Raw genomic sequence first — 71881 nt, 5'->3', positions numbered from 1 at the left:
TGGATCAATGCAATATTGGCCATTATGGGAAAAAGCAAAACACGCAGCAGATGTAAGATAAAGTGAAAAATACATGCCTGTCAGCTGCTGGCAATTGCCACAGAGTTATATGCTTCCAATACTCATCCTCTCCATTCAAAATAAAGACATATGGTAACCTTGTTAATATCAAAATATTAGCTAGTGATACTTCCAGTGACAAAACCATACCTCTGATCCATAGTATCTGAAAATGTTCACAGAGACAGTGTGTATCAAAAAACCTTCAGGTTACAACTGCGGACTGAATGCATGCCCTTCTTACAAAGAGATGCACACGGATTTTGTTACACTATCCAAGCAAGTTCTGCTGTACTATGTCCTTCAAGGAATATTTTGTTTGTTACAAACCTCGAGTAATTGCATTTTAAGCAAGAAACAAGAGAGCAGTTTTAAAACTGGTGCCTATGAGTTCCTATAAATACCCTGGGAGAAGAAAACGTCAGAAATCCTTGTCCCAGCCTGAAAGTTCATCTGGAGGGGTTCCCTCTTCAGGTGGATAGCTGTCAAAGTAGCTGTAATCAGTTGGTCCAGACAACTAGGACATTAAAAACACAAACAGAACTTTGTTTCAGAAAGTAACTTTTGAAAATACTCCCCGTTGATTATGCATTATTGCTACCAGTGGAAGAATTAAAGGCTATGGATAATTTCTGTCAACGGATGCAATTCCTCATTCTAAACCACCAGTAATGGAATTGTACAACAGAACAATGGCATTAGCATCCTTACACAGAACCACTCCCCAAATATTACCAAATCCTAGATTTTGCCCACAGCCCTATAAAGTCAGTAAGAAAATTGGCCACACTGCATACAATTTTGATTCAGATTTGTTTTAAGACCAAATCAACACCCATGGGGTAGCTGCTGAAAGCAGACTTCGGAATTATTTTTTGTTTCAAATTGTATTCAAAGTGAGTTTTGAATTCTTCACCCTCAATCTTTTTTTCATTTTAGGGCACAGAGAAACTGGCTGTTTAAAATAGGAAGCTTATTCAATGATGTGCTGTAACTTGATAATAAGAGAATACAGGAATTTTCACTCTGCACAGTAATGTGAACAGTGCATTTTAATAATGTGTCCATTACTGAGGAAAACAGCTCTTTTCAGTATTTGTTTCTGACCAGACACTATTTATTCTAGTAATGGTGAAAATCTAACGCAAAGTACACAGGCAGAATAATATTTCCATTATTTAATTGATGTATCAGTTGCTGTCTCTCTTTCATTCCACTAAAAATGTTGAGCTATAATAATTCAAATGCACCTCTGGGAAATTTTGCTGTCACCATCAATTGTTTATTTGTAGAGAAGCACCTTTATGTTAATTAAAACATTATGATATTGAAAGTCAAAGCCAATACCTCTCTTTTTAAAGGTGATATTAATTTCCTCACTTTCAGACCATCCCAGTTAAAACCACTCAACCACCTGATTAAAAAGAAATGAGAGACAGGGAGAGACCAAGAGAAAGATTGTTTTCTGTCACTATACTGTTAACAGCTGAAAAACATGTGAACAAGGGCTATAAGACTTTTTTTTTCATTACAACTTCTGCCCATGTGATAACACAGTTGTTGAAAAGAGGAAACTTGAGCACTGTCATTGTCATACAAGGGAGTGGTAGCAGGGGGAGCTTCAGGACCACTAGGTGCATTGCATCTCATCTGCATAGAGGTGCCAAAATGACAGGCAGGTTAATATATGCGTAAGCACAGCCATGCAAAGATATGCACCCCTTTGGATTACCACCCTCTTTTAACAGTATGAGAGGAGACAAGTAGAAAAGACAAAGCACTTCTTTTACCAAGCACAAATGGCAGGGCTTAGAAACTACTCAGATAAAAAGAAAAAGCAGGAAATGTTTAATCCAAAGAGGGGTTTCTTCATTAGAAGAAAGAAGACGAAACCCTAATATTACTCCAGAACTCTTAACTGCCATTCTTCAAAAGCAACTATTTATTAGTTAGGAGGTCTGAAAGATGCTGAACTGGCATCAATTTCTCTGAGAACTGAGTTAAACTCCTACATGGACAGCCCACAACAAAACCAGTAAATAACAAGATGTTTCAGATAATCATGCTGACGATTTATATTCTTGCCTGCCCTAGTCACAGATACACTCAATAGCAACAGAGATCGCTCTGATGCAATCTGCCTGGAGCTTTATGGGTTCACTGGACAAATTAAACCCCAAATTTTCTTGGCAGCCTCTTTCACTTACCTATGCTTCTTAATGTCATTAATTCCATTCCTCAGGTTGCCTAATCTTTCTGTAGGGTTTTGCCTTAAAAAAGAATAAGGATTATTTTTTAAAGTATTCTCTTTTACTTTTTTTTTTAAGAGCATTTATAGGTCCTAACTGCTTGCATTTAAGTTACACAGGGATGAAGCTTGCACACAACATGTGGTCTTATGAGGAAACTTAATGAGGTGTTGCTCAGCGCTCCTTTCTTTTGAGGATGGAGAAACCTTCCAGGAAGCCACAGTGGTGTCACTACACTGTGAGCAGCGCAGTGAGTAATCAACTGGTTGAATTTTAGTTGCTCAACTCCTTTTTCTTGGCCAGTAGGTCTGGTCATCAGTTACAAAGGATGCAGACCAAAATTGGCAGTTACAAAGATCCTTTCAATCCCACTGCATAACCATGGTGTATACTGTTTCTCGTGCCATGGATGAAATTCCACTGAAGCTGCGGGTTCAAAGTCAGCGGTACTGCCAGCCACAGGTTATGCATGCTGCTATACACTAATGCTTCTGCTTTATGCTGTCCCTTTTGAAATACCACCTTTTTGCACATTTTCAAGCAGGCTTAAGTCAGTCTTTTAAGCATCCTACCCTTTCTGGAGCAGTTACATGCCTAAGTCATTTTGGGAGCAATTTTCAAAACACAGTGTTTGATAATAAAGTTAAATTCTTTATCTCTTTCCTCAGCCCAGACTTAACAACTTTCCCCTAAGATATGTTTCAAAAATAATTCACAGGTACAGAGAAAGCCCAGAGCCTATGTCTGCAGACTATGAGGTGTGACACACAGTCAGAGGCATGCAAGTGCACTGAATATAATCAGAACAGACTATGCTAGGCACCAGAACAATTGTAAATGAAATTGTCAGGAATTCAACAGTCTAGACTGGATCTTAAATCATTCCATCTAGCTATACTCAGGCTCTGCCACAAAGTGCACCTCCTACCTGCAGAGTCTGCGGATCAAATCCTCAGGCCGCCTTGTTATTACCTTAGGAAAATCCAGCTTTTCAATGCCTTTGAGAATCAAATTATATGTCATCATTTGATCTGCCCCAGAGAATGGTGGGCTAGAAAAAGAAAGCAACACTGATAAACGGGATGGCTGGCAAGAGCAGATGTGGCCATTTCTCATCAAAGCATATGTTTGAGAACATGGAAAAACCCCACCTCCCTAGTTTTACAGCCTACAGCCTTTCAGTCTGTTTAAGATATTAGAAAGGTTTGAAGCTGAAAAGCTGCCTGTAGGTACCAGGGAAAATGCATGATTATATGTGTCCCTCTGAGACAGACTGCCAGCCTAACTCAGAGAAGCTTCATGTTGTACTACTGCTGAACATTCATAAGGAGTTGACGTGGAAGTTGTATGGAGGCAAAGAATGAGCCCTGCTTATAGTTCATCAACCCCACTGTATCCCATCATCCACTAACAGGGAAAAGAACAGCCTGCTGTCAGCTGTTCCTCACAGGAAGCATCATCAGGTAAAGGAACTATACACCAGCCACTTATAGCCATTGTCTGCCTCCTTCCTTGGATGGGTAAACCAGAATTGAGAATATGTCCTATGCTTTGTGGTGTTTCTGAAACGATGGAAAACATGCATAAGAGGCAATAAGAAGTATTTTGCAAGTCATTTCTGTTTGCTGATGGGAAAAACCCTAAACTATTTATTTTAAAAATAAATAAATTAGAAAAAAATTCTAAAAACAAGCAAGTGAGGTAAAAGCTTGGAATAGGAGGCACTTACCTGCCAGTAAGGAGTTCATACACAAGAATCCCAAGGGACCAAAAATCCACACTGAAGTCATGGCCCTTACTCAGAATGACTTCAGGGGCAACATACTCAGGGGTTCCACAAAACGTCCAGGTTTTCTGCCCTGATCCAATCTTCTTTGCAAATCCAAAATCAACCTGATCAAAATCAACATATGCTGCATAATGCAGAGGTGTTTTGCACTGGGAAACCTTAGGTCTTAATTGCTTCCTCACCTCCTGAAAAGATCTCAAGAATTGCCAGTGTACAGCTAAAGCAATTACACAGTGTTGTGAAGGAGAAAGAAGTAATTCCACTGGTTTACTGAATGTTATAGAACAGATTCATTTATTCTCATGGGTAATTTCCTGAATTGTTTTTCTTTTGGATAGAACAATCTATGCTTTCCTTGAGGACTCATGATTTACAGCCCATGGAAAATGGTTCATTATCCTCAGAGTGGATATTTCAAGCTCTTTGAAGAGTATTCTCTTTGCACTTTCCATGGTGGAACCTGTGATTACTTAAGGCTGGACAGGAAGGTGATTCTGCACCTGGGAAATGTGGTTCCTGCCTTTACGGTAAGATTGGCTGCTCGGAGAAATTACTTTTGCTGTTTATGCTGTGGCAAGAGCCCTCGGAGGCTGCAAATCCCATTTGTCTATGGCTTGCAATGCCTTTGTTTCTTACCGTGCAATGAGTAGCCTGCCCTCTTTTTCCAATGAAGTATAAGGGTTATTAAACTCCGGGATCCTCATACTATAATTACATGGTACCTATTTATATCCCTCTGCAAGGGAACAGGTTACAGGCACAAAAGGATAACATTACAAAAGGATTACATCTTACCAGTTTTATATATCCTTCAGCATCCAAAATTAAATTTTCTGGCTTCAGGTCTCTGTAGATAATCCCTATGTGATGAAGATAGTCAAAAGCCTCTGTCACACACCCAACACAGAACTTCGTAGTGGCTTCATCAAAGCTGCCTCTGGAACAGAAATAATCACTATCCTTGCAGACCAGTAACTTCTAAAAAAGCCCCGCTCATTAACGAGATAACATACATACACCCAGAACATTAACAGCTTTTTTTTGCACTGACATTCAGTACGTCATTCATATAGTTGAAAGCTGAACTAAATGTCTTTTTATCAGCCCTTGAATACAGTACATATATGGAGCTGACTGGTGATTTTAAAGGACAAAATTCCACTTCATTTGCCATTACCTGTCTCTCAGCAAGCTCCACAATTCCCCTCCAAGGCAAGCCTCCAGTAGCATGTACACATACTTACTATCTTTGAATGTGCGATATAGTCTGTAAAGACAAATAGCAGCTATTTAGGAAAAGCAAAATAAAACACAAGGCTTCAATGTCTCTTCTCCAGAACTCAGATATGCCAACCCTCATTCTTAATAACGCTGCCCCATGGGTCAACTGGGGGTCAGCTTTCACGGGAATCTTATGTTCAACTTACTTGACAATGAATGGAGAACATATCTGCTCGAGGATTTTCTTCTCAGAATAGATATGTTCTTGTTGTTTGGTGTCCACTACGTGTTTCTTCTTTATACGCTTCATAGCAAAAGCCATGCTCTCATTTTTCACTTTAACCTGTGAATAAAAATGATGAGTATGTTGAGACAAAGAAAGGATGTTTTACCAATCTGTTCTCAATAGATACAGTGATATCAATCTTTTTCACCACAGCATAGGACTGGAATTGATGACTGTAATGAGGGACAAATGCCAGATTTTCTACAAAACTGTTCTGTATGATTTTAAGTCAAGTCAAGCATCAAATCTTTTTAGTGTCCCAGTGGCCACTTGTAAACTGAAATAATCTCTGCAGTCATTTTATGTATACAAAATAGCAGCAGTTTGGATAGGTGCTACATTTTAAAGCTCCTAATTTCAATTTAAGATTTCTAAACAGTAGCATAATACAAAAGAACAAAAAGTAGAGGCAGTTTATGAAGAACATTTACAAATAATTTTGTGTTATACTGAAATATTATCCAGTATGCAATAAAAAGACGGAAGTTAAAACGGGGCTTCCAGAAATCCAAAGGAACAGCTATCAATGTTCTTCAACTGGGTGAGAATTCAAGTCTTAGCTTCCCATTCAGGTGATGCTGTAGAATTTCCAAGCTGGCAGTCAATCAATGTGGAAATTTGTTTTGTGAAGCATGAATCACAATAAAATGATTGATGGTCTAACTACTGTAAAGGATTATTGACTTCACTAAAATCACAGTCTCCTTTAATTTACTGTTACTTTCAGCAGCCTGCAGAAGAAGAGTTTTTCTTCATGCTCTCCCCTGAGTTTGCTACTCAGCCAGAAGAGAGTTGAATCTACAAATTTAGTGTAATTAGGCTCTTTACATCCTAGAAACACAGTTGCTCATGCTGTTGAATACCACTCAAAAGGGCCAGTACAAATTGTTGGAAATTTCAAAGTCAATGCACCTCAGAAGCTAGATTACACTGGTTATAGTTGCTGTGGGGCATACCAAAGTAATTCTAACAGCACAGACTATGTCATGCTGGAGATTATTTCAGGTCCAGACAGCATCTTGGGAAAAGACTTGCAATTCAGGGAACACAATGCAGGTAGGCACATCTGAAAACTCCACACACAAAACCTGATGAATATATGTCTAATGACCAGGAAGATACTTCTAAGAGCACGAGATGAAGGCATGCAAGAATGGATTTTTTTTTCCTTTGAACACTGAAGTCCACAAAGTGTTTTTAAACTATACAGAATTACCTCTGTCTGAGAGGCCCAAGTATTCAGAATATTAAAATCTTTCATATTTTTCAGCAGTTAATCATTAAGACAGAGAACTACTTGAATATGTTTAAAAGAAACCCTTACAAGCTCAACCCTTCCGAACCCACCAACACCCAGAGTTGTGATAACTTCTAAATTCTGGAACGGGGAAGGAGGGAACTGGGCTACTTTTTCCTTCAGCTCTATCATCTCCAAAGACACGTCTTTGGCCAACTGTCCGCAGAAGGATCTTCCTCTGCATTAAGAGAAATAACATAGGTTAGTGCTTTCCTCGCCAGCAACGTGTATCACAGTACTCTAATACTCCTATAAAAAATAAAAGAAAAACCTTCTTAATTCTTCACAGAACTTAATTTTGTTTTATGCAGAAGCACTTTCTCTCTGGACATTCTATTGAAGTAAATTAGAAACAAAATGCTACTGAAGTACAATCAATGGTATTTTTATCAAGATTAGGTTGATTAGGCTGATTAGGTTCCTAATTACAGTCAGCTACAAAACTTGAGGCACTCCAAGTTGGAGAACCAATTTCTGAAGGAGTGTGTACCAGTTCCAGTAGAATGATCAGAAATAAAAATGCAGCTTTATCTGTAAATAGAAGAAAATCATACTCTGCTAATATCCCAGTAGTGCTCAGGTTGAACTCAGAGGTAGATAAAACTACAAATGCAGTCCAGAGCTAAAAAAGGGAACTCTTTAAAAGCACCAGTGCTACACTGAAACATTAAAAATAAATGGCTTCTTTTATGTCTGCGTATTTCTATTTGAAATGGCAATTAGTCTTTTGTACAGTAACACAGTTTCTTTAACTTCACTGGGAGTTGGCCTTTAGGGGTTTTGCCAGCCAAAGAATTTACAATCAAAATGCAAGAAATTATTTGAGCACGTTTTCACTTCTTTTCTGTGCTCAGTTTTCATGGGATAGAGTGAATTCTTGGTTTACAGTCAATAGACTGAGATTGTACGCAATTTTTGTTTTGGAAAAGAAATAAATTATTGGACTCCATAAGCATATCCAGTTATTATTATATTGATTACTTTCATTCCTAGGGCCCCATCTCTATCAACTACCATCCATGATTTTACCTACATATCTATCACTCTTTTTTATGATTACCTACTGAAGATGTGCCTAACAAATGATCTGACTTACTTTGCATGTCGCTTTTCATCAGCGCGGGTCAGATTAGCCACATAACCTTCCAGGTAAGTTTGAAGCTCCTCGTAAGTTCCAACAGTTTGATTAAATGTCCTAAAACCCCAAACAAAACAGTGTAAACCACTGAACACACAGTGGAAAGACAAAAACCCCAGTATCTGTGCTGCTGCACCAAGGCTTTACATTGCCTGTAAGTCATGACCCAGACTGAGCTTTACACTATCACTCTGACAATACAAATTCTAAGAGCTTTGAAGAGGCAGTAACCAGCTGAAGTACCAAGCCTGGTTTACTGAAGTGTAGGGGGACAAAGTACCTGATTTCCTTGGGTCATTTCACGTTATGTTTAAATAATTCGGAGCAGGCTGGGCGTCCTTTGACTTCCACATGCTTATTAAATGTGGTTTCACCATCCCTACCACAGGAACCAGGTTGGCATAAGTCCACACTATCAGTCCTTCCATTCCAAAGGATACGGCACTGTGTACCTAGGGCTCAAGTGACTGAAAACATCTCTGCCTCTTCATAGATAAGTAACAATACTGTAGGCAGAAGAGGCTTAGAACAGTACTAACAACAATCATCTAGTAAAACAATCATCTAGTCCAACTGCCTTACTGGCTGGTATGCTGTGTTTGACACACCCCAGGATATGGTTTGCCCTCTTGGCTGTCAGGACACATTGTTGACTCACCTTGAGCCTGCTGTCAGCCAGCACCCACAGACGTGGTTCTGCAGGGCTGCTCTCCAGCCACTCCTCTCCCAGTCTATACTTGTGCCTGGAATTACTCCACCCCAGGTGCAGAATCTGGCACTTGGACTTGTAAAATTTCATGTCATTAAGGACTGTCCAATGCTCCAGTCTATGTAGATCCCCCTGCAAGGCATTTTGTCCCTCAAGAAAGTCAAAAGCACCTCCCAGTTTGGTACCATCAGCAAACTTGCTAATGGTGCATTCATCTCCTGCATCCAGATCATTGATAAAGATGCCAAACAGAACTGGCCCTAGATTGACCCCTGAGGAAAACTGCTGGTGACCAGCCAGATGTAACCCCACTCACTATAACCCTTTGAGCCCTGTCAATTAGCCAGTTCTTCACCCAGTGCACTGTGAACCTGCTCATTACACAGTTGGACAACTTGTCCAAAAGGATGCTGAGAGGGACAGTATCAAAAGCCTCACTAAAATCCAGAAAAATTGTATCCACGGCCTTCCCTTCATCCACCAGGCAGGTGACCTTGTATTGAACGATACCAAATTAGTTAAACTGGACTCTTCCTTGAGGAGAGGTAACCCAGGTTGACTGTGCCTGATGACTGCATTGTTCTTTAAATGCCTTTCAGTAGCACCCAGTATAATGCTCTCTACAATATTTCCAGGAGCAGCAGTTAGACTAAGGTCTGTAGTTGCTTGGGTCTTCCTTACTGTAACAAGAATTTCCAAGACCTGCTTGTCACAGCAGTATGATATTCCTAGTTCATGTCTGGGACGCTGAAATCTCCTACAAGGACAAAGGCTACCCATCCAGAACTTTTTCATAATTGCCTATTGAATAACTCATCAGTGCTTACATCCTGGCTGAGCAATTGTTAGTAGACACCCACTACAATATTTCCTTTGTTTTCCATCCCCCTAATCCTCACCCAGAGGCTCACAAACACATCATCACTAACTGTAAGGGTTGTGCAATCAAACCTCTCCCTTTACTGCAGTGCGACACCTCCACTTTGCCGGCCCTGGCTATCTCTCCTGAACAGGCTGTAGCCCTCCATGACAGCACTCCAACTGTGGGCTTCATTTCTCTAAGTCTCACTAATACCAATGATATTGTAGCTCTGGCAACTGACCAGTTCTTCCAGGTCATGCTGTTTTGTTTCTCATACTGTGTGCCACCCTCTGTCAATGCCATGTCAGCCCTTGATTTATCTACTGCAGTCCTGTTGGTATCCCCTTCCCCTAGAATGTACCAGCTTTGGTATGCTTCTCTGCAACCTGTTTAAACAGGCTAAATAAAAGACGACAATGCATTCACAGATCAAGATGCCATTTCCTAAGTAGGGATAGAATCTTGGCCCTCAGCAGGAGCCCGTCTGGGATTCAGCAAGGAAAAGCATGGTGGCTGTCTGCACTTCAGGTAATCATACAGCTAGCTTTGAGAAATACAGGTTTTCATCTCACTTTCCACAGGGAGCTTCTTTTCTTTTATCTTCTGTCTGCTCCATTCTTTTCCACTTTAGGAAGTGTAAAATTCCTAATAAAACCAGGCATTTATCTGCATGTCCTGCTCAGCAAAAGGACATCCCAGAACCAGGGACAGCAGGGGATTTTGATGTTCCCTGAGCCAGTGAATAGTACTTAACAAATGTGAAACCTCAGCACCACAAGGAGAGAAAGAAAAAAGTAACTCTGAACTACTCTGAGCTTCCTTGCTCCTGCATCCTCTGTCAGCTTCTCTTCACAAAGTCTTTGTCTAAAGCATAGCCACAGCTCAGTATCCCAAAAGCATAACCACTCATTCACTATTCATTTAAGAAAACTGTGATTACGCCTACAGCGAAGTCACATCTTACTGTTAACTTACTGAAAGAGAATGCAAATCTTTCATTAAACAGTAGCACAGTACTTACTCTCTATCTATAACGAGGCACTCCACATTGTATTCATCTGCAATAACATTTGCTGATCTGACATCATCACTAAAAATTGAAACAGAAGAATTCAGAAGCATGCAAAAATCCTCAAAGCACCACACACTGTACTCATAGAGGGTCACAGCTGCTATAGGTGACACTCCTCAAAGGCCTCTGCAGCCTGTATTCAGATTAGTATTACTGAACCAAGTACATAATTACAACATTTTACTAGCCATTCTTACTGTCTAGCACAGTATTTGTTTTCCAGTTTCAATAGAGTTTGGATCATGACTTCCTTTAGCAACTTTCCAAGTATTTAGGATGAGCTGTAATTGGCATTACATTTATGATGATCTCAATTACATGAGATGTAATTAGCATTACAGCTTACCTTTCCTGAGATGTAATTAGCATTACATCTAGTAGTATATCAGGATTTACTACTCACTTCTGAAATAATTCTCAGATATAAAGCATCTTAAAGACCTAACAATCCCTACTCCATTACCCACATAAACATGTGCTATATATTTGAACATATCCTCTCTCTTCTCCTTTTCTCTATTTCTTACCATCATTAGCACCATCATGGAAACAACACCTTAATCCGGTAATTATGGTACCTATCCATACTAGGAGTCATATAGAGCCTGGCATAAGGTTTCGTCACAGCTTTTACTGAATTATAAAGTACAAGCAACAACGCAGAGAAGGCTGGCATTTGACTTTTGCAGGGAAAACCAAAGGTAGATGACAGTGTGTACGTTCAAGTTCTCTCTACAAAAACCAAAACATTAAGACAAATTCAGTCATTGCCTTCATCTGCTGACATCACAATCAAAGCAAAGATTATATTAAAAATAGCCATGAGCTGTATAATCTGACACATAGTGATAGGTCATTTGAAATACCATACATCATGAATCAGACAATGTGAACTAACCTGATCAGAGCCTTTTCTCCAAAGTAATCTCCTTTATAGAGATTTTTAATCAGCTGAGGCTGCGAGTGATCTGCAGTACTCTGGGTAACTATTACCTGGAAAGTACAGGAACAAAAAATCAGTAAGGAAAGTTTCCAAGTATTGCATGGTTTCCCCTTCCCTTCTGAGTATTTCATAAATGTCTTAAACTCAGTAATGATGCAGAAAGAGTTACAAATTTATATAATTAGTCCCTCCTCACAAAAATTAAAACCTTCAAACATTCTATGATTCTGTGATCTCTGAGTTTTGCTGAGATGGAAAAAATAATACATTCATTACTGCCCAATCCCCACATTTTCTCCTCTTATCTTTTAAAACAGAGCAAAATAAATTGCATTTTAATGAAAAACTGAAAAGTGCTTCAGTTCCCACAGCGGGCAGGCATCATATGAGCTTTTTGTCTTCTCCTGTCATTAAATTCCACTTCCACAGTAGCACACATTCTGCTGATGCCACAAACCAAATCAGAATATCTCCAGACACAGACATGTTTTGGAAACTCAAAAACCCAACTAGAAGTTTATTGATGAAAATTCTGATTTGATTCTTTAGAGTCCCGTGTCTGCCTCTAATATAACAGCTGATGGATAAAGGCTGCTGCCTTACTCTTCTGGGAGAAGGAAAAGACCCTGAGTCACCTAGAAGGCCATTCTCCATTTAACTTAGGACTCCGTTATTTCTTAGACATTTCACAAGCCTATAGCTTGCCCATCAGATACTGAAACATTCAGGATAAGACATAGGACCAAATCTCATTTACAAAAAATAGACTTCACATCTCTGTGTCAGTGTCATGATGCTTCAGGACATACTTCAATTACATTATAATTAGAACAGTGTAACATGGGTTCAGTGTGAAAATTAGGCTCCCTGAATCCCTGAAATGCTGCTCCAGGCTTTTATCATAGTGCTATGAACTTAACAGCATCCTCAAAAACTCTCTGCACAGATTTTACTAGAGACCAAAGACCACATCCTTCAAAGTAGCTTTTGAAATACAGATGTATCTGTTACTTTGCAAGTTAGGTTTATTACATCTTACCTTTCCTTTTGCGATTATGAAGAAGGTATTGCCTTCTTCTCCTTCCCGAATAACATAATCTCCCTTGTCATAGTACTCCTGTTGTGGAAGGAGGCGAAGAGAGACAATATTGTTCAGTACATGATTAGCTTCTTTGAAAATTCTGATTACTATGCAGAGTTCTTAATACATCTGGATGTTCCAGTGATGTTTAACTTCCTATCTCCTGCGTATGTTGCATTCCATAATATGCAATCATTCCCCTAAATAAAGCACAGCATCCAATCTGTAACATATCTTCATGCAGCAGCATGCTGCTTGTTAAAAAACATACTAACACTGGTATCATCCTTACAAAGCAGGGGAAAACGAGGGGAAAAAAACCCAAAATAAAAAGCTCTTAAAAGAGTTCTAGATCAAAATCCCATTTCCAAAAGTAATTCTGGGATTGACACCTCAGTGGGAATGCCTAAGTCATTTATTGCAAGCTATGAAAGCATCAACTTTACTGTGTCTGCCAAGGAACCCTGCCTTCATTGTTAAACATTCAATCAAGAATTTTTCCATGTTAACTTTCAGCTTTGTAATCTGTTTCTCATGAATATTCCTCATTTTTTTCTCCTCTAAGTGTTTCATTTTAATAAAGGCTGGATTATAAATCCTCTTATCTACTTGCTTGGTTCCTTCCATGTCAAAGATATAACTAGCTTTTATGCCACTAAATGTTATTATTCGCTGCAACCTGGAATTCCACTCCAACCACTCCAAAACCACTGTCATGTTAAAAAAAGCTTGGCTGTTTTTTCATTATTTTTTTTTAAACTTATTTATTCTTCTTTGTTATTTTGAAAGCTTACTGAATGCTATTTAGAAAAACTTAACAGCCTCTTACCACCTCCAGGCAGTCTATGATCTTGGTCAACTTATCCTCAGGTAAGTTTTTCAGCAAGGACACGCTTCCAGAAAACAGAAATGCAAAACAAAACAAAATAACAAAAGTAGTTGTCATTAACACTGTTTTAATGATCTCATCTATACAACTTCAGTACTACTTGGACAAGTACTAAAAGAGAATCCAACCACGGTGATGATTTAGTGAACTTGCTGGTGAGAAAGAAGAAACTTCCCATCCTAAGCACTCAGACTTGTAAAAGTTAGGAAATCATAAAGCTCTCCAGCCACCCAGGCTCAGCTAAAGAGTATTTATAGAAATCAAAGGTGGAGATGGATGCAAAAATACACACGACGTTCTCTGCATGGCCAGGCCTGATGTCTTGATTTGAAGCCAAAACAGAATGGTAATTCTTTGTTAAAGAAAGAAAATATGAAATCAGCTGATTATGGTTTGGAACCTCTAATTTTACTTTCTTTTTTAGGAAAAGCACTGTACTATTCTGTGTTCCATGCAGGAGTAAGAATTATTCTACTCTGCAGATTTGCTAGTAATTTATATTGGTTCATAAATTGAGAGACATTCAGTTCTCATATTCAAGTCTCCAAGGGATGAATATTGCTTAACCTACTCCAGCAGCAAATTAACTTCTACCTGGAGGATTTATTTAATTCTATTTATTTAATATATTGTTTTAACTTCTAGCCATGTAACCTTCCCATACACTTCTTCCATTACTTAAAAGCATTCGAGAACCTATTGCTGTTTCCTAATGTAATACAGGATAAGAACATTCAAAATGAGAAGAAAGATTTTATGACTCTTCAAAAGAAAAATCAAGAGAGGTAAGTATTGAGGCTTTTGAGGCCCTTTGCATTATGAGCACTTCTTTCTCTTTGTAAGGCAGACTCCATATTGTGCACGTTACGAAGAAGCTGAAACCAGTATTAGAAATCTAAATGCATTATACTTACCTTCTAAGGAAGTTTCTGTATTGCTCTTGTCTTGTTTGTGCTGTCACCCTCATGATATTTTGAAACACTTCTCTGTCCAATGCCCATGTTTTAACACCGGTGATTGCTTAAGAAAACAAAAACCAACAACAAAATCAACAATGCTTCCCAATAATGTGATGGAAGATATTACAGTATCAGGTCACAGTACTAGGCAGACTAGCTCTTCCAAAATGCCCACTGCCAAATTTTAGAGTATATAGCACCTACTGCAATCGTACTTGTAAAAGAATTCAGCTTCCACTTAAACAATGCCCCCTGAAGTAAGGCATAGGTTTCCAAATGGCTCCTCCACACAGCACTTTCCATGCAACTCCACAGGCTGGGTAACCTTGAAAACCTAGCCATTTACTATGAGCACAAACAGGGCTGAGTACTTCTAAAGATCTATTTGTAATCATGGACAATCATTGCATTCAAAAGCTGCAATGTAATCTGCAAAGAGGCTTACTTGAAAGAAAAACTTGGCTGAATTTTTTATCATTTATGAGATAAATGTTGAATAATGTGTCTTGGACCCATTTCTAACTCACATTACATGCAAAGTTTGTGAGATAGTAACATAGAAATAACAAAGGTCAAGAAATACATTTTATTTAATCCTGTGATCCTCACACAGTTTTCCTCCAATGTAGCCATTTTGTAAGGGAATAAAGAGTAATCAAAACATTAATCATTATCTTTCGAGGGGTAATCAAAATATTAATACAGTAAACACGCATAAGATCCAGCATCAAAGGTGCAAACCACTAAGCGGCCTCTATGTGCAATCACTGGCATAACAATACATTGCCCTTTTTAATTTAAGCAGAATAAGGTGATTCTTTTCAATTTAATATCTTATTTTAAAAGATGCTACACCATATTCGACAATTTTCCTTCTGTCATAAGAAGGAACAAAGCTGTTTTCTCTGGGATAAAGGAAAGCTGCAGAAAAAAAATAAAGCAATTGATCTCAATTTATCATGCACACAGAATACAGGAAAGAAAAATGCCAGGTTTAAAATGATGCACAGTCATTCCTTATACTTAACCCTGATATACACATATGCTCTCAACAGCCATTTATCAAAATAACTCAAAAATAGTTTTGGATGTTGGAAGGGAGAACAAAGGTATTGCTTTGGTTTTGCTTTTCTCCTAAATAACATCTTTCAGGTTACTTTGCATGAAGAAAATATGGCAAGTATCCAAGCTATCGTGGATGCTTTTCCTGTATCTTGCACCTTAACTAAAGAAAACAATTATATAGCTAGAAAAGCGCATGTAATTTCAAAAATGAGACAGAGAAATTTATAAACATAGGAGTAAATCACATTCTCAGTGTCAAATACAGCTACTGAATGTAAACATGCTGCTGTATAGCAGCAGCCATTGAAGTGCTGTCTGTCTGAAGTCCTTCACTTGTCAGTTTTCAAAGACTGCAGGCAAAGGGCATCTCTTAATCCAGTATCAAGAAAGAGTTTTCACGTATGTATTTACTAGTCATTTATGGCATTGCACTGCTCTTCCTTCACAACAAGAAATACAGGAAAGATATTGGGGAGGAGCAGGTTTCTGCAGGGATTTTAAGTAATCAAACACAGTCGTCCATAATTGGACAACTCTTATCCTACCTCAAAACCAATTAATGTTAAAGGTCTAAAGCAGCACAACATCTTGCTATGCAGAAACACTACTTTATAATGCTAATACTATACAGCAAGCAAAACAGGAAAATAGGGAACACATTCAAGTAGATCAGTGTGCTAGTAAGAAAAATAATCACATTATTGATGCTGCTCTCTTTATCAGCAACAACAAAAGCAGATTAGATGTAGTAATTTCCATCTGCACAGCCATCAATGATTAAGTGCTTAAACTGGGAGCAGGAAGAAAGACCAGGAGCTTTAAAGCAAACAACTTCTTGTTTTATTCAATTTGCTCATTTTTAAGTCAACATGAACTCTTCATTCTTACTGGTGGTTCAAAGTTCCTGCATATTTAGACAGGAAAAGAAATTAGCCTTTAAGGAAATCTTTATGGAATGGTAGAAAGTGGGAAAATTAAGATTTTTATCATATTTGGTCACTTCCTGGTGTGTCACAGAATAATTATGGCAGGTTAGAAAATGAATTAAAGGGTACTTAGTGGATGAATACCCAGTTTTATGCAGGAAGAGGCATATATGTGTCAGAGCAACACTTAACAACTCCATCCTGGTCTGCTGGTAAACACAAAGCAAAAGCCACTATTTGTGTCAGAGAAGCACCACATCTCACCTGGAAGTTTCACCTTTTCTACTACCACATTTGAGATCAAACTGAAATCTCCTGAGTGCCAGTTGCAAATACCAGGTGCAAGTGAATATTGGCAAGACTCAGTAACTTAACGATACAGAACTAAAAGAAGTAAAACAGCAACTAACTCCTATATATTTTATTTCCTCTTGAATTACACTTTATCTGCCCTATTAAAAACACCACAGTTTCAAACTAACTGTAATTTCAACCTCAGAGTTGCATTTGATACAAGAAAGAACATAAGAGTCAAAGACCGCCACTGCTACTGAATCATTCAACCCTAAAACATAGTCCTTCCATAGCAGATAGTTTGGTACAGATCTGGCTAAACAGCAGATCTATAGATGCCTAATTGTTTATCAAAGGTCATGATAGAGATGGAATTATATTCATAGCATAGTGTTAGAGTTCCCAAGCAGAAAGAACTGAAGAAAGGAAACATGAGCTGAAGAACTGAAGAACTGAAGAAAGGAAACATAATCAGGACACGCAGAAATGTATTCAATGAAAACTTCAAAGATAACCTGGCTATAACAAGGACCTCACAAAAAATTCACAGTTTTCTTTTTGACCAATGTTGTCATAGTAAACCTTAGGTACCTTTCACAGAGGCTGTCCTTGTGCAGTTGTATAAAATGGCTAGTTCACCAAATGCCGTCCACACAGGTATTGAGGAGAGTAGTTTATCCTGCTGAAAGACCTCCAGGCTCCCCTCTGTCAAAAATCATCAGGATAATAGGTGTTAAAACTGAGCTCAACTGCACAGAGTGAAGAGAAAACAAAACAATATTCTGCCTTTGCCACTCCCTGGAACAAAGAAATAGGAGCAACAACTGAAAAACAGTAGAGGTTTGTGGGGCTTTTTGGTGTTTACTTTGTTGCGATTTTGGGTGGGAGGGATGCTTGTTTTTTGGTTTGGTTTGTTTTTGTTTTTTTTCTTAATGTATTGGTAATCTAAAAATCTGCTCTGGAAGGGAGGGAAAACAGAGAGAAACCTTTCAACACTAAAAGGCCATAGAAAAGAGCCCTTCTAAATCCTGATGGGATAAACCTTTGCTACAACAAAACAGTCAGTACAGGTTCAGATAGTCTACTGTAGCGTAGACAGACCAGTCTTAACATAGTGAGCTCCTGAGGTTTGCCTGTTTATACATGTTTATGTATATATGTGCAGAATGCAAAGGAAAGGACAGAAAAACAAAAAAGCACATTAAATATTCAATAAATTGTCTTTGAGCCTTACTACAAACCTAGGAAAAGTCAAAGAAAATCTGAATTTCTTCATAGGTTATGGTCCAAAAAACCCTTCTCCTAAATATGCTCTGAAAGCTTAGCCCTCTTCTCTCCAAGAGACCCACTGACTCCTCAAAAAATCTCATGTGCCAGAAAAATTTCCATGTGAACAACTTCCTCATATTTTATCTGTTTTCCAAAACGTTATAATTTTATCTAGCAAGAATATGACTAACACATTACAAATCCTGCCTCCTCTTTCTCCCTGCACCATCGATGTTATCCTAACATAATGACCATCAATCATATGAAGCAAGAAGCCAGAAGATGTGCTTTCCAAAAATCTGTGATTTAAGATTTGAGTGTAAGCACAGTGGCAGTCAGCACAGATGACTACTGCAGTGAGATTACTTCAGACCTGCTGTCAATACTTTAGGAAAGTTTTCCTATCCAAAGGCTTTTTTGTTGTTGTTGCAGCTCTTTTGGAAAAAAAACAGACCTCTAATCTTTGAGAAAAATAAACTCAGACCTCATCTTGCAATTTCCCCATACACTGAAAACTGGTATAAGCTTCCATGAATGTTGAAAAGGAAATTTGTTTCAGAAGTGGCTTCATTATTGAGCAGTTTTCTGTATTTTGGAGTATACTTGCTCTTCCTTGGGCTATAGCTACAACAGAAAGGATTTGCTAACCTCTAGGCTTTCAGAAATGAAAGAGGCCATGAAATAACATTAAATCAAGGTTTAAGTTTCTAAGGGTTTTTTTATTGCTCTTACTCTGTTTCATAAAACTCACAGGTAAAACTTGCATTGCCCTCAGTAGGGCCGGCAAAAATGATATAAGAGCACAAACATCATCATTGTGGTTTCCTGCAAAGACTTCTAAATTGCATTCCACTTTCTCGCACTTGTGGGTTATGAGTAAGCAGTATTCACCTTTGAGCACAAAAATGTGATTGCCTGGCTCTCCCTGTCTGATGACATAGCTGCCTTGCTGGAAAGTCCTTTCATACATACATTCCACCATATCTCGGATCTGGTGAGGCTCCAGTCTCTTCAAGAACTGATTTTTATTCAGGGCATCTGTGATAAGTTTCTTCTCACTGGTTTTAAACAAACAAACAAACAAAGTTTAAAGATCTAGCATGGTTGAGGTATATTATTGACTTGGCATTCATTCCTCTCAAGATGTTTTCTCTCATTTCTGACAGTCATATGACCAATACCACTGACAAATGTTACAACACTTGCAATCAAGATGCATACCCATTAGCAGTACCATGCTACGGCCTCTCTTCTCCTACGTGACCCTGCCTGCAGAAAGCATTATTTTAGATGTAAAAAAGCTCCCAGTAGAAGACATGCTCCCCAGAAAGTTTTGCACTGTTTCTCACCATATTCTTTCCCCATTGCACAACTAAGATAAATGCACTTGCTTACCTGAAGGAAAGAAATGTGAAAGGTATGCCTTTCTATACCCCTGCCTCTACAGGAATGGCAACTTGGTATAAAATCAGACCAACTTCTCTAAAATTCTATCACGTTTTTCCTAATGCCCAGCAAAAATGTAACACTGATAATAGTAATAAGGTTAAAATCAACACTGATGATACTAAGACCTCATCAAGGTGGTGAGGAAAGATGCAAGGAAAGAAAAGTACACAAAAAATGATTTAACAGCTGCTGTTGTTGCTTAGGGGAATATTAGAAGGCACCATTGGTGGGAAAACCAAAGCAAGTTGTACTGCTTTTAGGAATGTTTAGAGTATAATCAGAAGTAAAAATGTAATACAAGGGCTTGTGGATATAGGTATGCAGCCATTAATGTTGACCTCTTTGCTTTCTGAAATTCAGTGTTTATAGCACACATTGGTGATGCTATAGCAAACTACAGCCATCCTGAGTTATTTTGTTAAAAAGTCTTTAGAAAAGCTTCAACCCATAAAAGACAGTGGATGGATTTTTAAGAAGAAAATGTGGAAAATGCAACAGTGGTCAAATCCACTAACCAATCAATACAAACCTGGCTATACATACATACATACATACATACTGGGCAATCTATGAGTTCTGGCTGACTTGCATACGTTCTAGGTCAAGGGCTTTCTACAAAGCAGTGCCTTGAATCCATGCCAGAGTGAATGCAGTTAAACAACTGCTGCACTGATGGAGTTCTTATGGACCTACTGATTACTTTGACCTTACTGCTGAAGCGAAAGATAAATTCTGCCTTCAAGTCCTTTCCTTAATGTGCATGTGTAAGGAAGCTGTATAACAAAATAAACACCCTAACAACTTTCTGAGGCATTTAAAGTTCACTTTTGCTTGTATTCATAAAAACACAGCACAGTTATAATCAAAAATAGGTTGTACGAGAAAACCTCCTGAAGAATATCCAGGAATATCCCACCCAGAGGGACCCTGACAAGCTTGTGAGGTGGACCGATGCCAACCTTATGAAGTTTAACCATGCCAAGTGCAAGGTCCTACACCTGGGTTGGAGCAATCCCAGGCACAGCTACAGGTTGGGCAAAGAAGAGATTCAGAGCAGCCCTGTGGAGAAGGACTTGGGGGTGTTGGTTAATGAGAAAATGAACATGAGCTGGCTTCAGTGTGCGCTCGCAGCCCAGAAAGCCAACAGTACCCTGGGCTGCATCAGAAGGGGTGTGACCAGCAGGTCGAAGGAGGTGATTCTGCCCCTTTACTCTGCTCTTGTGAGAACTCACCTGGAGTATTGTGTGCAGTTCTGGGGTCCTCAACATCAAAAGGACATGGAGCTGTTGGAACAAGTCCAGAGTAGGGCCAAGAGGATGATCAGGAGACTGGAGCACCTCCTGTTTGAAGATAGGCTGAGAAAGTTGGGGCTGTTCAGCCTGGAGAAGAGAAGGCTGCGTGGAGACCTCATAGCAGCCTTCCAGTATCTGAAGGGGGCCTATAGGGATGCTGGGGAGGGACTCTTCATTAGGGACTGTAGTGGTAGGACAAGGGGTAATGGGTTAAAACTTAAGCAGGAGAAGTTTAGATTGGATATAAGCAGGAAGTTCTTTACTGTAAGGGTGGTGAGGCACTGGAATGGGTTGCCCAGGGAAGTTGTGAATGCTCCACCCCTGGTGGTGTTCAAGGCCAGGTTGGACAGAGCCTTGGGTGACATGTTTTAGTGTGAGGTGTCCCTGCCCATGGCAGGGGGAGTGAAACTTGATGATCTTAAGGCCCTTTCCAACCCTAACTATTCTATGATTCTATGAATGAACAATCCGTTAAGGCAATTTAAGTAGACTTACAATGTTACTAGCCATATAATGATTGAAAATAAATAAAAGGTGATGAAATGAGACAAGAAAAATAAAATCAAGTAGCTATGGTGAGGAGTGGGTTTAGACATAGCTATAATAACTCAGCTTCTGCTGAAAACAACAGGGTTATTAGAACATAAGATCTAACTTTGTTTTCTGCTTGCTTATTTAATTCACCCTGCCCTCATCATGCATACAATACTGCAGTAAAATGCAGTAATGGCTCATAAACTGTTACTTAAAATGAGCAGTAACGCTTCCAGAATTACAGGAGACTATGCTGTTTTCAAAAAATGCAGTTGGCCACAGACCAAAGGACACATGAATATCATAACCATGGCTGAGGCTCTTGAATGAGTTTCTTGCTCATTTCATGGGCAAACAGCATAGTATTTGTCTTACAGTTTCATAAAACTGTAAGATAAAAAAAAAAAAAAAAAAAAAAAAACTGTCTTTGCTGTTTCCTCATTTTCTCATATACCTGCCCTACTTCTGCAAACTGCTGCTAGGCATAACTAGATGTCCTGAAAGGACAAAAGATGTTTAATCCTGTACTCGAGCCAGTCACTGTCCTGATGAATACTACTAAAAGGCCAAAAAGTGGTTGCACAACTCCACAAACTGGTCTGGTGTTGAAGTACTTATTGGACCCACCACTAGTAGGACTTCATCGCCTGGGGCTAGCTAAGCCATTAGCATCCTTCTCCAGGCTTTTCTCCCCTCATTGCTGTTAGCTCTCATGGAAATGTTACCCCTTCTCCTTTCAATACATTCCCAGTAAACCCCTAGGAATAGCACTTGACATTCTATGAAAGGCTTCTTCTTAACAGAATCGGGAATTTAGTCCCATCACGAGACAGTCATTTCATAGGTACAAGTGTACAACATATACTTTACAGAGCAATGCTGTCTCTTAATATATGTTTCTGCTACTAATGGGAGATTTTTGGTTATCTGCTGTCTTTGACTGGTAAAAGACATCAGTGTCAAGTCTCAAGATAGTTCTTCCCCAACAAATAACTGTTGATAACAGAACTGAGTCACGATCCTGACTTGATGTAGCCAGCTTAAATTCTGAGGATGGTGATAGCATGCTCTGGAAGGACACAAAAATAGAGAAACAGGTCCTAGAGATACTGAAACACATAGATTCTGAACACTGCAAAGGGTAACAGATAAAAAATTTTCATTTGAAAGACCTTAGAGACCTGCTTTCATATACCTTGTTCAAACTCCAGAATATTGAGGCTTTAGTTAAATTTTAATGCTCAAACTTCTATTAAGAAAAATCTTAAACACTCAGTTTTGGAAACTGAGATGGATTCATCCAGCTAGCTCAAGAGATGAAATATATACATAAGTAAACATTCAGTAATACAGACAGATCAAGAATTACTGAAAGCTTCTAAAACTGTCATTAAAATAATTCATGCTGAGATACTCCAAAGTGTGCCACTTAAACCCCTACTAAATGAATAGCATAAAATTGTGCTGTTTTAAAAATGCTTCTAAAAGGGATTGGTAAAACTCTAGACTCAAAGCAAATTCAAGAATAAAGCATGGAGCTTCCCTTCCTTCTGAAATAGCTCCTTTCACAACTGTGGAATAACACAGGTAAGGAAACCTTCCAGCATTTGGTTGTCTCCATAACAGGTGATGGTGGCTTAAACAAGTGCAAGTGTAGCACAGGCTTTCCTGAACAGCACAGTAGTGCTATGTGTAAAAACAGTTTTGTGGTATTTTCTTTGCATCTGTTTGCTTCCAAAGTATTTAGAAGATCAAATGATCTTCCACTATCACGTCAAAAGATGTATCTGCCCTTGAGAAGTCTGAGCAAATTCTTTCACTATTACTTGACCTGTTAGAGAAAGCATAAATTCTTCCCCCTGTGACTATAATGTATGTTAGTTTACAAACAGAATCACAGAAAAGCTGGAAATGGTGGGAAAGAAAGGGGAGGATAGCGTGCTCTTACTGTCAATGCAGTGCATGCTTAAGCAGTCAGTTACTTCAGGGCAGTAAATACCTGAATAAATTTAGGAGTGGTGTGTTCTGAATTGTTATGAATCTATGGGAGACTCAGCAGTAACAATGACAATCTCTGAATCAGACTGTAAGAGATGAAAGGAGGGAAAAGGAAGAGAACTGCTCCTTTATCCTGTTACGTTACACTAAATCTTCTAGAAAAACAACGGAGATGGCATGCAACAAGAAAAAAATAAAACGTTTTTAGAAGTGCTGAATGAAGAAGGAAAATTTTAAGACAGGTAAATACGAATAGAACACTCCTAAAGCAAATGATTACTTAAACTGCCCAAGTACCTGTGATAAAATGTTAATACAATCCCTTTATTCTGGAAAAACATTGCTAGTTGACGATTTCAGCTCCTTATGGTGATGCTACAGCACACTGGTGACTCAGGTAGCTTTTCTGTTTCACAAGACAGCCTCTAATGTGCAGTGATATATATAATGGAGGGGGAATCTAATAACTCTAGGTCTATTACAGTACAGACTCAGATTGTGCCATGAATTCTTAACAGAATGATAAAGATCCCCACAAATCTGAGGCACTTAAGATGCTGGCTGACATCCAGATAGATTCTGGCTACCAGCATGCTAAAACAGATACTCAGGTTACGTCTACACTGCAAAGCAAAAGAGGGTCTAAGGTATGCTGAAAGTTACCAATCTGGTACCTCTGTCCACAAAGTCAGCTGCGACCACAGAGCTCCACAAGGAGGTTACCACTTCTTGTATGTGAGTTGAAGAAGAGGTATTTTTTCTTTTGCAGAGGCTAGAAGTGTATTCACAGAGGAACAAGTAAAACCAGGTTCCTACACCATGACTGTCAGAAGCTGGGCAGGAGGGTAAGAGGAAGCTGCTAAGAGGATAATCACACTACACAACAGATTTCATATTTCACACCAGACTGAGTTGAAACTAGGCTGACAAACTTTGTACACAGCTCAGAATCTGTGTCCATACCGCATCTGAAAGAGCTGAGCTGGGGCTACCTCCTCCTTTCTAAAGTTGTCCATGCAATGGGAATAAGAATCTGAAACCATGTGAAGGCCTCCAGCCTTCTGCTCATCAGTGTTCCAGAGTACATCTTTAGCTGCAAGCACTAGGTGAATCCAGACCTGAGAAGAGGTTTAGGTTCTGCTTCACTGGCAGTAAAGATAAATCCCAAAGAGACTTATTGTAAGAGTCTCTCCTCCTCTAAAACACAGAGGCTACCCACCACTCTTCATCTGCAGTCTGTGGGACACAGATGATTCTTGTTTAAAGTTGCACACAAACTCAGCCAGCACCAAACTACCACAGTGACAAAGCCTATATAAACAAGATGGATACTTTAATCTTGGTTTGTCATAAGGAGAGGATATCATTGTGATAACATTTATATCTCTGTAACTCAAGCATGTAATCTCCCTGAAATGAGCTCACCTGGAATCCTTTCGGACTGTTGCTTTTTCCAAGGAGAACGTAGTTTGCTTGTTCAAATCATAGAGCCGTGTCGTTGGCTCTGCAGATACACCTTCCTTGGCTCCTCTTCTCCTGTCAGCAGATATCTGAATCCTTGAAGCTGCTTTAAAAGGAGAAGGCTGAAGAGAATGCTCTCCTTGAGTGCTAACAACATCCTGCAGCTTGTTCAACTGTATACACTTGTTGTGAAGCTCCTTGGTGAGTTCTGCTATGACCTTAGCCTGCATAGCCAGCTGTTCCTGAAGCTCAGCAACACGACTTTGACCCTCTTGCAACTCTAGATCTTTTCTCTTCAGTTCCTTTTCCAGTTCAAGCACCCTGCTGCAAAGAATATCAGCTTGCTCGCTAGTCACATTGATGCCTAGCCCTGGGTCCTTCAAAAACTTACGGTTGCCACCACAGCCAATAGAGAGGTTTGCCACATGTCTGTCTGTTCTTCTCAGATGCTTGGGTTTCACTAATCCATTCCCCATTTCGTCCAGAGACCTGGGTGAGAAAATAAATTTGCAGGTTTACTTCATTCACCAACAAGAAAAAAAAAATAATCATAGAATGGTAAGTAATGAATTTAGTCTTTAACTGGCAGCTGAATTTGAGACATACATACAACTATAGTAAACATAGCTGATTGCTTTCATCCTTTACAGCTCTGAAAATTGGAGCATAGCAAAGAGAAGAAGTAGGTAGATGGCAGATACAAAGCAAAGGATCTGATGGTTACCACTTCTTGTTTGTGAGTTGAAGAAGAGACGTGTAACAAAGAAAACCTCAAAAACCATCAGGAAGGAGGAAAGCTTGCACTGTACTGCAGAAGCAAGAAAACTGTTAGAAGGAGGAGCCTGTTACACAGGATCCCCAGGGAAGCAGTCAGAGCACCAAGCCTGTCAGCATCTTGATGATGCTCTTAGTTGTGTGATTTAGGTATTTGTGTGAGGAGCAGAGAGTTGGACTTGATGATCCTTATGGGTCCTTTTTACCTTGAGACAGTCTATGAATTCTGTGATTAAAAAAAAAAAAAAGAGTTGGATCACTTTCCAATTGAGGAATAATTACTGATTACACAGACTTGTTTAATCTGTGGGTGCGCAACTGCCTGGCACAAAGGATATGTGATTATTAAGCACATGTTAATAATACTAAAACAAACAAACAAAAAACTTTAAGGGTTATGACCATAAAAGAACAGTCATACTGATCAGAACAGGGGTCTTGCTGGCTTGTAAACTATCACAACTATGGCCTTAAGATGCCCAGCAAAGGATGAGCACATAGGCTGCTTGACTGAAATACTGTCTGAGATTTCAGATTTCCTGAGCCTGATATGCTTTATTTAATCCTCAATGGATCTGTAATACTAGTACTTGTCCCATTTCCCATCTAACCCCTGTAAACTTCATATCTGCAGACCCTGGCAGGACCCTAGTGAGGATTTACACAGGTCTACTTTTTGCATGAGGAACTACCTCCTTTAATTTGTTTCTTCCAGTACAAAACCAGAGATATAAAAAGTAGGAAAATTCAGTTTCACAAAGATTTATCTCTATTAACCTTTTCTCTACTATTTTGTATATTTCTGTCCTACCTCTCTGCCTGCGCATATTTCTGAATTCTTTCCCAGAATGACAAGTCCTAGCTTACTCAGTCCATTCTCATATAAGCATCACTCCAAAAGTTTGACCTACCTTGCTGTCTTTTGCTGATGCCAAATTCAGAGCATCACAGTTACACCTAATTTAATCCTATCAAGAGCAGGCAGGTGGCACTGTTTCTATAGCTCTGTGATTTTAAACTGCCTCACATTTGTTAGTGTAACAGCAGCTACTGCCTTCAAGGAACAATTACCTTTTGAGAGGTATGGGGAATTACCCTTTGGCTAGTCTGGGTCTCTGCTCCCTCCCAGCTTCTTGTGCCCCTCCTCAATGGCAGAGCATGAGAGACTTGAAAAGTCCTTGGTCAGGGTAAGTGCTCTGAGGAACAACTAAAACATCTGTATGTTATCAGCATTACTTATACTAAAGCCAAAACCCAGCACTGCACCAGCTACTAGGAAGAAAATTACCCCAGATGAAACCAGGACACTCACCTTCTTCCCTGGACACTATCTTTGGTATATTTTATTGTATAATTTCAAGAAGACCAAGGAAGAAGTGCCCGCTGCTTAGGTCAAGCTATATTAAATGCACAAGTTGAGGGGAAGAGAAAAATTAACACATTCCTTCTTTTTAGTCTTGGGAAGCAATGCCTGCCTATAAATCCACCTGTGAGCCAACAGTGCCAGGTTACAGTTTGGTTTAGTTGAAGCCTAAGGAGACCTTCACCAGGAGAGAAGGAATGAGCATAAGGCTGCATTTCCACGCCTTAGTACCACACTCAGAGCTTTTCCCAAAACACCTGCTCAGGCTCTTGAATCCTGCTCAACTGTATCCTGCTACTGCAAAAGACCACAGCACAGAAAATACCTTCCTTAGACTAAACAGAGTTTTCTTCCTCAGACTCTGATTTTTGCCTCATCAATAAGCTATTTTAATAAGTTTTATAAAAGTACTGGTGTACTAACCAGGCACTAACCATACTGCTATAGTGATCAGTCACCCGTACAGCCAAAAGTAGCTGTTGTTCTGCCTCATGAATAAAGTACAACATTTTCAGGTTGAACCACAAGTGATATGGCTTAAGTTTTAACCTCTTTTAACATTTCATTGGGTGAGGACATGTCCCTGAAAAGGTACACTGATCAGACAGCAAGAAATAAACTGGGAGGCCACAGCAATTTGCCTTTCCTAGCTATTACAGCCACAATTCTGTTCTGGTTTGCAGCCTTCAGTGGATTAGAACTGAAATACCTGACAAGGCAGCTCACACTGCAGATCTAGTTTTCCTTAAAACAGTCTTGCTGCTCAACTCTGCTTTGCTTATTGTGACTCTACATAACGTTTTTGTTTTACCCCAATTGCTGTATGCATTTTGACAGCTGGTGCTTCAGCTCAGAAACAGGGCAGTATGTCAGAAATAAAGGTAAATCTGACTGCAGAGGGGGACTTAAAAAAATGGCACATCAAGGTACCAAATCAAATAACTCTCAAGAGGGACCTATGTGTCACTGCATGGCTTAACCAAAGATCTTGGCTCAGTATGCAACCAAACACAAACAAACCAAACACAACAACAAACCAAACATACCAAACAAACCAACCAAACACAACAACAAAACAACTACCAAGCTAAACTAAATGTTGCAATATTTATAGAGTAAAATATAAAATAAACTCATTTTTACTCTATAAAACAGAGTAAAAATGGAGATTACAGGAAGCATGTCATCACACACAACAGGGCAGCAACATCTGCTACCAAATACAGTGGCAGTCACCACATTTCACAAAAAGGGTACCACAGACATTTTAAAGTTACCTTTGCAAATGGATAGCGTGACTGCCGCAGGGCACAGGAAACCCTGCTATTTATACTGTACCCAGAAACAGAGCAAGTCCACTGTACAGAGATGATGATTAAAGTTCATAATATAACTGCACCAGAATGAAAACATCAGGAACTTCTGTCTTCCCATATGCACAGTTAATCATCACGGTACAATGGGACAAGCTAGCTGGATCTGAAAGATCCCTGTTTCCACCTGGTGCCAGTTATTGGATATTTGTAAAGGAAACTCATGGCCAAATGTATAGCAGGAATCAAGAAAAGACTGACAGGTAATTCAGCATTACATTACCTAATTCTAACAGAAAAACCTTTAATGCGTCCGAGGTTTGACCAACCTTACCCATAAGGAGTAAGACAAGAAGCAAGAGCAGTACATGCTCTGCGTTTAGCCTGGGCACCTCACACGCTCTCTGAGGGGTCTGCCACCGGCAGAGACGCGGCCAGCAAAGGACAGACCCAAAACCCACCCACTAGAGGATGCCGCAGGGCTGCTCAAGCGGTTCAGTGCAAGCCGGCTGCCCTCCTCACAAACCGGTGCACCCCAGGCCAGCGAGGTGCCGCTGCTGCCCGGCCAGCCGAGACCCCCGCCCCGCCGCCGGACCCCGGCGTCACCCCGGGGAGGCCGCAGCTCCTCCAGGCTGCGGTCCCGGCCTCCCCATGTCCCCACACGCACCCGCCGGTCCCGTCCCTCACCTGCGCGCTCGGTTGGACCGGGACCGGGGCCGGGGCCGAGCGGCGGCAGGCACAGAGGTTGATGCTCCCGCGCTCGCTGCGGAGCCGGGCTGGGCGGGGACGCCGCTGCCTGTCACGGGCGGCCGGGAGGTGCGGCGGGGCCGGGGGGGAGCAGCCGCGGCAGTGCCCGTGTCCGCCCGTGCCTCCCGCGGCGCTGCGGCGGTGCTGTGCTGTCCGCCCACAGGGGCAGGCAGAGGCTCGCAGGGCGCGGGGAGCCGCCGGCGCTGCGTCCAGCATCGGGAGGGAGGCGGGTGCCTGTGGGAGGCCGGCAGGGTCAGGAGCTGCGGGGACGGACCAGACTCCTCAACCCATTCTGCTTCTCAGAAGGGTAAACGCAGGGCCCAGCTCGGGCCATGTTGGGAAGTGTTTGCTTGATTTCCACTGCCCTTTGCTGGGGTCCTAGCGTGACTGTTGGCTGAGCTACAGCAATGGAACCGCAGCCCTTATTCTCTGGAACTGGCCCCCAAGCCTCACTGCACAGGCCTCCTGCAAGGCACCTTCTCATGCACCAGGGTCTGTCCTCACCCAGGCTGGAGCACCACAGCTCTCTCCAGAATGGAGCATGGCCTCTGTGGGCAGCACTGGTTCTTGGTAGAGTACAGGTTTCACGAGGGCTGTTCTCTCCTGGCATGATTCCAGTGATTCAAAACAGCTGCGTTCAAATCAAGTTTTCAAACACCCTGTGAAACCATGAGAAAGGGGCTGTACAACAGCTGAAAAGCTGCATGTACAACTCTGCTGTCAAGCAGACTTGGTCTAAACCCAACCTGTAGCTTCTAGGACAGTGACCCTGCAATCTTCAGCAATGGAAAGCTGGAGAGAGACTTTTTAGCCGGGCCTGTTGCAATAGAAGGGGCAGTGGTGGTAAAATAAAAGAGGGGAGATTCGGGCTGGACGTGAGGAAGAAATGTTTTACAATGAAGGTGATACAACACTGGCACAGGTTGCCCAGATAGGTAGATGGTGGATATGCCATTCCTGTAGGCATTCAAGGCCAGGCTTGATGTGGTTCTAGGCAACCTGATCTAGTTGAAGATGTCCCTGCTCATTGCAGGGGGACTGGACTAGATGAGCTTTGAAGATTCCTCCCAGTCCAAACCATTCTGTGATTCTATGGTACTAGACCAACTGGAACTGGAGGAATCTCCCTTTTTTCCTCTCACTCTTCAGAGAGATCAGTCCTAGTTCAGCATTCCCGGTGGTGGGAATGTAGTCCTCCAGTATGAAATGAAAGCTCGACAAGAGAGGCCTGAGTATCATCCCTGTCTCAAGGGTGCTCAAGCCTGGTGCTCAAGTGCAAGCTCCGTTTGCACTTCCCCTCCCTGCCGCTTTGGTCTCAGTTACTTTCCCCAGCTGCTTTTCTTCGGGATACACTCCTGTGTTCTGTTCTGTGTCGACATCTGGTGGTCGAGCCCGTGATGGCAGATAAACAAGGGAAGCTCAACAGGGGCTGCAAGGGCTTTTTCCTTACACCCTGGCCTACCAGTAGGAAAACCGAACTCTGCTATGCAGCAGGGACCTATTTTCGCTGTTTTTCCCCCTCCAACTTGTCGCTCACCTGCTCCCCACTCCCAGCCTCAGGGACCTGCAGCTCCTCGGTGTTTAAGGAGTGGGCTGCTCACCAAACAGACTGCAGGTTGCATCTGCAAATGCAGGTGTGTTTAGAGCCAGAGGAGGCTGTTTCAGCTTGGGACTTGATCTGCAGAGCAAGCAGTGTCAGCTACATAGATGTTCCATCTTGAAAAGAATGGCTTTAGTCTGTCCTGCCTGATGCACATAACTGCATTTTAATTCTCTTTATGAGAGCCAAGAGCAGTTGGCAGCTGGCAGCATTTCCAGATAGTGTGTGTGACCCTCTTGGGTCACCTCCATCTGCATGCAGTCTCCTACCTCCTCTTCTTGGATACATTTTGTGTTTGAACAAGGTTAAACAAGGATGAACAAGGAGCTACTTAGCAAACTCTAGCATAAAAAGGAGACCTACAGAGGGTGGAAGCAAGGATGGATATGTTGGGAAAAATACAGAGAAATAGTCAGAGCAGCCAGGGATCGGGTTAGGAAAGCTAAAGCCCTGACAGAACTTAATCTGACCAAGGACATTAAAGGCAACAAGAAAAACTCCTATAGGTATGTCAATGATAAAAAGAGGACAAGGAAGAGTGTCCGAGTGTCCCCCTTCCCCCCCCCCGAAGGAAATGGAAGACCAAGTTACCTAGGGCATGGAGAAGGCTGAGGTACTCAGTGGCTTTTGTCCTTGGTCTTCACTTGGCAAGAGCTCCAGCCACCTGCCCAAGTGACAGAAGGCAGAGACTGGGAGAATGAGGAACCACCCACTGTAGAAGAAGATGAGGTTGGGGATCATCTATGGAACCTGAAGGTGCAGAAATCTATCGGACCTGAATGATATGCATCTGTGGGTCATCAGGGAGCTGGCAGATGAAGCAGCCAAGCCATTATGCATCATATTTGAGAAGTCATGGCTGTCTGGTGAAGTTCCCACTGACTGGAAAGGGGGAAATATAACCCCCCTTTTTAAAAACGTGAGAAAAAAAAAAATTGGGCCCAGGGAACTACAGGTTGGTCATTCTCACCTCAGTGCCCAGTAAGACCATAGTGCAGATCCTCCTGGAACTATGCTAAGGTGCATGAACAAGAAGGTGATTGGTGACCGCCAACATGGTTTCACTAAGGGCAAGTCACGCCTGACAAATTTGCTGGCCTGCTGTGATGTGGTGATAGCATCAGCAGATAAAGGAAGAGTGACTGATGTCATCTACCTGGACTTGTGCAAGGTATGTGGCACTGTCCTGCATGTTATCCTTTTATCTAAACTGGAGAGGCATGGATTTTACTGATGGACTACTCAGTTGATAAGGAGCTGGCTAAATGGTTGAACTCAAAGAGTTGTGGTCAACAGCTTGGTGTCCAAGTCAAGACAGTGGAGATTAGTGACAAGTGGTGTTCCTCATGAATCAGTCTTGGGACCAGAGCTGTTAACATCTTTGTTGGTGGCATGGACAGTGGGATTGAGTGCACCCTCAGCAAGTTTGCCAGTGGCATCAAGCTGTGTGGCGTGGTCAACATGCTGGAGGGAAGGAATGCCATCCAGAGGGACTTTGACAGGCTCACAAGATGGGTCAATGCCAACCTCTTGTAGTTCAACAGGGCCAAGTGCAAAGTCCTGCACCTGGGTTGGGGAAATCCCAAACAAAAATGCAGGCTGAGCAGAGACTGGATTGAGAGCAGCCCTGAGGAGAAAGACTTGGGGTGTTGGTTGATTGAGAAGCCATGACCCATGCACATGACCCATCAGTGTGCGCTCGCAGCCCAGAAACCAACCATATCCTGGGCTGCATCAAAAGGAGCGTGACCAGCAGGTCAAGGGAGGTGATCCTGCCCCTCTACTTCGTTCTCCTGAGACCCCAACCTTCAGTACTGTGTCCAGCTCTGGGGGCCATGAAGATAATCAGGGGACTGGAGCACCTCTCGTATAAACACAGGCTGAGAAACTGGGCTTATTCAGATCAGAGAAGAGAAGGCTCTGGGGAGAACTTATAGCAGTCTTCCAGTACTTAAACAGCAGCTAAACTTTTCTAATAAAGTAGACAGAAAAAACATACTCCAGAAGAGCTTAATGCAGCACAGTGGAATAATGGCAACGTGTCTGTTGGTATCAAATGATACGCTTTCTGGCACTAAATTCTTGCTTCTAAACTCATTGAGCTTCATCAATATTGAGTGTGAAGTGTCAGTTTAACAGACACCTAAACCCAGTAATATTGTAAATAGACTAGTTCCTTTGAAAATACTTATCAGCCCTGTTCTCAAGCTAAAAAATAGCGATAACACAGGAGCCCATGACTATAAAGCACAGGTTAGGATACAGTTGCTTGGTAGAAGCAGGCTATGTGGATCCAACTGACAGCAGCAGAACAGATGCAGCTGTGATGGAATGCATCTCTAGGGATTAGCCTCTTCTTTTATGTGCGAAAAATCTGCTCAGCATGACCAACGGGAGACAGAGAGGAACTGAGTGAAAAAAGCAGACGCTACCAAAGCACTTCTTGTCAAGCAGAAATACTGCAAAAAGGCCACAAGGGGTCCTGCTGCACACAACTAGCACAAGGAAAGCCGCCCAAAGCGGCAGGGAAAAAAAAAAAAAAAAAAATTTCTCTTTAGTGCTAGATCAAGTACCAGTTTCAGCTCTGTCAAGAACAGGCTGTCTGGGAAGCCTCAACCCCCCAAATCCCCACATGGAGGTGGGGATTTGCTTGCTCTTTTAGAGATGACAGTTGTAAATAGGCTTGCATTTAATTGCATGCAACTGTCTAATTCATGGTGATGCTGTGAAGCTGTATCCAAGTAGGAGAAAATGTAAATGGATAAGGACAGGATAAGGACATCTAGACTCTTGAGCATATTTTGAGCAGTGGCATCTGTATATGGGTCCGTAAGACCCACAGGTTTTGTCTCTGCACCACAGGAAGAAAGTAATGTTCCATAAAGTAAGTAATGTTAAAGCTATTTATACAGGAGACTTCAATGTCACTTCTGTCCCCATTAAGCACTGAACATCTGTTAGCCCTGAGCTGGAATTTCCAGTCATGGGTGAACACTGAGCTTGTGGAATTAATGAGTTCTTGTAACTTCTCATTTCAGAGAGTTTGTGATGTTTTCTAAAGGAAACAAAGAGCTCCTAAAGGAGCTCATAGAAGAGTTCAGTCATTTTCTCTCCCATTTACTACAGACAGGTTTGAATGGTTGTTTCCAAGCCAGTGGTTCAACAGTCTGACAGTAGCTCAGGATGCTCAAAATTAAAGCTCTGTGCAGTGGCTACACCAAATGATGGAACAGAGGGTACAGTGCACAATGAGACTCATATCGCTCCAACATCAAACATCAAGTTCATTAATGCTCACAGAAGCAGCCTCTGGCTTGCCTGGGGCTAGCTAGGGCAAGCACCAGTTGCAGGCTCTGCACCTGCATCCAGCTTCTGTGCCAGGCAAGTAGCCGCCTCCTCCATACCAATTACTCTGGTACACGCTGCCTTTTCTCAGCAAGAAGCCGGCTCACAAGACAAAACACAGAGCCCACACTGTGGACAGAGGCTGCAATTTCTCCTTTTATTTACAAAAGCTTCATTCCAACTGCATAAATAACAAATCCATCCCTAAATCAGGCTAGTAGTCAAACTGTTACAGTGGAGGAGTGTAGGAAAGAAGTTATTTTTCCAGGTAAGCTAACTTTGTTCAAGCCTCTGGCTTCCCCTAGAACTAAAACTGTAAAAATTAGGTTAACAATTAGGATAGCAAATCATGGAAGCTCATTTATGTACCTGATTATCCTAATTCCGGAAGATGTGGAAGAGGAATATACATTTTCCCTGGCTTTTTACACAAATTCCTTCCTGTAAGCATCACCAATGGTGGCAGGATGTAGAGGGGAAGATGGAAAAGACCTCACCTTATGGAAGCTGGGAGGCAAATCTGTGAACCACAGAAGTAGTCTCCTTTCAAAGAGTTAGCCTCTTCTTTCTCCTTCACCCTAACTCAGTGAATAGGAGGAGAGAAATCCTCCCCACTGTCATGACTTGAGGCCCTGGTGCTCAAGGAGTATGTAACTCAGTGACTTCCAGCACCTTGTACCAGCAAACAGGCTGTAGTTAAGGACAGTATCCCTGTTGATGAAGGCTTATTAGAGCATGTTGTTACAGAATTCAAAAATAAATATTCGCCTGAAAAGGCATGGACAGAACATAAATAACAGTTTACCTGAAAACTCAAGAGATGCAGTGCGACAAATAGATATATTTATTATTATTATTTTTTTTTGTTTTTTTAAATAACAGTGCCAGGATAATTGCAAATACCTTTGTTGCCAAGTATGTGCTTTTGCTTAGCGATTTTGTGTCCACAGTGATTTATAGCTACAGTTTCTTTTTTTCCTATTGGGTTCTTCCTAGGATAAATAGAGTGACTAAGTATTTGGAGCTACCACAAACTCATTAGGTGTGTAACACAGTGAACTACTTCACAGTCATAAACATAATCCATAAAGCAAACACACAGGGAGACTGTTTTGTTCACAGCTGTAGCTGAGAAGCCTCATCTTTTTGGCATCTTGCTATTTCAGTCAAAGTGGATTGTGTTCTCCATTGTTACCCTTTCGAAAAAAGCCGTTATAAAAATTACTTAATAGAAACATACTTTCATATTTCAACACAGTTTGTACACCAGTTTCTCAAAAACTATTCTAGAAAAGTCAGCTTGTTCAACCTAAGACAAGAAGAAGGTAAAGTACAGAAAACTAGAGTAACAAAACCACCTAATAAAAATAAGAATGTCTGTAGCATGTAGTAGTTTGTTGTAACCAACTGAAAGAAAGAAAACCCCTCACTAGAAGTTGTAAAGTAGTCCAAGCTACATAGCTACTATATTTTGTAGCAGGTATGTTTTCTACCAGTCTTGATTTTTATTATTTATATTTTAAAAATAACTTATAATAATAATGAGTTTGCCTACCAGCAGCCAACTCAAAACAACAGAAAAAGAGAAAAAAACCAGCCACCATTACAGTGGTAGGAAGAAACTCTTCCCAGCAGCCAATTTGTTGGGTCCAATCCTTCCCCTTTTTAGCAGTCCTGATCAGTCAAAGTTCGTGGCTATATTCAGCTTATTGGGTGTTGAAGTTCTTCAGTGCAGACTTGGGTTTCACTGAAAGGGGTGATATTTTCCTCCTCCATAATCTACCATCAATTCTTCAAAGTCCTTGTAGCAGCAAGCTGAAAGGAAAGGAAGGGGGAAAATACTCCATCCAGGTGTGAAATGATTCATAGGCGGCATCTGAGCTATTCAAAGGATTCCGTCAGCCCTGTCCTCAATCAATAATACTTAAGCCTGAATCACAGCCAAGCGGGCTGCGATTTTATCTCCTCTGTCAGATGTGAGAAGCTGCCTGTTTGTTCTTGAGTTAACTTGTTTCATCTTTGCTGACACAATATCGCAACTGACTGCACATATTTTATCACTTTGAACCCTGCTCCGGTGTACAGAAAAATAAACCAAGCCATGCCCATTGGTAATCCACATAATACAGCAACAGCGGAAGCAACAGGCCATCTTGTGTGCTAGACTCTGCCCAAAAGTGATGACCTGAAAGGAAAAGGGAAATACAAATAAGACAATCATTAGAATGATGTAAATCTTCTCAAGACAGCTTCAGAGTGCCTTGAATAAGAGTTATCACAGATTTTCAAGCTCAGAGTCTTTGTCCATCTTGCCACTATGTGTAACATGGAGAGTCTGTGCACTGATGCAAGTTAACTCTCCCTTTCTGTCCTCTCCACAGAGTAACTGAGATTAATCAGATGTTACATCCCCCTGTGATATCCCAGGAAAAAACAACACAGCCTGAGGAGAATCCTCAGGGTTGTGGTGTACAGCTGTGTCTCTACAGTGCTGCACAGTGGATCAGAAAAGTTTGGATGTTACGTCCATGGGTACCTCTAAGTGTTAAAGTTCCAGCTGCCTGTAACAGTGACAAGAAGACCTGACCAATGGTCAGTTCCTTGGGATATTGGTAGTTTTAAGACTACAGTGGAGGTATGGCTTAAGGGTGAAAACACAGACTGTCTGTACATGTGCTTAATTCTGTGCCTCAGTCTATGCACCTGATAAGTGTTCGCTGCTGGCGTGAAAAAAAACTTGATTGAAGCAATGAGCTAAAATATTGCCCTAATGGTTCATGCATTTTTCTACTGGTAGTAAAATGAAAGAGTTGATGAGTCTATGTTCAATCAGCAGTAGAAGAGAAACCAAGAACAGGATTTTGCTTAAATTTGTTTTTCCCAGCCTGGACTTCAAACTGTTACCTGGTTTTATGAATGAATTTTCCCCAGAATAATCTTTGCATAAATTTCATCCCTGTCTGAAAGGCTGGGTTCATAAACGGATGCAATAGGTGCAGAAATGTCTGCTTGGAAACCAAAGTGCTCTTGTGAGGAAATAGACATTTCTTTGAAGTTTAGAAAGTATTTTCTCCTGCACTGAATAATATAAGAAATTAAGATAGAGAATTACTTATTCTCATTCCCATCCCCTAAGGGAGAGAACGCTTGAGAGGGTTTAAAATAAAGACTGATTGTTCTCTTTTTTCCAAAAGTCCCACACTGGAGGGGGGATTTACACCAATGCTGTGTCCCATCTGTTGAAACATGTCGCATGGCATTTGATTTTAACTGTTTGATGCTTGCTCTGTATCCCATTCTCTTTATTTATTTATGTGGGTAACCTCTAACACAAACCTTAGTGTCTTCCATCTGTCCTTCTCAATGTGATTCTCAGGACTTTCGCTCTCATAGGAAGCCAAGTAAAGTGCTGCAATTGGAAGCAAATACAGTATGTTAGGCCTACTAACATTTTAAAATATGCTTTCCGTGGAAAGTGGCTGAAATTAAATGAAGCAGGCTTATATTATCCATCCCTCAGATTAGGGTTCCAGAATCCATTAGGAAGTATAGCATTGCTTATAATTACATCCAGACAATACTACCAAACAGTGCATGAGAACAAAGACTACCCTGAGGGGTAAAAACCAACTATCAAAAACTCAAAAGCACAGGAGTGGAAGAAAACAGTCAAAAGAAAAAACTGAGCCTAGGGACATGGTGCTTTTTTGTAAGCAACCAGTGAAGTCCCATTTTCTTTCTCAAGCAGCACCTTTTAGTAAAGAATCCTGAAAGTCCATATAAATACATTTCAGACGATGTTTAGAGGGATCACAAATGCTTTTTTTTCATTCCATTTCAGGGAAAAGGATAATGTAAATTCTCATAGACAACATGCATGTAGAAAGAAAATTCTTGTTTTCTCTCTCATTTGCAAGGAGCATTTTTTGCTTACCAGAGATGTCTCAGGACAGCGTCTTTCTTTACTGTGAGGAAGCAACAACTTAACATGAAGAGAAACTAAGCAGTAGCCAGTGACACCAGACATGCAGGAAGCCTGGACCTACTTACCATCATCACTGAAGACTGGGACAGTGAGCAAGTACTGCAGAATCTTCCGATCCCTCTCAAAGGGACACTCCACTTGCTTCCACGTCATGAATTCACTGACTTGTTTTGCCAGTTCCCAAAATTTCTATCAGAATAGAAAACAGAAGAGGTGCTATATACTGAACAGTACTGTTCACCCTGAACATTTTTTTTTTTTTTGAAAGACAGACAGATCCTGCTTTCAAGTCCAAGGCTTAGATTCTGCCCAGCTTTTGAACGTGATCTTTCTTGACAACTCAGTGTCTATCTATCTTCTGCATTTCTGTTTCGAATTGAGATGACTTCCCACTCCTCCACCCCAGTAAAACTGTTGTTATTTGTGAATGTAAACAGTAGACCATGAGCTGCATTCATTTTCTTTTCAAGGAGCTGCTAATGCTCCTTATGCCTAACTTTTCACTTTGATTATGGTCATGCTTGTCTGTTTCGCAGTGAAATTTCTAGTAATTTTTGAGATGTTTAATACTGATATTTTGAAATGCAGATGTTCCATTTTCATTAGTTAATCTGAAATGCTTGATTTTCTTGCTGGAAATTTATGCCAAAATAAACATACCCCATGTAGGGTGTTGATGTCACTGACTGATAAACTCTTTCAATTAAAGCTTAACATGCGTCAAGTGCACACGGATTCCTTGAATAAAAGGACATTCCAGATCATCACATAGTCTAACTTTAGAGCCAGGCTAATTCGGTCAATGACTACAAGTGAAATGTACTGTAATTTTGTTCGAGTGACCCAGGCTTCTTGAAATCTGAAAGCATCAGAAAATAAATCACTGGGTAATGCACAGAGTCAGATAACAAGCATGAAACCAGAGGCAGAAGAATTGCTGCAATACAAGGGACTCAAAACTTCTTCACTACTGCTCTAATCATGTTTCTTCAGAGACAATCTGTGACTCACATGTAAAAATACTACAATATGTATCTCAACAAACAATGAACCCACCTTTTATACTTGGAATTAAAAAAGAAGTTCTAAAACACTGATTTGAATGACTTTGTCATTAAGTATAATACACTCGTGAGTTTAAATGTTTAGATGAATTTGAGCACTGGGAAAAAGTTCTGACCTATTTCCACACTAAAAAATGTGAATATCAAAAGGGTTTCTATAAACATTCCATCCTCAGTAAGACTGTTTTTTCCTGACTGCTTCCCAGCTCCTGTGTGAAGTAACAGATATACTCAAATTCCAGTCTAACTTTGCTTTCCCAGAATCCAGAGGAAGCTAAACCATGATCTGCTTCAGTTTTCTGTTAAAGGGGATAACCCTGTATCAATACCCCACTTAGTGCTCTACTTACTTCAAAATTGATATGACCATTTGGAAGACGATTGGCACAGCCCTCATTGAGGAAGTAAATATCTTTGATCAAGAGGCTGAAGAAAGGTATTACAATCTAAGGAAAGAACAATATTATTCTCAGTCTAGTCTTGAACCAAAACATAATGCTCTATAGAATAAAATAAAAGGAAGACAGGTGGTACAAAAGGTAAGCAAAATAACAGAGGACTAAGATCTCTGTGATATCTCTCTCTTTCACTACAGGGAAATTTTGCATTCAACACATTTTAAAATACGTGATATTTCTCTAGAAAGGAAGTCCTCCCTTGGATGGCAAGCTAATCCCTATAGTTTTATTATCAGCTTTGTGCCAAACTGCTTCCTTGAAGTCTTCCTGGCATGTAGATCTCCCAGGGTCACAATTAAAGTACCTGTTGGCAGTCCACGGCTTGTCAAATGTGGCTATGAGGCTTGTTCAGAACAACTATATGCTTAACATTTCATTTCTATGTTGTGTCCCTCTTGTTTTCACTTTCTCATGCTCCTTGCAGATTCCAAAATATAATAGCTCAGATGTGCACACTTCTTGCATGTAATTCCTGCACGGTGTATCTTAATGAAGTTCTCCCTCTTGACAGGAACTTGCTTGGTAAATGAGGGGAGTTGCACATTAAAGCACAGCATGGAAAATTTGGGGCTAGAAGCACAAATGGCTTTAGAGCTTCAGTTCCCTGAGCTCATGCAAGAGATTGAACCTTGGCAGTGACTGGCTCAAAACAAAGCAACATTTCCTGCCAGCTGAACAAATCAGAAGTATTTTTCTTTGGAGAATGCTGGAACATTCTTACATTTTTAAAATGACTGTATTTCCATTTGCATCCTCCAAGAATTTTCACAGCCACGTGTTCTTGTTGCAACTGGGGATAAAACAAATATCACTGTTTCCATGAGAGACTTTCCTGCACCATTTCAGTATCTGTAAGTTCTTTCTTTGAAGTATAAAACTCACTTTTATCTGAATAGAAGTAAACACCTTACATTTAAACTTCTGGTAGTTTGAATGATATGTGAACAGATCCCTGGGAATCAGAAAAAAGCCCACCCTGTTTTTATTTATGTGTATTTATATACACATAAATTTATCTATTTATGTGTATTGATATACACAAGTATAACAACAACATAGACCATCAGACTACACATGGATTTGCTTCATCCTGCCTGGTAGTTTATTTTCTGAGCATCAAGATCAGGTTTATTAAACACAGAATGAAGTTCTAATATTATAAGCAATTGATGAGCAACTGCTTATAAGTGGGGAGCATCTAGGAAGCTATTTGGCTCCTTTCCAAGAGAACAAGAACTATAACTGAGATTCTGCATTAATGTGTGACCAAATCCAGTTTATTTCTCAAAAGCTAATTTATTTTAAAGAGTAAAGAAAGATGCAACCTCTATTAATGCATAATTCACTGCCACTCTTGAAGGTGGAATTCAACACACTGTATTCCACAAACACCTGATTAATCTATTTCCACTAAAAAACTCCAGAGTATATTTAAAGCTCATAGAATCATAGAATAGTTAGGGTTGGAAAGGACCTTAATATCACCTAGTTCCAACCCTCCTGCCGTGGGCAGGGACACCTTACACTAAATCATATCACCCAAGGCCTCGTCCAACCTGGTCTTGAACACTGCCAGGGATGGAGCATTCACAACCTCCCTGGGCAACCCATTCCAGTGCCTCACCACCTTAACAGGAAATAATTTCCTTCTTATATCCAATCTAAACTTCCCCGGTTTAAGTTTTAACCTGTTACCCCTTGTCCTATCGCTACAGTCTCTAATGAAGAGTCCCTCTCCAGCATCCCTATGGGCCCCCTTCAGATACTGGAAGGCTGCTAGGAGGTCTCCACGCATCTAAAATCTGTACACAGGAAGGGGACTCCACAGAATCTAGACAGAAACTCAGACTAGATTTGAATTTTAGAATACCTTCTCTGAGTAAATTTTAAAGCTTTCCCACCCAAAACCATAGACTGAGCACAAGTAACAGCAATAAGAACAAATTACTAGGAACCTCATTTCAATCCTTGGCCTTTCCATCTCTATTACAGGTTTGTGAGATAGAGTTCTCTGTCAAAAGAGACAACCTGAGGCAATGTACTTATTATATTTAAATAATCAAAATGATCACTTAATGTTTGCTGCTTTCAGTTAGCACCAAATCAAACTGGCAGCCCTAAGATGGTCATTTTCATTGAGCCACCAGTTTCCTCAAATATTCCATTTACTTTCTTGGTAGCTTAGAGGTAATATTTAGACACTCCCCATAAAGGGGTAGTTTTTAGGCTTTTTATTCTTTTTAAAAGCCTACCAGGGGTAGAGTTACTGAGAACCAGAATTCCAAGACAAAAGCTTACCATGAAACTTAACAAGCACATTTCATCTTCACCCATTGCCAAGCCATTTGCAAGCATACCTTCTCTCTGCTGCTGTGAGCTGTCAAGGACCTTTGAGTGGCTCCACGCAGAGCGGTTCGGTAATTGTAAAAATTGCTAGAAGGGTCCATCTGATGCTACAAGCCATGAAAAAATGTAAATAATGAGCCAGTGTCATCACCACACACAGTTCTTTTTCACTTGAGCAACTGTTTTAAAAAAGCAAGAAGTCTGGTGAACAGCAGCACTAATACAGCTTTCTAGAGGGCTGCAGCATCATTTTAACTGTTCACTCAATCAGAAGAAAACATTGCTTTCAAAAATGTTCACTCAGCACAGTGAGGGAGACAATAGAAGTCAGGGGCAGGAAAGCAAAGGCAGGCTTCATGGACCTTCTTTCTCTCCCCATGAAGGAGGTAACGGAGCTTTAATTCAAAAGTCAGAATCATTAAACTAAGACAACAATGGGTCTTGGCACTAATATTCAGCTTTTCCTACGATGCAGGGTTCTCAGAGCTGATTCAGTGGCAACGGCAAAATAAGATCAGACACACGAAGATGTCAGTGCCCCCACTTCATTGCTCCAAGACTGACTGCTGTACCTCAATGACTAGGATGATTGCATGGCTCACAAAGCATGTCCTTAACCAGCAAAAACCAGCCTGCATAATAAGGTCAAACGAAATAGGGCTGTAATCTTAAGAGCAACTTCCTGAGCTGTGCAGACACCCTTGATACAAGGAAGGCTATTTCCCACCCAGGGGTGGAGGAAGGAAGCATGAGGTGGCTATAGCCATCCTATTTTAATCTGTTCTCACAACACAAGTCAAATCTTCTGATGATATTAATAAACATTTCAAGTACAAAATGCTACATTTTCTTTAACTTCCTAATAAATAACCTGAATTAACTGATTGCCATTTATAGCAGGATAATTAACTAATAGGCAAATAATCTGTTGGGCAACTCACAAACTCATACACTGCTGCACCTACATGATCCTTGACAAAGGTCTCTGATACGTGAAGGTAATCCGCAATCAATTACTTCAAGGCAAATTTCTCTGAAAGGGCAAGGCAGCCACCTTACAGCTCAACTTGATTTCCAGAGGTAGGACTGCATTAGGTCAACCTACACCATCCCTCTCAAATACATCTCCTTTTCAGAAGGTTACCTACCTTTGTTGTTTTTTTTTTCCCTAAATAACTCTTATGAGGTGAGTTTGGGAGTTAAAAACAAATTGCTTCAATTTCCTTCTTCCCAATTAAGTCAACTGAACATTTCTTATCTTCTAGAATTTCCATTAAAAGCACAAATATACTAAGTTAAGCATGTTATAATGAAGCTAAACTTGCATTTTAGAGCAGTTAGAAGTGAAATGCTATTAATAGCCTCGTGTCCAAATAGTGGCCAAACATACCTCAAGAATATCAAATTTAGCCGTCTTCACTTTTGCCCAAGTTTTCTTTAACCGAGACACAGGACTCATGTTCATGCCAGCTTGATACAAGAAAGAGAACTTGTTGGAGTACTTAGAAAAAGAAATCTTTCAGTAGGTAATGCTAGTAAGTATTTCTAAAGTAAAGGAGCTGTTAACAATAACAAATATTTTCAAAAGAAAATATACCCAAAAATCACACTTATTGTTTTCACGAAATTCCAACGTTAAAAGCAACTTAGGAAGCAAATTCAACATCTTTTACAGAATGAAAGCTCTAAGAAACTGCTATGGCATTATTTAATGTGGTTTTGCTAAAACGAATATACGGTAGAACAGTGCACATGAGTTCTCTCAACATTGTCTCTTACATATTTAATGGAAAACTACACATATCTATGAAGTTTTCACATTTCTAATTAAAAAATATTCCAAATATTTTCTATCATATATAGAAAAGGTGTGAAATCTTTAAACCACTAGGAAATTTATGGTGTAACAGAAACAATAGGAGACATCAAGCCTTCATATTAAAGGAAGAATTTCTATTTCAATTAAGCACTAAAGTTAGTTTCAAAAAGTGGGGATTTAGATCTCTAAAACAACTGCAATGAAAACTTTGCTTTTCTGTAATTTACACTACAGCAGTAAATTATTTCTTAAGCATGTAACACTACAGTAACATTGAGCAGCTCCTCACCACTTCCCCTCCTAACTTCACGCTGTTGAGTGTGCTACGCTGCAGACTTGTATGAAGCACTGCACTTCCTTTATCTGGATTCAAACAGGGAGGGAATGTCTCAGAACACATACTTACAAATAATAGCCATTAAGGAGTTAAAGTTGCCAATGTTAAAGCATTCCCGTGCCACATCAATGAAATATTCTATCACTCTTGCTCTGTGCTTCTTCTTCACAGGCTGCAAGACATGCCATTGAAGTGTTACAAGTGTTCCCCAAAAGAAAAACAACCCTGTGTAAAAGTCTCTTCCACATGTACCACAACCTCATACTATGCTTTACATGTAGAGGAAGCCACGCTATTGTGTTCAAAAGCCCTCAGGACAGCAAGGACAACCCAGACGCTGGGCGGGTAGAGAGCAAGGACAACAGGTAAAGAGGTTCTGCCAAGACGGATATGAAAAACACTAGAGCAGAGAAGGGGGTCAGCACAGAGGAGAGAAAAGATGCTTCTATTCACATGAGGCATTCATAGGAGAGAGGGGCAGGCCAGATGGATTCCTGTGCTAAGAAGGGCTAATCCAGCATAACTGTCAGCTGAACAAGGCTGAGGCACTAGCATGATGTTGAAAACATGGAATTTACTTCCATCTACACATGGAAAAGTACAGAGCTGAGAGAATGAAGTCAAAGGCACACTGAAGGGACCCTAAATCGGAAAAGGCTTCACTGTTTTAGACAAGTAGACTAAACAAAACCTTTTAGCAGAAAAAAGTCTTTGCTCACCATACAGATTTCTGTTGCAACCAAGTAACTGAGCCTGTTAAACCATTCCACATAGGCTTCCAGATTCCGGGTCTTCTTTTGATCTCCATAGCAGCTCTGCAGACAGAAGAAAAATAGCAACTTTTAATGTAATCTTTATCTTTTCCCTGAGAGAGACCTTTCGGCTTTCTGCCATGCCATCCCCAAACACTGTCAAGTAACCAGGAATAACTCAATTACCCAAAGTAACAAAAAAGCTTATAAGAGAAATTAGCAGTGACAGCAGAACTTCTTCCTGAGCTGTCGGCTCATTAAGGCATTATCAGACATGCGACTCCATCACCTACTAGGATGCTTTAAGGATTTAGGATAGACTTATGCAAGCAACGCTAAGTATCTGCATAAAGCTTCCTTGATTATGAGCACTGTTTCAATCCTCAGTCTGTTATAGAGATAACATTATACCCTCTGCAAGTGCAGAAGGAAAACAGGCCAGCCCACTCCACTGGCCCATTAATGTTCAGTTGTTGATACTAAATTAATTTAGTGCATCCTAACTTCGAGAGACTAGCTCTACCATTTGACTGGCTCACTGCTCCCTTTTTGTAATGTGTGCTCCACCTGCAAATTGCCCCACTTGCCAGTTTGCTGCAAAGAGTTCAATTTAGTAAAAGGAAAAACGCTTGTTGAAAATGCATAATGCAAAAGCCAAAGCTAAAGCCAGCTTTTTCCAGCTGTAGGCCACATAGATGACCTATGCCTTCACAGGATTAAGCTCTCCCTTAGCTTAAATCGGAAACAAACCAGAAAATATGTAATTTAAATCAAATTTTTGGCTGAGTTCTGAAGCTCAAAATTTTTAAGAGGAATACTAAAGCATTTTCACTATAAAGCTTGTTTCTGCTGGTCCTTCTTTATTGCTAGACCTTACTTCCAGCTCATGAGACACCTGAGCTCAAGGATGTTAAATGCCACATTTCAGAGCTGCTTCAGACATGCTCCACTTACCTTGTCATTATCCAAAGGATCCTTTTGCACAAACGCCTGGACAAATTCTTCTGGCCCAATATAATTGAGTCTCTCCTAAATAAAGCACACGAGCAGCCGAGTCATATCCTATGTGAAGGTGCATTTCAAAAAGAGGGGAAGGATGAAATCATACTTGAAGTATAACAACTCACAAGCTCTATGTGTGTCAGCTGCTGAGCTAACACATAGGGATCATTGCAGACTGTGATTATGTCCCTCTCAATGGACTGGGGCTTGGTCTTTATAACCATGAGACGATCTGTGGATGCAGAATTAATTTTTGCAAGTACTTCCTCATACTGGCTAACAGTGGCAAGCTTCCGAATCAGGTTCTGGAGGAGCTGCTGTACGTTCTTCCGATACATCTGCCACGACGTGAAAAAATTGGGATACATTTTCAAAATGTGAGAAGGCAGTATTAAATTATCACATTATTAATCAACACAACAGATGGATGCTGATACCTGTATTTATCAACTTAATCTGTGATCAACACAAAAAAATAAACTTTTCCTAAATTTGTGGTTCATGCAAATCCAGAACTGACAACAAAATCAGGGAGAAAAGGGGTGAAGATATAAAGCTGAACCACCTAATTCTGGTCAATCTGCTTCTCTAGCTGGAAAACCCCAGATAACAGGCAAACTGGCACAGATATCCTCCAGCCCAGAGCAAGAAATCAAGGTAATTAGCCAGCATCTGATCTAACAGCAGTTGAACGTAACAAACATTCCTCTGTCCAGTGATGAAGTAAAACCCTCTTGGCACAAAGGCAGAAGGAAATGCCAGTTCCCTCTCACACCTCTAGATGTAACTGAGCCCACAAAACTAATATACCTCTTCTCTTTTGAGGATTGGTCTCCTCCAGAGCAAAGAGGCAGTGACCTCGAGGCGTCCTCTGCGAGAATAAGTATGTACAATACTTTGCACCCATAACAGGTATTTGCTGATGGACCATTAATCTCATGCAATTTTTTAGTATCATATATATATATATATATATATATATATATATGTAACAATACATAGTTACAGAACATGTCTTTTATCAATTAGATATTAATTTGTTTGTAGTATGGCTACCTGTCAGCCTAAGTATATGGTCTTCCTCTAAATTAGATTTACCATTTCCACTTACTGTGCCACAGTCTCATTTTTGATTCTACATTCACACTGACAATGCTGATATTTATTTATATTTAAAAACCACTAAAGAGTGGACAACACAGGACAAAGTGATGGGACGCTTTGTTTCTGGCCTGTGATAGTGACTGCAAGTACCACTGCTACCTGCTAGATAATGGAATATCATATGTTAAATGATTTTCCACAGTCAATCTCACTATATGATATGGTGGGATCAAAAAAAAAACAAAACCAAGGGGGGGTCAGTGTATTGTTGGGCTGCATATAAAAAAAACATCAGATACAGGACATGGATTTGGTCTGATTGTATACACTCACCAAGTGTTTCACTGAAAAAGCCACTGATAAATGTTTAATAGGAGGCAATGGCTGATGGGAAAGGCTTCAAAAGATATACCTTGAAACAAAGGTCAGGTAAGTGGTAAAAAGGACCAGAACAATCTAGAGATATCCTATGAGCATGATGACCTCTCAGGACACAGAGAGGGAAAATGTTGGAGGAATGGAATTAAATTGAGGAAGAAGAGGGGGGGAAATAAACCCACCAAGGTTTTTCCAAGCCTTTTTTTTTTTTTTTTTTTTTTTTTTTGATGGGGCAATATGTTAGCATGGTGAATGGTTTTAGTCTGAATCTTACTAATAGCTCTTAACAGTGTTGGAGCACAATAGTTCAGGAAGGAGAATAAGACGCTACAAGTAGAAAACCTGTAGTGAACAGGAAACACTGCTTCTTTCATATCCTTCAAGGTAATGACTCACACAAATCCAAGCAATCTGTAGAAATGTAAGGTCAAGGAAGTTGCCATTTACTGTTTCAAGCACTTGACAATAATGCAAGTCAATTTACTGCTGTGCTTGCTTTCCCTTTGTCTTTCTGAAGGAAATCTCAAAGTCAGAAAACCCTCAAAGCTAGAGCTAGAAAAGATCTTTAGCTCACTGACAGAGTAAGACTGCTCCCTAGCACTCATTTTTTAGCAGTTTGTACATCTGCCCTTAATAGATGATTTCACTGTTTTAAACTGTCTGTATTGCCAGAAGCTTCACTGTAGAAAACCCTTTCCTGTTGCTATTTCAGTCTTGCATTCATCAGCTCAACTTGCCCCAGGCTGTACAGCCCGCTCTCTCTTTTTGTGCTAGTGGGTATTTTTCAAGTGGGTGCAAGTCCTCCATCTTACTACTTTTCCTTGAACAGAACTTCAGTTTCTTACCTTCCTATTAAGAGTACACAGAAATAAAGCAACAGTGCAGGAGCACCGCAGAGGGAAAGATGCCTCCTGTCACCTCCCCAGTGAAGGCAAACCTATTGCTTCTCTACAGTCCAAAGCCCCCTGTGGCTATCTTGCAGCAACTCTAAGCTTGCCAATCAAATTTGGTATCTGTTTTCTTAATTTGTATTTCATACTGCATCTCACTGTCTTATCCCACCTTCTCTTGTTCCTCCCCACTTTCACAACATCAAAATATATTTCAGCTTCCAAATTCAGTTTAGGTTGGTTCTCTTCAATCCTTGTTTACAGTCTCTCAAGATCTTTCCAGGCCTTTGGCAGCACTTACAGCTCCTCACAGTAAAGCTTACCTACATGCTTGCTAAGATGACGTTTGCTGCCTCAGCCATACAGCTACTCAAAAGCTTACACAAGGAACACCAGCCCCCAAGGAACCCTAGCAACACGATGCCATCTAGTAATTGCTCTTTGTATTTATAGTTCTTCCAAATACCATTCCAGTGTCTTTTGTAATCTTAGTATTATGCCAGCTACACATGATCTGTTTATTGAAACCCTGTTAACTGCCTTTCCACTAAGTGAATGTAAGCCTTGACTTTGGACTGTCTGTTTCAGTACTTAGAAGACAAGCATCAGTTAAGCATCAAAATATTCCGTAATACCTCTGTGAAACTTTACTTCCATCTGAGAACTGGGACCTAGAAAAAGGTCAAGCAATTTCCTCGTGTGCTCTGTCCAGAGGAAGAAATATGACAGGCTCCTCTGAGACCATATCTGATGCTTTAAGCTCAAGACAATTCTTCCTGGTAAAGTTTTCTTACAGAAACTTTTTTGCCAAACCTGCAATAACTCTTCCATTGACCTACATGTCAAAGGCCTTATTCCAACACACCTTAATCACACAAACCGAAGAAACTATCAACACGGGTAGGGGCTTCTCAGATATGCAAGGCTTCCCAGTGTTTTACCTAGCTTCTTCCAAGCAGAATCACTAAAATGAAAAATACAAATGCCCACCAATTTGCAACTGTCTGAACAATATGCAATTATAATATGGGTTTAGGGATGGAGCAAACCTTGCCTGTGCTTTGAAAAGGCTCTGCCGATTCTATGCAGTTTCTTCCTAGGCTTAGGTACTGGACAGAACTTTTGCCTACCAGCACCTTCATAATAAGTCAGCTTAACCACCCAGATCCATATCATGTTATTAACAACAAACCTGCAATATTAAAGCATTAAAGGAATGTCTTTTTATACAATAGCTTTGTGCACAGACAACTTACCTCATCACCGCTGGCTATTCTTTGTGCCAACTCTCTTAAGTTCCTCATCATTCTTTCATCTCGGAAATCATAAGGAAACGTCTCTGTCCATTCAGTCAACAACTGTAGGATTTTGGGTGCAATTTTTTGTATCTGGTTCTATTTGGAAAGAGTAAGGAGAAATGTTACATGTAATAGCAATAAAATACAGCATGTATCTAACCCAAAAGAAATAAAATTCCCTTATGTAGGATAATGTGGAGCATATGGGTATGAAGGTCAGTTAAATTTTTAAGTTTAATTCAGCACTGTATTACAGGCCAGAGCAAATTATCTATTGAAGCCAGTGAAGAGATACTCATTGGCTTAACTGACCTGGAAATCAGGCCCCAGGTAGGTGGAACTTTTAGAAGGATTCCCCTCATTATCAGGAATGTCTCAGTACAAGATGTTTATTAGTGTTTCCATAACTTATGGCTAACCATCAACAATGAGAGTAATAAGCTCCAGTTCCATCAAGACTGTGCACACACTACACCTTATAGTGAGAAAGCAGTGGAATTATTCAATTATCTTTTTTTAATTTGTGATATTTTCTACTGGGAGGGGGGGAGGTTCTATCCAAACATCCACATCCTGTCCCCTATCAGCTCTAGACACGACACACAAAAAACCCCATGCATTCCCCAGCAAAGGGGCCATCAATCTAAGCCACTCCACAAAAGACTGTGGTAAGAGTGTAGCATCAGTGAATAAAAGGTCAAATTCTAGTTGCTCTATCATGTTTAACCCTACTGAGGACTCTCTTGAGTAGGAACATTTTGCTGTAGGTAGAGTAGAGACATTTGACTGGAACTAATAGGAGTCCCTGAGAGCGGGGGTTCTTACCTTGTCCAGCCCAGGCTCACTTAGTCTCTGCTGCTCTATGCACAGATGGCAGACTTTGTCCATGAGTTCATACGGATGCATGAACAGGCGTGAACTAAGAAGGAAGGTGAAGATGTATGTCCTCTGAAAAGAAGAGGAAGCAAGAGAAAGGGATAAATTACCACCAGTTTTACTCTTTCTCAAAATGTGTTTCTGACAAACTGGTACTTAATACTTTACTATCTGCAGAAGAAAATTCTGCATGTGACTGTGCCAAGAACTATTAGTATAGCAGCAAGCATCTAATTTAACACTTGTCACTCCTCCAGCATCTGCATTATAAATTCATGCTTAAGCAAAGTTATGCAAGATTTAACCAAAAGAAGGCAGGGCAGGGCTGGTTCAGCTCTCTATTGTATACAGCCTTATTATAAGCTTAGTACCTGCAATTACTTGGAATAAAATTTCAACTCATCTTCTCTTGCTCTACAGTAAAGCTTTGCAAGAGCCATTGCCAAATTACATAACTCTTTCTAGCCTGACAGTGGACTAAAATTCATGCTGCAAGTCTACTTAGAATACCAACAGAGAAATCTTCTCTGCTTCCATATTACTAGTGAAAGTAAACAGTCTTCAGAAAAAGAACAAAAAAAGATGCCACTTGACCAGATTGTTGAGCTGACTCAATTTTGCCACATACACCATCTTTACTATGCTGTGCTTGTCTGCCTTACCTCAGTAAACTGCACACTAAGACCTAGTACTTCCTTTAAGAATCACCAAATACTATTCATTTCTCATAGTATTGTCCCCTGGGTGAAAGCAGAAGGAACTATATAGCTTAATCTTACAGAATAAAAAATAGTAACTCATTCTGAGGTTACAAGAAGAGGCTTATTTTGTTCTAGTTTTCCATATATCATGATTTGGACTTATTGTGAGATGGCTACTCAAAATATCAACTCTGCTCCCCACACTGCCAGTAGTTAAGTATCTATGGCATCCACAAGAAAAAAATCTACAATGTCCCGGTTCTAGGGATTTGAAATAAATCATCATATTTGACCAACTGCTGTCTAAATTGCTATATAAATTTTACATTAAGCATTAATGGATAAGCAGTAGCTTAAGCAGCTCTGTGCTGCTGTTAACTCTGACCCAACTTAAAAAAGATCCTGTCTTGATAAACATGGATAGTGCTATGATGATAACAGAAGCTGAACACAAGCAGAATTTTGTCTCCAGCAGTTATGTCTCCTTACAACAAGCAGAGATGCAGTTTCATAGCCCCTCAGTCATCCCTAACTTCCTGCTGACCTTTTGATACCATCCTCCTTTTCCAAGAATTATATGAAATGCTTCAGTGCATACATGCATCTAGACAGGTCAAAAATTCTCAGACAAAAAACATCATGTTCTCATGTTCATTGTGTTCAGCCTCTGCTGATTCTGAAGTGTGGTACTAGTTCAACACTTGTGTTGCTAATTGCAAGATAACATGGACCATACAGGAGCAGTGGGAAATAACGCTAGTTTGAAAACTAAATACATTCATCCTGTCATGCTGGTGGCTATGCCTTTCTCTTCAGCTTGTTGTCAGATTTTTAAGGGTCAATGATACATCCAACCCATCAAACAGTAAGCCACACTACATACTTTATAAGTGAGTCACCAGGGTTGTGCACCCCAAAAAAGGGTAATAAAGAATTAGACTTCCTAGGTTAGGTGAGGTACTGCTTGCTGCACTCACATGAAACACATGTTTATTTTATCATTGTTGATCAGTCATTTGATCCCCCTCCTTAGCAATTTGATGTGGCGCATTCTGCTTTTGCTGCACACATGAAAGTTCGCCTTTACAACATGCATCAGGCCTTAGCCATATGGGTGTATAGACTTACGTCAGGATAGTAATCTACATTAGGTACCAAGTGCTGGATCAGAGCTTCCAGAGACCCTGACAGGAGGTTGTTGTCATGGTAATAGAGGCCGCCACAGTTGCCCTCTTTTGACTGATACAGGTTCCTGTTGTAGCCGCTGCTGTCAAACATAGCTGCAAATGGAGGTGTTTGCGGCATCCTTTCCTGAGGAGACACACAAAAAAGATATAGGATAATTACCAGAAGGTGAAACTTAAGAAGCTTTCTAAACTCCAGAGATAATACTACATTAAGAACAAAACCCAGCATCACACCCTGGGTTGCTTGCACACAGCAGTAAAGATTGTACCGTCTTCAGCCCCTGTACATTTCTCAGGAAAGGACCAATGCAGGCTCTCATCACTGCCTGTCTATTGCAATTGCCAGGCAATTTTATATCTTGCTGTTTCTTCAGTAAATCCCAGATAAGAGGTCAAGGTTAAGAGTCAGAAAGAGCATACAAGAATCCTGACACGTTTTGGGAACTCAAAATTTTTGTAAAGCTTTTGAGGTTGTGGCACAGTGTTCATTGGTAACTTTGGACAAATCCTGACAGTAGCTACCTAAGAGCAGCACTCTGATGAGGAAGCATGTTCAGGCTCCCAGGGGTTGACACAGGCCCAGCCAGTGCAGAGGGAGAAGAGAGAGACTGAAGTCCCGAGAGGTTATGTGCGAGGATTGTCTCCTTATGTGACATGACAGCCATGTAACTGCAGTCAAAGGCTCCAAGTTCCTAACTCCACCCTGGTAAATCAGTGCTGGGTTTTTCCAATTACACTGTGGCAGGTTGTGACCCAGGCTAAAGCCTGATGCTTCAGTGCATCTGTCTCCACCTACTCACTGAGCTGTTTACCAAGGCTGTCCGAGTTCACCAATGATACCACAGATGAGAGCAGAGTCACAGATCTGTTAAATCCTTTCTTCAAATTCTGCATCAATACGAAAAATACAGCCCTGTGTTTTCCAGCTTCAGATTTTCTTAATACTTGAGGAAAAATAAAGCAGTTACTCATCAGTTTGCATCTCCGTGCCTGTGGAATAAAAATGTCTTACCAAGGAAAAGATAACCCTGTGCTGCAGGCTGTTGAGTCATCCAGAGTAGTGGGTGGATGGCAAGGGGACTATGACCACCCAAGAGCTCTTCTGGTGAGGATGTGCAAAGCCAAAAGATAAATCCCCCTGCTTACTTAAAAGTTGAGTTATACTTTACTTCCCTCTCCTCCACCCTCCTCTGCCTTCTGGGAGTAGCAGTGCTTGCCAGTTTAGGGAACCTGGGGTTTATAGCCTTGACTGCAAGCTATGCTTGTGCCTAATTTTAACCACAAATGAGTTCTGGTTTTAACTCCACTAGAGCAGTTGCTGGCTTACGAGTGCTCCTAGCCTATCTGCATTCACAGGGAGGACAGATCAAATGCATAAAGGTATTGCACACTGCTTCCCATCCTCCCCACAACTGTGAGGCAAGGGAAACCAAACTGAGAGAAGATAATATCCACAGGCCGTTGTGCTCATGTGTTGACCAAGCATGTGCATGTGCCTGAGAAAAGCATTAATGCCTCTGAGCCACCATTGTAAGTGCAGATGCTGTTGCTTTTCTCTCCATTGTATCAAATCCTATTTGGGAAAAGGCTCTTTAGAGCCACAGACCTCAGCAAACACAAGTCTGCAAAGGCACCCCATTTTGAGAACAACTAGTGATGTGACAGCCTGGAGATAAATAGCATACTGCCATCTGCGTGCTCCACAACTCCGAACAAAGCACTTTTCAGTGGAGATGAGAAGCTATTAAGTTATTAGCTAGATTCCTGGGGACCTGAAGCACCACACAGAGAGCCACAGACTTGCTGCTGGCAGCATGTCCAGACAATGCAGGCATTCAAACCAGCACAGGACTGAGGGATTCACTAAGTAAACAGTAAGAGAAAGCCAAAAATGGTTGCAAAGACAGAGGTGGATGGTGAAAAGAGCCTTCTGGCCCACATGACCTGTGCTAAACACACCTTGTGAGATGTCAAAAGATATCTGCATTAAAATGACAAAGAGTGAGGAGTATCCATGACTGAAAAGTGACATTAGTCACTCTGCGCAGCTGCTCAACCACCGATCAGTGCCATCCAGCCCAAAGAATTGGGAGAAGAGAAGAATAAAGTAAATACATGTACCACAGCACAAGGGAACGAGGTGTGCGATTGAACAAAACAAGGTTCTCATACAAGAGAGTTCAAATCACTGGGCAGGTGAAGTGCAACCCACCTGCCACAGCCACGCTCTGTAATGATAGAACATGCTCCATCCCTGGCAGTGTTCAAGGCCAGGTTGGACAGAGCCTTGGGTGACATGGTTTAGTGTCAGGTGTCCCTTCCCATGGCAGGGGGGTGGAACTTGATGATCTTAAGGTCCTTTCCAACCCTAACTATTCTATGATTCTGATGCATAAAGACTCTTGGTCTTTCAGGCTCTTTGCAAGGCTAGCAAAGTTTAAGAATCAAAATATTACTAGGGAGCTGACAGCATTCCCTTCTGCAGCATTTCCTAGGTTTTCCTGCTGTGTAAAGCTCACCATGGGTGTGACTGCAAAGTGCAAACCACAGACTTGGACAAATCCAGAATGTTCTGTCACTAAGTGCTCCATCTCCCCAGTTTGTGAACACTTCCAGGGACAGTGATTCCACCACTTCCCTGGGCAGCCTATTCCATTGCCTGACCACCCATTTGGTGAAGCAGTTTTTCCTAACATCCAATCTAAACTTCCCCTGGTGCAGCTTGAGGCCGTTTCCTCTTGTCCTATCACTTGTTACTGGGGAGAAGAGATCAGCCACCTCCTCATTTTACCTCATCTTACACATGCACACTATATATTACTACCCACTAAAATACAAGGCTTTTTAAAAGGTCAGCAGGCAGTGCTCCAATTCTAGTAAGTCCCAAAGGGACTGAGACTTTTTTGCAGCTTGCAGTCCCCTAGCTCTCAACACAACAATTACTCCCAAGACCCCGTGGATCTTCCTTTAGACAAAACCTGATTTGAGACCCACAGAACCTCCTAGTGCCTCATCAAAAGACAGAAGTCATGAGGTCATTAATAAAAATACTGATTCATAACAATAAAATGCTCAAATCTGGCCCCAAAAGGTACATATTGGCTCATTTGCTCGCTATTTCAGGAATGTCATTCCAAACGTCTCTCCAGTGGGGCACCTTTTATAACCTGGTCGAGTCTGAGCTGTGGTCAGATATGGGCATGTAGCCCCATGGGTTCAGGGTCCAGCTTCCTGCCCCTGTACCCACTGGCCAACACCATATGGGTGGTACAAGAGCTGCGCACGCAGCGAGCAATCCCAGGATCTTGTCTATGCAGGGAAACTTCCATGGGCTTTGGTCAAGTCCTTGTCAGGGCTTTTGTGGGGGCGGGTGTACCTGCCACAAGGAAGCTGCTTGATAGAGATAGCTTAGTTCTGCTTCAGGGACATATCAAACTGTACTACCTAAGAGACATTCTGTATGGTCTGCATTCAGACACAAGAGGATTTCACTTGTAAGCGAACAAGACTCAGGACATGTTCTCCATGTGATGAAAAGGGCTGATACCAAAGTGTGACATAGATAAACATAGCATAGCCAACAGGATGATTCATACAGCACATGCACTTTTCCAGCAGGACTCCTTTATTACCATGACCTTGACTCTTGTGCTGCATTTTATATGGAGGTGGAGACACAAAGCAGCATGCTTAGTTCTAATTAGCTCAGGAGCTAAAAACACCAAACCCTGCCTTCAGAATATCTCGAGTGGAATTGAAATTTAGTCACAGAGCAGAATCTGGTCCACAAAGCCTTGGCATATAGATTAGAGTGATCTAGGCACCTAAAAATATTGATAAACCACAGCAATGTCTGACAAGCAGGAATGAGAAAAAAAAAAAGTATTGGAAATATGATTCTCATGAAAATATCCTGAGAGTTAAAACTGGAACTTTTTAACTGGCCTTTGGAAACATTTGTCTATCACTAATATGGAAAACATTTAGTGCTCTTCTCTTTTCTTTTTTTGGCTGTGTTTTTAAGAAGTAAAAGAGTGGTGGGTTGTTTTTTTTTATTAAAGATCTGACTTGAAGGAAAGAGCAATGAAATAATTTCCTGGCTCTACCAGTGATGTTCTCCTGTGACAGAGAGACATTGATAACTCTGCATTGTGGAAAGAGGAATAAAACTTTTTCTGCATTTAGTATCATTATGGAGAACATGAGATCTTGGGCATTAAGGTCCAAATTCTGACTCTGAGTAGCTTCTGACAAGAAAGAGGTCTCAACCTTTCCAGTAACAGTAATGTAGATAGAAAGCCAGAGCCCAAGATAATGTGCTCAAACCCCCACCATTTCCTGCAGGAGCCGAGTTGCAGTTTGGCAATACTAAGGGAATTAGAGACATAGCCTCCAGGCTGCCAAGTGCTTGTCCAAACCTCTATGTTCAGCAACATAAAAAAAATCAGATTTCTACCAGCAACAGTGGAAGGTTATATTAGTTTGTTTTCATTTACATTAAAGAGATCAATCTGTATGTCAGGTGTACAAAACAAAACCAACAATATGGAGAGCTTGCATCCTTTATTGAAGCACCCACTGGAGGGCTCAGTAACACCCACAAAAGGTGCCATTTTCAGCTCCTCTGTTATATACAGGTATTTCCCATACTACAACCCTCAACCAGAGGAATGGTGGGTGAATTTGAGAGTCCCAAGACATGTCTCCTTCCTCATAGAAGATGCAAACCTCAGGTGCGCTATTGCAACCCCTCAGAGCTGCTTTACCATACAGTCAGAAACCCCAAACCACATTTAGCAGGTGATTACCATCTCACATTATTCTTAAGGATGCTATTATAATATTGAGGTATGGCAAAACAAAAGACTGCTGGAGAAAGGACTATGAATCTTAACAGCTTGCACCAACCTGGGAAAGTCTGAGCAAGTCATAATGAACCTCAGCTTTAAAATACAGAAAGGAAGCAAAGACTAGGTGCTTGCCAGCAACATCCAGCTTTCTCTTAAGTGTTTCTGAAAAGAGTGGAGTACTTCAGACAGTAACACAGGCTACACAAAGCAAAAGCATACCAGACACAGAGAGCATTGGCTGCATTTCATACAGTGGGGTGTGTTCGATTTGCTTACAATGCATTGTTGGGTGTTTTTGTTTTTTTTTGCACTGAAACATAAAGTGAAATTCTACAGCTGAAGCTATTGAGAAGAAAACTGAAAACCTCCCCTATCGGTATTCCATATGCCTTACTTGCAGAAACTAAATTCACAGAACTATCCCAGCTCAAGCTTTCTTGCTTCCATTCTTCCATGAAGAATTTGCCATACAAATCAGGTAGTGTGAATTCAGCACCAACTTTGACTTACAGCTCCCCCCCTATATGTTGTCCTTCCTAGAAATACTTCCTATTACCTTGTAAGGTGCAGAGTACAGAATGGTACTTCATAATAATGTAGGAGATGGAAAGAGGAGTGACGTGGGCTTTTTTCCTAAAACGGAGAGCAAGATCAAGAGCAACTCAAAAGGAATCCACCAGAGAGGACCAAAAGGACTAAAACTATTCATAGGTGACAACTGCTGAACAGTGACATAACTGTAGAAGTACATCTTGCACATACTGGAGACCAGTGAATTGCAGGGCAAACAAAGACCTGAGGCAGGCATAACAAACCTGATTGAGCCCTGAGATACTTCTTCATTTTCACTAGAACAGCAGAGGATGAACAATTCTGTAAAGTTCTCAAAAAATTATCCAGGCAGCAATAGCCTGAAAAGGAAAGGAAAAGAAAAACCCCAATGAGCAAAGAGCAGACCAGGAACTGAATTTCAATGAAAGGCATTCTCCTCCTGAATGTGAACAGGAACTCTTTCTTGGATCTATAAATAGATCCAGCTGATTATGTGGCAAGGTCAGATGCAGCACTGCTGACAGATAACTTGCGTATGAGAACTTTGGCACAGTAATTAAGCAGATCCTGAATCACTCAAGACTGAAGTCCTTGGATAATGAACTGCAAAATGGATATGAATGGATACGGATGCTTTTGTGTGTATGTTTAGGAGCATTAGGAAAAATGCTGGGGGGTTAAGAATGCCCCAAATTTCTCAAAATCTGTGGAAAAAGGGTGGAAAAGGGAAGAAAACAAGATCCTTTTAATGCCGATGTGCTATAAATCCATGTCCCTTGCTTGAGGGACATGGACATTTCCCCCCCCCTCAAGAATCAACACCCCTTCTACCCTTTCCCCATATTCTTCTTTTGTGGGTGAGGAAGAGCGATGCAAGTCTAATGATGCTGAGGGTGGCCATGCCACAGCACTGCTGCAGTACCAGACAAGCACACGCAGGCAAACTATACCATGGAAAAAATCCTAATCACAGGAAAATTACCCAGGCCAAGGGAGAGGGCAGGACATATGTTCCTCCCAACTAAAGCATATGAAACAATTTGCCTGTATTGCTGGACACACAACAGCAGCAGAGTTAAAACACAGAACATGAAAAGAAGAACATACGTGTGTTAGCTTTCTCAACACTTGTATCTTGCCATCATCACAACACAGCTGAGATTTCCATCTGTAGGTTAAAACTGAGGAGGCCACAATTGTTGAAAAGGACAAAATAAGGCTGTTCTCCTATAAATGGGGGGGTGGGGGGGGTGGTGGTGGGGGAGGGGTGTGTTTAACCTTGTAAATCTCTGAAAAACCTACAATTATTTTTTTATATACTGGTTTCAGAGGAGAAGTTTAAAAACATGAACCATAAAGGATAAGTACCTGTTAGAAGTGACATGATGGATTAGAACAGCAGTAATTATATGTCATAAGCCACCAGAGAGTCTAGAAAAGTTTAGTCCATTGCATGTTCCATAGCAACTCCTGTGAAGTTCAAGTGATTTACAGAGTGAATAAAATGGAAAAGGATGCACAAAGGCCTCTGACCAGCCAAAGCATGCAATGAAATACTGCCCATCTTAAACAACAGACAATGCATGTAGCTACTCTTTTACACCTAAATTTATGAGCAGACAGCTGGACTGAAAGCAAAGAAGTTTTGCTAGACAACTGATACTGGGACTATGTTAAAAAACAGCTTCCCCCGCCAACTATTTCCTTTAGTAAAATTCATAAATGGCCTGTCCTCCAAGCACTTTGTCTAAACCCAAATGAGCGCACGAGTTGAGTATGATCTCTGCAGTCCTGTGTGTTACGTTTTGTTCCAAATCCATCAGGAAAGGCAGCCAGCCTGGTGGCTGAGCAGCACAAAAAATAGGCTGCAGGGCAAAAGTGAGAGCTTTGAAATAAGAGTACGAGTATATTAAATGCAAAGAAAGCACATGCACGCTACAAAAGCCTTATGCTTTTCTAACTCACTGAAGCAAGGTGGGTTTGTAGAAGCACACAGCATTCCCCTAATAGCACCATGTGAAGTACAGAAAAGTTTTGCTATTTGTTCTTACGTATTACAGTCATAAAAGCCTAAAATCCCACCTGTCTATTCAGCCAGCGGCAGTCTGGCTCCATCAGGGCTCCCATCCACCAGCAAGGTGCAGAGCTCTATGGACCGGAGGAGGTTACCTCCCCAGCCTCCCGCACTGCTGCTCATCAATCAGATGATGAATGGCTGCAGTTTGCTGTCAGGAGTTTTAAGGCAAGCAAACAGCAGTGATAATTTACTTCAGAACATCACGCTGTGAACTGAATGATTCAGCAGCTGATTCACAGTCCCTCAGCTGTCCAGGAATGGGGCATGGGGTGGGGTGGGCGGCTGGGATCTGCGATGTCACCCGTGCTATGCCATCTCCACCAGTGAATCAGAGCCCTGACACTCATAATTTCTGTAGCATACCTTGTGCCTCACGCGTACTTCAAGCTGAAAAAATAGAAAATTTATGTTGTCAATAGAGACGGAAGCAGATTTCCCTACGCTGTCATTAGAAAAGTATCACTGATTGCAACATGGTAATACATGCCCACTAACCTTGGGGAACATGTTCCATTTTATGCGACAAGGATGTGAACCTCTGTAATCCTAACTTATCTCAAGTGACCTAGGGCAACAGATTTACCTTCTTTATCTGCACGGGCAGTAGCTAAGCGTGGGTCTGAACTAGTTCATGGTGATAACTAGCTTCATCAGGAACTCTTCACAGATCCCTGCACACTCAATAGAGAAAGAATCTTTTCGGTGCATAAACATGGCAGCTGGGACCTTGGATCTCCTTCTGACTCTGCTACAAGCTCCACACGTGGCTTGAGTCAAGTCACTCAGTTTCTCATTACTGCATTCCTGTGCTTGGCAGTACAAAGACGGATTAGTGTGGGGTTATTTCCTTTCATTAAGTTCCAAGATCTTTTTTCTAAAGGGGTACTGAAGGTGTATCACACTGTATTAATGCCAAAAGCACAGTACCAGCCTTAAGCATGAAGCTGTCTTGACACGGGTCCTTCTTCAACCTCATCAAAGACAGACACCTTCTGAATCCAAAAGATGTTGCTCTTTGCAGACATCCATGCTTGGCCTTTTGGGAAACCTACAGCATGCTTCAGAAGAAAGCACCATTCCCTTTTATAATCATAATAGAAAGCGAAGTTATAATTTACAACAGCAGGCTGTAATAGTGTGAAATAACAGCACTTAATGTAATTTAACTGGCTCTACCTAAAACCTCATCACCATACGTCTCTTTTTCATTTAGATGATGCAGTAAAAATCCTGGTTTAAGGTGAACAGTTCACATAATCTCTGGTTTTCCATTTACTAAGACCTTATGTTTCCATAAACAGAATTTTTACTGACACAGACATAGGTTGAAACCTGTGTAGTTTCTGTAGTAGAAATACTTCAGTTAAAAAAAAAAAAGCAACAAAAAAACAAATACACCTTCTAACACCTAGGTTGAAGATAAAAGAGATGGTTCCACTTTGGCAAAGTGGCTAAGAAAGCAAATACAGATCTGTATACAGATCAGCAACACTTGCCTCACACCCACTTATACCTGGGCTGAATGTCAGCCAGTGGTTTCTAGACCAGAGCTGGGTCTGAGGTATAGGTACTTGTAAAACAGCTAGCTACAGTCAGCTTGACTGACTCCTTGGGAAATCAAGAACTCCAGCCAAACAAGAAGAATCAAGCCCAGCCAAACTGACTGAAGAGGGTTTTTTCCCTAGTATAGGCAGGGCCATAGCAGGACTCTCCTCCACTCACACACTGCAAGCGCTGATTTGTGTCAGCCTTTGAGACCCAGCAGCAATTCTCATGCTCGACTGGAGGTGGACCCTTGGGCTTTGCAATTAATGGGTCAAAGTATCCTTGCCTTGAAACAATTACACCTATTAAGTCAACACACAGTAGGTATGGTATTGAACAAACATATAGCAGCTCAGGTTGTGAAGAGATCATTGTAAACTCAGCCTAATGGTGTCTGAATTCCTGCAGCAAGTTTGAGGGAGGACCAACCTGCAGCCCTGATGGGCAGGTTCTGTCAGGTCAGCGTGCTGCTTTCATGAGGAAAGCACCTGGCCTTGTATCAATGAGACCAATTATCTCAGAAAATATCCCACTCCCCAGTCTGACTCAAGCATATTTATCCTCTGTCTTACTACTTATGAATCTAAGTGTCTCATTGTGCTGGCTGATGCAGACTCACAGCTTCCCAGGCTCACCTCTCACCTGGCAAGTAACCTGGTATTCCTGGCCCTATTTCCAGATGCGACAAGACACAAGCAGAGCACTTGGCCCTGTGGGAGGGGCAGGTGACCTGGGGAACATTTTACTCTTGGGAGAAGATGCATTTTAATGAATCAAAACAGTCAAAACACGTGGATCTGAATCATGGAATGCAATTCTAGAGCTGCTTAGTTAAGAGTGAGCTGCATTGTTTCCATGATCCTGTTAATCTTCTAATTAAGAACATTGCCATTCTGAATATTGTCCGTTCATGTTCCTCACTGTAGTGATTTCAGGTTTTTTTAATCCTACTTCTCACAGCAGCTATAATAGAGGAGAAATTAGCAATAGCTTTCAGCAAGAGGTAGTCTTTGCCTCCTGTTTGTATATTAGGCATTGTCCTTGCTGTGGCTGCTAAATGACTGGAACTTTTGTTTGCAAGCTCATTTTCTAGCCAAGTGTTTATTAGATGATGTGGCTCAGTCCCACAAACCCACGCCAAGTAAAGGACACTTGTCAGTGCTTGCAGAGTACACCTGTATATCTACTAACATTCGGGAAAAGATGCTTAAGTATTAGCAAGGACAAATTCTGCCTCCTTCACTGAAACACAGGCAACCTATGCAAACCAACAGCTTCTTCCTGTACTGCCCAACCATCTACTGAACAGCAGAAAGTGCTCAAATGACTGGAGAAAAGGAAGATGTGTTGAGACAAAGGCAAAATTAGCTTTTTATTTAGAAACACTGCATAAAGATAGAAAGAAATAAATGGTTCGGATCATCTAAAAAAACGAGAGCTGACTTCTGCCATGCTGACCATGCTTTAAATGAAGACCATACTTCAAATTAAACCACTTATGACAGCTACTCTGCACAATGCTGGAGCTCTGACGCTAATCTCTCCAAATGGGTGAGAATGATCACAGTTAATGGAAGTTGTCAGCCCCACAAACTAAGCAGGGACACAGTTGCAAAGAAGGACACACCCGCATCAGGGGAGTGCACGAGAGATGAACACCACAAGCTTCCTCTTACCCAAGTCATTTCACTCAGCTCCCCCCACGTTTTCAAAGCCTAATGGCATTCCAGTTAGAATCCGTACTAGCTGACTGACTGCAGCCTGCACAGAAAAAGTTTCTAAACCCTCTGATTTACATAGGAAATCTCCAGGGTGTGAACCATCCAATATTTCTTACACCTCCTCTCTTTGCACTAGGTGCCTAGAGCTTGATACTCAGAAAAGCTTACAGCCATGATGTGTCTCTGCTATCGGGAGCGTTCAGCATCTTTGACCCCACACATCACTTAACTCTTCCATAGATGATCACTTCAGAGGTGCTTGAGAGTACCAGTTCTAACAGGTATTTAGCATTGTAGCACTTTCCCAAGGGTAACACCAATGCCCAGGTAGCCATGTGGTTCAAAGGTAGCTAAAGAAGGATCCTACCCATGTTGTCATTTATTTTTTCAGCTCACATTCCTTCGCTGATGGGGTATTGTTGAACTGTGCTTGTCATTTCTGACACAGGTGTGACAGCAGCTCACCCTACAGACCACGAACAGGTACAATGATTCACTGCATTCCCCAAGGACTGTTTAGATAACTCATACAACCGGAGCACGCATAACACCACACTGTGCTGCCCCCAGAAACCTCCACAGAAAGAAACCATGAAGAGCGTGTATCAGTGGGGATTCATTGTACCATACTAAAAAGCATTTTACCCAGTGTGTGGCACTGCTATGAGCTTTAACCCCCAATAAAACAGTAATTTCTTTCCTCTTTTACAAAGAGTTAAGAGAACCTATAGTGGCTTGTTTCAGTCCTGCATGTTCAAGGGAGTAATATCTCCATCACTACTCCAAAATCAGAGCTGGGTTTTACCTATTAAGTCTCTCCAGCACAGCCCACCAGTTAGACACTTGTCTAGAGTATACTCAGCATTGATTTTCAGCTGATTACCAGCTTCTCTCCAAGACATCTTATTTGGAAGCTGTAAGATAAGTCTGAAGGACCCATCCCTCAAATGCTGTTCTCAGCTTTCAAAACAGACAGAATAGATACCTGGTCCTGCTTGCCCAAGTTTCCGTTACTCACAGACAGCATGTTGTGTTAGTCCACCGCACCTGCAGTCTCACTGAAAGCAGCCCCTCCACACCTCCCACTTAGACACAGAGCTGTCTACCTGAGGCACAGAGTACCTCTTTGTTCATAGTTCTTTTGACTTTTCAGGCCATTCTTTTCCTTTGAGAGAAGTCAGCTCTCCTTTGCTGCATTCAGCTCCTCTGAAACTGTTTTCCTTATTCCTCAATGCTATATTTAGCTTTACACACAGGCAGACAGGGAGGCACTGCTTGTTGTTAGGACTGCCTTAGTTTACAGACTGGCCTAGGCGCAGTAAATGTCACTGACAAGCAACACATTGGCCTTGGGTCATTTAACAGCCACTCTCCATCTGCCCCTGATCTGTTCCCACCTCATCCACCACGGGCGGGGACTTAAAGTTTTACCACATTCACACACAGCAGATGCCCAGCAAAAGAGAAGCTCATAAACACACTTGGGTGATACCACACACCCCCCTACCTGTCCTGCCACACACCCATTTTACACAGCCCTACAACCACAATCTGGCACATTACTGCATTTTCATCCCTCCCATCCAAAAAAGCAGCCATCAGTTGAGCTGATGGGCGTAAGAAAGAACAAACGGGGAAAGCTTCTCCCAGGACTATAGCCACAGAAAGATCGCATCGTGCAGTTTTAGGACCCCGTTCCATCTTAATACAGGGAAGGGGGCAGGGAGGACACAACCACTGCACTGCTAAGTGCTTTTTCTGCTGTTTTTTTTTTTTTTTTCCTGCTGGTTGGTCTCTCTCCCGACTATCCTGATCTCCCAGAAACAAGCATCTCTGGCTGTGCAGAACCGGGTAGCTTGTAAGGATATAAACACCAGAAGGAAAACGACCATCCTGCTGGGACTAGCAAGAAGACGGAGAAATGGATGGATGGATGGATGGATGGATGGATGGATGGATGGATGGATGGACAGACGCACACTCGAACGCTGCAGACACTCCGTACAGTACCTGAAGTGGCCGCAGGATCTCCCAGTCCCAGCCGCTGCTCTACTGCCTGCAGGAGCACATCGTCCACAGCTTGGCTTGGTTCGGGTCGGCACAGCACGGGTCGGCACAGCACGGCACGGCACGGCACGGCACGGCACAGAACGGCACGGGACGGCACAGAACGGCACAGCAGGGCTTGGCTTAGCTTGGCTCAGCTCACCACGGCTGCCTTAGCCGCCGCTTTTCTCTTCTGGACTCCGCGGGCGGAAGGCGGAGCGCCGGGAGACGGGAGGGCTGCTCCTCCGTTCCGTCCCGTCCCGCCCCGCTCCGCCCCGCCGGGCACACATACACGGACGGTACTGCCTCCACTCGGCCTCTCAGCTTCTCTTTTCAGCGCAGGGGATTTCCTGAGCCCAGCGCTGTTTGTCTGTTCCGCGGCGCGCTGGGGATCTGTCCTTCCAGTACTCATCCAGCGCCGGCTGCAGCCCACCCACAACAGGCTTCAAAAAGGACTTGTGCAGGCCGGGGTGATAGATAATCTTTAAGGTTCCTTCCAGCACAAACCACTGTGGGATTATGTATAATCGTATAACTCGGCTTACTAGCTTCCATCTGATATGCCCTTGCTCTTGCATGGAGTGACAAACACTTTGCTCCTACTCACTCTCTCTAAGAGCACTGAGTTTTCTCCATATCTTGCATAGCGTTCTCAGTCACCACTTTTCCAGACTGGAAAGTCCAGGTCTACCCAGTCATTCCATAAACATCTAAATCTCTTGATGATCCTTGTTATCATTCACCAAGATTTTTGCAGTGCTTCTAATCCCTCTGAGACGAGGGAAACAGAGCTGCATGCACACATTTAAGGTGCAGCTGAACCTGAGATTTAGGCAGCAGTACACCAACTTTCCATCCTGCAATGCCGCCTCCCCCGAACACCCAGTGAAGACCTTTTGACTGTGAGGCAGCAGCCAGGTCAGAGCTCATGCTTCACATGTGAAGCTAGTGACATGCATCAGATCTTTCACTAATTGAAGAAAAACTGTCTCCAGTAGTTGAATGCTTTTGCCCACATAATTCCCATTCTGGAATTGGGACTTTCAGCTGCATGTGATCTTACTGTGGATTCTACAAATTACTTGCAAGTCTGAGTTCTGGGTTCACACAAAAGCCTACTCTGTCCCTTTGCACACTGTCACGTATCATGTGAAGTATAATAAAATGATACTGCAGTGTTACTTCTGAAGGAAGATGACACAGTGCCAAGTCAGAAGTCACAGCACTTACACACGTATCCTGGTCCTTTTCCCACTTTGGTGAGGGTGTCAGAGGATGGTGTTAGGTGTCTTCCTCCGTGTTGTGGTTTAACCTCAGCTGGCAACTAAGTATCACGCAGCTGCTCACTCACCACCCCCCTCTGCCCCAGTGCGATGGGGAGAGAAATGGGGAAAAAAGGAAAGCTGGTGGGTCGAGATAAGAACAATTTAATGACTAAAATAGAGTACAACGTAATACTAACAATAAAAAGGGAATTCACAAGGAGAGAGAGAGAAAACAAAAAGGGGAAAGTAAAATACCCTACAAACAACAGTGATGTACAATACAATTGATCACCACGGCAGTGATTGGCCCCTCATGGTCAACTTCCCCCAGTTTATACACTGGGCATGACATGCTGCTATATGCAACACCCCTTTGGCTAGTTTGGGTCAGGTGTCCTGTCTCTGCTTCCTCCCAGCTCCTTGTGCCCCTCCTCACGGCAGAGCATGAGGCTGAAAAGTCTGATCGGGTAAGTGCTACTGAGCAACAACTAAAGCATCAGTGTGTTACCAGCATTGTTCTCAGACTGAAACCAGAACTCTAGGAAGAAAACTAACCCTATCCCAGCTGAAACCAGGACACTCAGGCTCTGCTCTGTGATATTTCTACCTTCATTTCCTCTCTGTGACAGGTTTCCTAATGCAATAAACTATTTCTTGTCCTGATTCCTGTTTCTCTTCAGAGAAACATGGAACCTACAAGAAACCTGCAAGAAATGTCCTAGAAAAAGATTTGGACTTCAGAGAAAGGGTTCTCACCTTTTCCTTTCGCCCTTCTCAGATCCGAGGACAAACATCTGTTTTTCCCCTCCCCTTGTCTCACGCATTCTCAGACATGAACTTTGATTAAAGCAGAAATAGTTTCCGAAGTAATCGCATGTACAGACACATCTCTCCTGGTTTGTTTTGGTGCAAGCAGCCTGTGGACTCCTTGGCAGAGAAAACTATCCCGGAGGAGCATGGAGTGTTGCAATGTACAACACCGTGCATGAATCAGCAGCACTGTGCTCCTGCAAGACTGGCAAATGCTACAGTTCAGTGGGCTGTAGTCAAGTATCATGTTAAGCAAGCGAGGTAATTTGTCTTCTGTGCTTGGCATTGCTCAGGCCCCATTTACAATATTGCAAGTGGTTATGAATAGCTTGGCATGGGTTGAGAGGAGATAAAGGATTGTAAGGAGGTAAGAAGTACATTTATGAGTCAACATTTCGAGCGAACATGCCCAGTCTGCATTGCTCACTTGCTTGGCTTGTTTATTGTTCCCAATTTTTATATGGTAGTGCTCACAACAGCAACACAATTAATTTGTGCTTAATTCTCACATTAGGAGAATGAAGCACAAATGAAAACTAAACCAAAAAACCCTAGATGGGTGCTGAATAAACCAGTTAGACCAGTGCTCACTAAACAAGTTCTGTGCAGTCAATGTTCTCCTAAAATGCAGGCTTGGGTCTCAAGGCTAGATCTACTAGCATTAAACCCAGCATCTAGCCTGGGCTTTAACCTGTGATTCTCCACTGTGGTAGAAATACAGGCTACAGACTTGGACTGCAAAGAAGACCTCTGCTTTTCCTGTTTATTTATGTTGTAGAAAATTTCATCCACAGCCCCATTGTATCTCCATTATTACCATAAAACCATTTTTTTTTCATCTGAATATGAACTGTGTTACTTCAAAACAAACTGTATGTTAGGAGACAAAGAGATTTTTGTATCTAGTAGACATTTAAAACCTCAGGGCCCACATATGCAAACAAGCTACAGATTTGGCCAGCTGTAACCAGGCTCCTTGGCTTTCAGACCCACTCTAGAAAAGGCAGGTTGAAACAGCAATACCTCTATGGACTGCTAAAGAAGCATGCGTTAAACTCCCAAAATTTCAATTTAAATTCATTTTATAGAGAATTAAAATGTATTTTTTTCCAAGATATTTCTGTTTACTTTTCTGGTGACTAGTAGCTTCCTACCAACATATTCATACAATCCAGTGTTTCCCCAAGACATAAGAATATATAATGAATGGAGAGGAAAAGCATATTTAATGGCATCAGATGACTTCAGGAAAAGAAACTTCAGAAAAATCACCAAGCCTGGGAATACACAGAATAGAGTTGTTAGCTACATGCAGCTTTGGTTGTGGACTGACTTCCATCATGTGGCTGAAAATCTGTCTACTGATTAAACAACCTACATGTTACCCCCCGTCGCTGCCCTGTCTCTGGGTTTTTCCTAATCCCATGTAGTACTGCTTATGCTATGGGTCCCAGCCAAACATTTCCATGTGATACACCAGAAACCACTTCCCTCAGTTTATCCAGTAATCTTTGACTGGTTAGATCCTGCAAGCATCGTCTGTGTAACAGTTACGTGATGCTGAATTTCAAGCATAAAGAGAGAACATTCTCATCAAAGAAGAATAATTAAGACAAAACAGCCAGTACCCATTCTTTTTCCATTTTAGTACCTGTTGCTGAGCAAATACATCGACTCTTACCCTGTGGTTTGTAGCACTTCCTCACATAAAGCAGAAAGACATCAGGTTTCATTTAAGCCCTATGTTTATTCATTTTGAACTCGAACTAGAAGCATATTAAAAACAGATTACAAATCACTTAAGAGCTATTAATGCTTGCCAAAACTAACCTGTGGTTTTAAGTAAGAAGACAGTCAAAGTTAATGAAAAGTGGCATTAAACTCACTGTAGAGAAGTCATATTACATAAAAAGGGCACAACATATCTGGCATTTCAAAAAGTACTCATCAGAATCTGGTACACAAAGAGTACTCTTGATACAAATGGATGGAAGGGAAGGAGTTAAAGTCAGTTGTTTGAAATTCAGAAGTAAGCATTAGTCTGACAACATTAGCACACACTTAAACCTGTGCACATAGCTGCTGCTGAAATCAGGACACCTGCACAGGTGCAGTTATTTGCTGAGCAGGTATCAAAACTCTTGACCATGTTTGACTTTACAATTCCCACTGTAAACATTTAGAGAGACCAATCCAGCAATCACTTAAACTTTGTCTTGGCTTCCGGTTTGAAATTAAGTGTATATTTCAGATTTGACAAGGTGATTCAAGCACAGTCGTCAATGTTTAGATGGAGAGGTGTTACAGTGCAATGGTTGTATGTGGAGATTAAGAGACGTACAATCACTCAGGGCACTTGACTGCTAAGCAGACATTTCTCGTAACGGATTTTTCATAACATGACTTTGATTTTAGCTGTTTACAGCTTTGTCAGATGTTAGGCAATTGGAGCTAAAAGTGTTGATGGCAGGTGCCTGCTTTAGGCTAGGGCAAAATTCAGAAAAAGTTATTTATGTTATGCTGGGAAGGTGGTGGACAAAAATCTACTCTTACTGCCTGTGTTCCTGTGTTGACTATAGCTTTTTATTTGTTACTATTAACTATTGAAGGAGAACATCCTGTGACAAAGCCCTGGACAGGGACTTGAAAATCAAAAAAAAAAAACAACATTTGCTGTAATTTGCCTCTAATGTTTTGCCTTTAATGCAAGAACATATGTAAGAATTTGTCAGCATGCTTGTTTCAGACCCTCTCATGACTGACAGCATCAGTCCCAGGTTCCAGGGGCTGAGCTGGACTTGCAGTGAAGTGATCCCCTTCTGTGCAATGGGCACCAGAACTGAGAAGATGGAGAGACTTCTGTATTTTCAGTGCCTTCCATGTTAGCATCAAGACAGCGTGAAAAGGAAGAAAAACTTGACAAAAAAGTTGAAGGATCAAATATTATATGTTGGAGAGAGAGAAGATATGATAAGGAAATTGAGTATTGGAATAATAACCATGACATATAGTTAAGGAGGAATCTTACAGAAGAAATTAAAACGGTGACATCTCTCAAATTGCCTTATTTCCATTGGAGCTCAATACCGTTTGCAAAGGAGGTAAGCACTGCCCAGATGAGCAAAGCAAAGCACAAAAGAATCAAACTATGTGTCATCTGGCAGGCTAGTGAAAGGAATATGCACCTCCTGAACCTCAGTGCTTCAGGGGGAGAGAACTCTGAAAGGAGGGCTGTATGCAGTCATTTCACACACCTGAACTTGACAAGGTACTTCTGTTGTTTAAGTGGACATCAAATCTCTAAAGCCATTCACCTTTGAGAAAGACAAGGCTAAGTGCTGACATAGGTGGGAACAGAAGGGAAAGACTGACATCCTTCATGAGTGTTAATTTCTCCCCCAGAAGACAAAGCAAGCCATTCTGAAGCCCTGCTCACTTGTCCCTTGTAAGGTACCACACAGTCCTGTTTCTTTTCCTATGAAACCTCTGTGTGAAGCAAGCAGTGAAAGATGAATATACCAATGGCTTGTCACAAGTCTCATCTTCATTTTTCTTTCACTGCATCTAACTTAACCTTTCTCCAGGTATGGTAAGTGTGAGTGATGTATCCATAAATTAAGACAGATAAGGCTGAAATTATGCTGGAAAAGCGTCTTCAAGCTCTCAAGGACAAGCAAACCCTCTTTTTTTTTAGGACAGTTTATAGGCTGCTTCTTACTTGAGAGTCTCACTGAATCCTTCAGTGTTAATGCAGTGTGTAACCACTAGCCATAATGAAAAGTGTCAGTATTTGACCTACTGTAGAATATATTTATACAAGGAGCAAATTGCTCTGTCTCCTTTCTAGTGAACATAACTTTGACAGTACTATTGGGACACTTTATGTAAAAAGTCCTAAACCATCACAAGAAGTGCAGCTCAGCACATGATGTTTCACTAGTTCTTTACAAGCTGGGAGACACAGAAAGTTGGTGAAGCTGATCCCAACTCAGTACAGCTTAATCCTGACTTTTATCTCTAAGAGAAGCTGTTAATTCGTTGCAATCACTAGCATTATTGATGGCCACCGTTTAAAGGAATAAACTGTCCAGAGTGCAATAATGAAGTTTCCTGTTTACTTACATAAAACTTCCACAAGTATCTCAACTAATAAATCTTTAAATCTACTTGCAATTTGGAAAATATTCCACCTTGTCTTAAAGCTAAAGAAAATGAGGCATTTTCAGAGGCAGATGATGTAGCGTGTGAAGGCCTAACACCTAGAACAGAGCCAAACCTGATCATAGAATCATAGAATGGTTTCAGTTGGAAAGGACCTTAATAATTGTCTGGTTCCAGCCCTCCTGCCACAGGCAGGGACACCTTCCAGTAGACCAGGTTGCTCAAAGATGTTGAACAGCACCGGTCCCAATACCAGTCCCTGAGGAGCACCACTCATCACTGATCTCCACTTGGACATTGAGCCGTGATCCCCAAGTCCTCTGAGGGTTTAAGAGGTCAGAGCCTTGTGGATTAGTACGTGCCTAACTTCAAAGCAAACCAGTTGAAATGGTACCTTGCACAATTGCTATTGTTAACTATGGGTAAAAGCTCTCATTTAGGACCGTGTCTGATGATATACACATCGTGTACATATAGTAGAGAAACAAGAGTACTGATGAATGTGATCTAGCTTCTTCTCCTAGTGGATAACTGCAAATGCTTCAGGCTGTGTCAATGACAACTGCCTTAAGCTTTAAAAGCCCCCAGTCCTTCCTTTAGTAGCATTCTTCCAAAGCTGGATGTTTTGATCTTTACTTCTGTTTAGCTATTGTTTTATGGTTGCTATTGCTG

The 71881-nt window shown here is 41.3% G+C and overlaps 2 protein-coding genes across 13 annotated transcripts; both read right to left on the bottom strand.

Moving 5' to 3' along the window:
* Positions 1–440: 440 nt before the first annotated feature.
* On the bottom strand, positions 441–27551 carry PRKG2 (protein kinase cGMP-dependent 2). Of its 9 annotated transcripts, none has more exons than XM_057411086.1 (20): positions 27415–27551; positions 25235–25332; positions 24808–24918; positions 19001–19167; positions 17432–17545; positions 14511–14616; positions 13537–13600; positions 12666–12743; positions 11582–11676; positions 10633–10701; positions 7999–8097; positions 6930–7080; positions 5526–5662; positions 5276–5365; positions 4894–5035; positions 4039–4202; positions 3238–3360; positions 2268–2330; positions 1408–1474; positions 441–577 (listed from the first exon to the last, which is right to left on the bottom strand). In XM_057411086.1, exons 1-20 carry the CDS (start codon positions 27487–27489, stop codon positions 482–484), a joined length of 2109 nt encoding a protein of 702 aa, XP_057267069.1. In that variant the 5' UTR covers positions 27490–27551; the 3' UTR covers positions 441–481. The 9 variants fall into 9 exon arrangements, 8 of the variants coding, with proteins under 8 accessions (XP_057267069.1, XP_057267066.1, XP_057267068.1 ...); XR_008972362.1 differs by adding an exon at positions 1780–1879 and having other exon boundaries at positions 532–577; positions 24808–25332; positions 27415–27523; XM_057411083.1 differs by having other exon boundaries at positions 24808–25332; positions 27415–27523.
* A 7255-nt stretch (positions 27552–34806) lies between these two features.
* On the bottom strand, positions 34807–65026 carry RASGEF1B (RasGEF domain family member 1B). Of its 4 annotated transcripts, none has more exons than XM_057411093.1 (14): positions 64938–65026; positions 52124–52306; positions 50244–50366; positions 49377–49514; positions 45874–46086; positions 45701–45775; positions 44714–44809; positions 44064–44166; positions 43229–43308; positions 41850–41945; positions 39385–39480; positions 38036–38159; positions 37322–37394; positions 34807–36170 (listed from the first exon to the last, which is right to left on the bottom strand). In XM_057411093.1, exons 2-14 carry the CDS (start codon positions 52298–52300, stop codon positions 36146–36148), a joined length of 1419 nt encoding a protein of 472 aa, XP_057267076.1. In that variant the 5' UTR covers positions 52301–52306; positions 64938–65026; the 3' UTR covers positions 34807–36145. The 4 variants fall into 4 exon arrangements, with proteins under 4 accessions (XP_057267076.1, XP_057267075.1, XP_057267077.1 ...); XM_057411092.1 differs by lacking the exon at positions 64938–65026 and adding an exon at positions 59667–59837; XM_057411094.1 differs by lacking the exon at positions 64938–65026 and adding an exon at positions 58953–59057.
* Between the last annotated feature and the right edge of the window lie 6855 nt (positions 65027–71881).

Source organism: Pezoporus wallicus, unplaced genomic scaffold, assembly GCF_028554395.1.
Source record: "Pezoporus wallicus isolate ANWC-B61680 ecotype Strahan unplaced genomic scaffold, APGP_CSIRO_Pwel_v1 contig_2439, whole genome shotgun sequence".
Lineage (NCBI taxonomy): Eukaryota > Metazoa > Chordata > Aves > Psittaciformes > Psittacidae > Pezoporus > Pezoporus wallicus.
The sequence above is the reverse complement of the archived record's forward strand: the minus strand, read 5'-3'. Positions and strand labels throughout refer to the sequence as shown.

Excerpts from the sequence above, each read along its gene's own strand:
- RASGEF1B (XM_057411092.1), bottom strand. The coding sequence starts at position 59,711 with ATGGGAGCCCTGATGGAGCCAGACTGCCGCTGGCTGAATAGACAG. Across the intron at positions 46,087-49,376 it reads GAATAGCCAGCGGTGATGAG|ATGTATCGGAAGAACGTACA; the intron begins GTAAGTTGTCTG and ends ACGTCGTGGCAG. Across the intron at positions 36,171-37,321 it reads GACAGATGGAAGACACTAAG|GTCATCACTTTTGGGCAGAG; the intron begins GTTTGTGTTAGA and ends TTTTCCTTTCAG.
- PRKG2 (XM_057411083.1), bottom strand. The coding sequence starts at position 25,319 with ATGGGGAATGGATTAGTGAAACCCAAGCATCTGAGAAGAACAGACAGA. Across the intron at positions 4,203-4,893 it reads CTGAAGGATATATAAAACTG|GTTGATTTTGGATTTGCAAA; the intron begins GTAAGATGTAAT and ends GATTTTGATCAG. Across the intron at positions 2,331-3,237 it reads TTGATCCGCAGACTCTGCAG|GCAAAACCCTACAGAAAGAT; the intron begins GTAGGAGGTGCA and ends TTCTTTTTTAAG.